Source organism: Fukomys damarensis, unplaced genomic scaffold (assembly GCF_012274545.1).
Source record: "Fukomys damarensis isolate Sample0158 unplaced genomic scaffold, DMR_v1.0_HiC HiC_scaffold_1, whole genome shotgun sequence".
Classification (NCBI taxonomy): domain Eukaryota; kingdom Metazoa; phylum Chordata; class Mammalia; order Rodentia; family Bathyergidae; genus Fukomys; species Fukomys damarensis.
In genome coordinates, this window is record NW_022900913.1 from 22,187,841 (window position 1) to 22,255,778 (window position 67,938).

Genomic DNA, 67,938 nt, shown 5'->3' on the forward strand with positions numbered 1-67,938 from the left:
TATATTGTACCAGGATTAAACTTGGGCCCTTGCTTAAAATCGCCGGCCCCCAGAATATAATTTTTAAATGTTAAAATAATCACACTTATGCAAGTACGTCATGAAAATATGTCAAAGGCTTATTAGCTCATTAATTATGGCACCGATGATGAAACCGGTTCAAAGAACATTTAGAAAAACTAGGCATTGATAATTTGAAAAAATATGAATAAAGAACATTAACATAATGTTACTGTTATAAACAAAACTAGTAACTCCCTATAAGTTAATAAGACCAGAGATTCTGAGCTAAGTCTTTTCTCTAGAACAGAACTCTTCATGATATCAGCTACTTCATGCAGTCTGAGCTCATATCAAAGTCTTAATATCAAAAGAGATATATTGTCTTAATTATTCCAATATGGAAATTAAATCATAATGTACACTCTCTGACTTATTTTAAAATTATAGACAGTTTGATAGCAGTTCATTGGCAAAAACAGAAGAATCTTAGTGAGTTACATTAAATTTGTAACAAATATAAAGTTATTTGAATTTAAGCTTAAAGCTGAAATTGCAAAGTAATATAATGATAATAATGATAGACATGGAGATCATATTATAAAATGTTACATGCTTAATGAATCTGTGTTTATGCAAACCAGAAAGCCAGTGTGTACCTGATCTTGATTTATAATGATCGCAGTTTCTGTTTTTGTATTCCTTACCTACAGAAACATAGTAGTACTATAAAAACTACATGTACATTTTTAACTGGTTTCATCCTTCACCATGCATTGTTTTTCATTTTCTCAATTACCTCAGTGAAAAACTCATGTGTTATTTAGCTTTCTATTTGTCAGCTAGGTTTTTCAACTTAACCCAAAATTCATATTATTGAGAAAATGCATTACAGTGACTAGAAATATGTTAAACATCAACCGAAGCAGAGGCTAGTGAATGCTCTTTGGTAAGAATCTTTTAGGTCTATAGTGATTGGTATGGGGAGATACCAGATGCATAATAACCTATATTTGAATGTACGGCTACAAGAAGCAATTATTTAATAAGTCAATTTGAGACATCAAGTAGTTTAACTTGAAGCCAGTTTTTCAGCTTAACTTTAATTATAAATTTGGCTTTTACCGAATCGATTTGGAAATCTAAGCAGAATCAGCTACAGAATTTATTATTTGCTACTTGGTAAATGATTACATTAATAAAGGAATGAGAATTTTCACAACAAATAGGGTGAATTTTTTATTGAGTAACTGGACAACTTTTTTTTCTCCGTCAATGCTAGGGCATGACTAAAAACAAGAAAATAAAAGGAAACAAACAGGAAGAACTCTTCAGGACAGTGAAACAAATTTTGTTTGGAAAGAAGACAAACACTTCCAAGTCAAGGAATATTAGTTACAGTTCCATAATACATTTCAGTTCCTTTTCTATACCTCTTCAAAGTGGAGTGCATTGTGTTGTTTCTTTCTAAGCTAACATCCAAGGCTAAAGGGAAGTGTTTCTTTTCATTTATTTTCTTTTAAATTTTACCTCTATTAGACAATAGGGAATGAATGTTGTAGCAACACTAGTTCCAGGGTAAGGGAGATATGACAATGTCTCTAAATAACAGTTTACCGGAATAAAGACATAGACCAGTTTTAAGACTAAAAGAGCATGCACCAAAATGCTGCAACAGAAGGAATGTGAACATTTTTGCATGGAGAACTTTAGGAATTAGAAAAATGAAGCATAATGTTGAAATATTTTTCAGCAGCTGTGAAAAAGATTGAGCTAAAGCACTCACTGTATTGTTATCACCGAACCTGCATAAAGGCCTCATGCAGTTTAAGTACACGTAAAATAATTTGATCTCGGTTTAGGGTGCTAGAGCAGAATGTCACACATAGAGCGGTGTACAAACAAACACTTGTTTCTCAGAGTTCTGGAGAATAAGAAGTCCAACATGGAGGAATGTGCGCATAAAATATCTGGTGAGGCTCTTCATTCTTTGTAATGGCTGTCTTCTTCCTCTGTCTCTGTCCTCTCGTGGTGGAGGAGAAAAGGTGGTAAGCAGAAAGAAAATGAGAGGTAGTCCTCTCTAATGTCTGATCTTAGGAGAACACTAATTCCATTCAGGAGGACACCACCGTGACTCCCTAAGGCTTCCCCTCCTAATACCCTCACGCTGGAGGTCAGGGAAGTAGGAAGATTGTTTCAAATGGGAGGGGAAACAGGAGGAAGGGAGAGGGAGAGGAGGAAGGGAGATGAAAAAACACTCAAGAAAATGAAAATCGAGTTTCTGCAAATGGGAAGGACACCAAAAATTAGAATCAGGGATGGAAAAAGAATTGTGAGTGTATTTGCAGACACCAAGTCCCAAGGATACATGTAATTATTTTGTACTGCAAGTATTTGCTAACAAAAATATACAGGCGAGTAAGTAAATGAAAACGATTTCAGTACCTGTGTTTTGGAAAGACATATTCAACTCACATCAATAGATTAACAAAGATTAAACTTTTATGATATTATTTAAGGCCATATAATAATAAATATAATAGTTTTATATTTCCCTGCGTTTTATATGTGTATTTATAATTTGCTTCCATATCTATTGGCATAAGACTACAAAAATATTCTTCTAAATATGTACTTACTTTTTCTGTAATATTTATATTTATTGGAAATTGAAAAAAACTCCTTTTATTTGTAGTGAGATGCCAAATTCACCTTTTTCCCACAACTGGAATTATTATAAATAAACTGTATATAATTAGAAAAGACCATAGACAGAATACTCTTAGTTCTTGGTTGTGAAAATCTATATAGAGTACACGTAGTACCACAATCAATTGTAAAAATGGGCTCTAGACAAGTAATATGTGGAAAAATTGTGGCATGAAGGAGAAATGTGTACAAGTCTAATTCTATCCATCACAATAGTTTTCATATGCTAATCTCATTTTAGGATGGGTCGAAAGACTCAAAACACTTACAACTTGTTACCCCTGTGGGAGGTTATAGCTTTATTATATCAAAATTATGCATTGCTAATGTCAACAGAAGATCACCACATAGGCAAAGTCTGGAGGAAACCAGATGCAAGCATCTAAGAGCCTTCAACCCATGGAGACACACAGAACAGACTTTATTCTTCAATAAAATTGTTACACTAGGGGTACTTGGTGGCGCACACCTGTAATCCCAGCACTCAGGAGGATGAGACAGGAGGATCACTGTGAGTTCGAGACCAACCTGAGCTACATAGTGAATTCCAGGCCAGTCTCAACTAAAAAAAAAAAAAAAAAAAAAAAAAAAAAAAAAAAAAAAAAAAAAATTGTTACACTTCCAAAATGTTCTCTATTAGGGAAACTCACTAGATCTTCAGGATAAAGTTTGCACAGGGGCTGGAGCTTTAAGGTACATTTTCTCCTGTCTTGCTGATGTTCCATAAGAAGTACAATGCTAAGACACAAATCATGTTACAGGCTTGCTGCAAAATTTTGCAATCTCAAAATGACCAGTTAATCTATATAAGCTTCAATGTGCACTTGTTGTCAACCTAGGAACCAGACAGTGAGGCTTTATAATATGTTAGCTTTTTATTTTTTATAGAACATGCAGCTCATTAAATTAAATTAAATTAGAAATTGAATTAAATTAGAAATGTTAAAGGTTATAGAAAATAAAACTTTTCACGCTATAATCCTTAAGTAACATGACATATGCAATATTTTGTCTTACTGCTTCCTGGGCTTTTATCTGTTTCAGCTATGTCAACTTGTTGAAAATGTTCTTCTAATCTTCTGAGTTATATAGTATGAATGCTGCCTCAATTAATGAGCGGCTTTTATGGGGAACAAATTCGTTTTATTGCCAAGGCAATGAGTGTATAAATTGGACTTTTTTTTCATTCTTTCTCACCCATGAGTGGTACATTACTTGGCTTCATGTAATATTTTATATTTTTCATGTTTTTGGCCCAAATTATTTATTTATATGTATATATATCTTCCATTTTTCTTTGGTCTAACATTTTGAAGAGAAATTAATGAAAAGTTTATGGTAAACCATGTACAACATCTGGATAGAATTTAGTTAATTTGTATCTTTACACTGAAACTATACAAGTGTGTTTCCAATGCTGTTAATAACTTTCCATTTAAATGTTTTTCTTTTAAATTCAATTATCTTTTGATATGAAAGAATCAAGTTAGTTTTTGTTGCAACAGTTTCAATTATGATAATGAATAGGAAGCTGGAAATATATGCAAGATATGGCACATTTATTAAAGTAATTATAATTTGAATGCTTAAGTACAAATTTCATACCTCCTGGCTGAGGAGTGAAATTGAAATAGCAAACATGCTATAATGCAATTTACAATATAATTAGCTGTCAGTAGCATTATTTATTTCATATAGCTGCATTATTAAAACATTTACAATTTACATAATCAGACAAATAACTTAAGGAAGTTGAATAGGAGAATTTTTTCCTACATACAAAATCCTATTCTCAAGTAAAGGTAATAGCCATTTTTAAATAACAGGGAAGGTTTCAGCAAAATCAACCAGCATAAGATGTTGAATCTGAATAAGGGAGCGAGATGTATAATCACTACTATACTATTTTAAAAGATTGGTAAAATTTTTAAAGATTGGTTAAAATGGTAAAATAGATTATTTCTGTTGTTTTATCATTCAAATGTTATGGCTTTTCAAATTTGAAATATGATATTTAATATGATTAGAAATATTTTACAAATTCATCTTACTTTTGTTTTGTTTATGTCTATGATTACTATATGGATGGTAAAGATACCACCTGAATAAGTTAGTTATGCCTAGAAACACCAGAATATAGAATGTATAAGCTGAATAAAAGTCTCTTTACAGAAGAGTAGACTTCACGTATGAAGACTATCCTAGGGTCTAAAAACTAGACTCAGAGTTTTTGCAACTTTGGATGAAACAATGCCTCACTCTCTACAGTGTTTGCCACTGAAAATAAATAAACACACACACACATGAATTTGGATCTTATATAACTCTGGAGTTACTTTATCCCTTTACAATTTGTATAAAATAGGGCCATAGATTTAGCTCAGTGGTACTGCCACATGCCTTGCCAGTGCAAAGTTCTGAGTTCAATCCCTGGTAGAAAAAAAAAATATATATATAGATAGATAGATAGATAGATAGATAGATACACACACATACAAAATATGGTGAGACACTTTACTGCCAAGGGAACTTTGTTATTAGTGTAACCTCAAGTAGGCATTGCTTTTTGATGGATTTAGAACTAAGATTATAGGATGAAAGAGAATCTCATTCCCCAGGGGAAGTGGTATGAATTTTGTAAAATCTGCTAATATTTCGAGTATAAAATATTTAATGTTTGTGGGGATCTGAAATCATTGTAGAGAGGGGCCAGGAATAGACTATTACTTCAGCTACTTTGACATCATAGGTCTACACGTGCTGCTGTACTGTATCTCTCCTCCCATCTTGGAGTAGCTATTCTTGGTGTGTTTTCCTTTGGCTTTAGAGCTTTGTGAGTCAACACACAATATTTTTCACTTATGTTTTATAACTATTGTTAATCGAACATGTTTCATCTACTAACTTATGACAAAGATTATACACCTATAAAATAGGTTCTGTAGACCAAATCCAGCTCATTTTTGTATTGTCCAGGATTTAAGAAGTACATTTAGATTTAAAATTTTTAAAGGAAAAATTTAAAGGACGAAGAGGAAGAGAATTGAAAAGGAACATGAGCAGCAAAAGAAACCTTTCATAGATCAAAAATCATAAAATACTTATTTTTGTATTCAATACACCCCCCCAAAAATTTACCATCCCTCCGGAGTAGAAGTTTTAAAAGAACTATCAGTGATAATAGAATTATTCTATTTCAGCAACATTCCAAATAATATCCACTTCCACATGGGCAATTTGTCAGTAAGGGACGCCATATTGGCTAGAACAGAAAAATGCAAGCTATCGGGAGGTAGGGTCCATTGGACACTTTGAAGAAATGCTTATTAAAATTTAAGTATATATGAGTCACTCAAGATCTTGTAGAACAGGATGACAAACCTTTTAGAGACCAAGTGTCCAAATTGCAACTCAAAGCCCATTTACTTATTGCAAAGTGCTCACACTGCAATTAAATCCGGATGCTGAGGTTTTAGTTTTGAAAAGCTACTGTTACCAGCTTGGCTGCTGGGTCAACTTGGCTCTAATGTCGACAGAGAGTGCTCTGCATGCGTGCTGTGGAATGCAGCCATAAGTTCACCACTGATAGGGTAAGGATTTTAGATTTAGTAGATTTGAGATAAGACCCAAGTTTCTACTATTTCTAAATGTCCCATGTGACATTGTTAATGCTAATGTTCATGTCCCAGTTTGAGACGCTTGTAAGGAAGAAGAAGTTCTGGTGTGCTATTTCACAATAGGGTTACTGCAGATAACTATAATATATAAAAAGTCATACAGTAGCCAACAAATGTGTCCATTTTATGTTTTTATTTTTCTTTTAAAATGAATTTAATGAAAAAATGTTGAATAAATAGGTTATCAGTCTAATTTTTAAGAATTCTAATGAAAGGAATCTAGAAGTAATGATGGTTGGTGATTTATGACCACACACACACACAAGCACACACACTCACACAGTGTTAGGATTATCTATCCCTAACCAATAAGCCGTCTGCCTCCTATAGTTAACAAACCTGAGAGTGAATGAGGAATGGTTCTGTTTGTGTGTGTGTGTGTACATGTGTGTACAAGTATGTGTTTTTGAAGACAGTATAACACCTAGTGACATCTATAATCAATAATCATCATTGATTTTATCAAGATGAGCTATTAACTAACAAATGGTGCATTAGATAACCCCAATGTTTAAGGACTATGGACAGTGAAAATAATGCATACTTACCTGAATCTTGAGGAATAAAAGCACTGTCTCTCGTGTCTACATAGATTCCAGCCCAGGAACTGCTATCAACAAATTTTGCCTGTTTATGTCCCTTAACATTTCAGTGGCTACAGCAGCATCTTTAAAAGGAGAATAGCAGTATCTATTTACATAAAGCTTCTGGTGACTACATAAATAAATACAGGTGAAGTTTGAAGATTTGTGCCAGGCAATATTTACTACAGAGTAACAAATACCAACATGTTGCCTAAGTATGTGAAATTATTTGAAAGCAGTAAAAGCTGTTTAGACATGAGAATGAATCTTTATTATTGCAAGCAATATATATTTTTCTGTGATTAAAATATATTAATCTAATCTAAAATAATACTGGAAAGGCAGCAATATCATTAATAATATTGGACATAATTCAAAATGTAAAACTTATAGAAAAATAGGTGGCATAATAACAATGTAGAGTAGTTTTCAATGACTATAAATGTTTAAAATATCTTTTCTGTTGTGTGTATGATGCTTAATTTTATAGATGCCGATGTTTAATAGGGGCTTCATAGTAAAATTTTGGAAAGTCACATTATAGTGGGTATGTGATACCACGTTTGTTTTTTAGGAATATTTCTATTGATGGCAAATTTTACTATTATGAGTCTTATATTAAACAATTTATACTAACCAGGAAAATAAAATGTCAATAAAATAAAATATTAAATTGTTAGCATATAAAGAGTGTCTAGAATAAACATCAATATTTTCACCAACTACTTGCCTACATTATCTAAAAAAAAATAGCAGCAGAAATAAATTTCAGTGTGAACTACAATGAAAACACAAACAAAACTCTGCACAGAGGTAGCCTTTGCTTCAATCACCACCCCTAAGGCAGTCTTCACACACGACAGCAGCGTGTTCCATACACAAGTGACAGCACGTGTGCTTAGGTGTCCTTTCCTGTCTGGCAGGCTGTACTTGTCACTTCTCTCGTCCTCCTCTTTTGTCAGGAGCTTCCTCTTATACTCACTGCCCTTAGCTGGAAAATAAAATATCCATAAAATAAATTATCAAATATATGATGAATGTTTAGAATAAGCAACACCATTTTCAATGTTTTCTGGTCTCACATGCTGCATACAAGTACATCTTAGCTAATAATATTCTTAGAAGCCAGGAGCCATGAGTACATCAGAAATATATTATTAGAAATTTGCCAACTTTTAAAGTCCCTAAATTATATTTACTGGCACGTAGTCAATAAAAGATAGCAATGAAATTTCCCCCACCCTCTGTCTCCCTCTATCTCACCATTTAAAATGCAAGGACGTTGCTTCCTTCCTTTCTTTTCTTCCTTTCACTTTTTCCTTCTTTCCTCCCTTCTAAGTCACCTCCCTTCTCCCCTCTCCCTTCAGTTGTTCTTCTCTTGCTGTCTCTCTTATTTTAAAGATGAATCTAGAAAAACTAAATAAAAGCAGAGAGCATATAATGCATATAAATTACGATATTAAGCAAGAGGTGAAATTGTCCATTTATAAAAAATTTACATGCTATTTTCTTAGATTAAAAAGTCATGAAAAATCTATGGTGGTTGAGATTTAATATTAGCATCTGTGACCTGGGTTTTCATTTTGTAAAATCATGGGGTGAAAATAGTTCAATAAACTTTTGTGAGAATAAAATGGTATAACGTAAATAAGACACCTAGGAGAGTGAAGATACAATTTTGTTGTGGGAGCACTACTAGTTGTTCAGCTGATGTTCTTTAACCCATTCCAGTGAAGGAAAAGTCAAAGGTTTATTTATTTTTTTCTTTTTTTGGTAGTACTTGGGATCAAACTCAGGACCTTGCACTTTCAAGGTAGTTTGGTGCCACCAAGCTAAATCCCTGGTTTATTTTAAATGGCTCTAACATTAAGTACAAACTTGCTTTAGTAGAAATTTTAGGGAGAAAAATTTAGGCTTAGTAAGTAAAAGAACATTTAGTAGTTAAATGTAGATAAAAGTTAAATGAAATTGACTAAGAAATAGTGATTTCCCTGTTTATACTGAAACAGAGGCAAGCTAGCAATTCATGCTTTCTAAAATGCAAGCTCATGGTTTACATGCAGATGTTGATTGGATCTATCTTAAAACTTAAAATAGATCCCATTAAAATACATATATTCAAAGAAAATAAAATACCCAAAGCCAGGCTCTTAGTTTCTTAGAGAACACTTGACAAACTCAACAAAAATATTGTGAAATATAGGTATATCAAAATCCTTAAATAAATCAAATATATTGTTTTCAAATAATGGTAAATAAAGTTTATATTTCTCTGTATTTATAACAACTCAGATGAAATTGTACCCACCCTCCTTACCATAGAAAATAAGAGTAAAAGAAAAAGGTAGAAAAATAGCACGTTCTACAGCAACAAAGTGGTGATTGGGATTATTTGTTTTAAATATTTCTTGTGCAGTTAAACATGCCTAGGAGCCCCAGTGATGAAATTAAAACTCAAGCTTTACTGGAGCACTCATTTGTTTATAATTCATCAAGTTTCTTGGTACATTTTAGGTATACAATATGATGACATTCACCATTGGGAATTTGTACCTTTACATGATATATCTTGGTTCTTAGGTTTTTCTCATTCCCCTGCCCTCCCTTCAACCCCTCTGCCAATCCAAAGAGGAAGGTGGAGTGCTCATTTTTGAAATAAACTCAAGTACATTATATGTTTCTTCTTTGGTCGCTAAAGGGAGAAATTTTGAAAAGCATTTCTGCTGAATTCAGTTACTAAAACATGGTTTACTTTGATATCAGTAAGCATCAGGAAGCTAGTGGTTGAAATTTTTCCTTGCAGAAGTTTGTGACCTGAAGCCACTGGAAATCTGTAATTTATCTCTACTCCAGGCATAGTAGAAGGATTTTTCAAATTCAAACAATATAATAACAATGACAACAAAAATAATGCACCGATACTTACAATAATGTATTGCTACTTAATGAAAACATTCTGAAGTACCTAAGACCATTAGTTGTAATATATTTCACACACAAAAGCAAAATCTGTTGCTCCAGTGATTCTTTATCCTTTAAATTTTATCTTATAATTATGCAGGTGCAATACAAAGAAGAAAACAGACTCCCTCCCAAATAATTCTAAAATTGCATATCATTGTGTAGTACAAAATGCATGGAAACAAGAAGAAAAGAAATGACATTTGGTCCTCAGACCTTTCAAAAGCCAATGCACTGAAAATCGGGCACATTGAACTTTAACTTATGAAGCTACTTCCCAAACAAACAATATTTAGTAAATTTTCTTTGTGTAAGATATTTTGAATGGTGTCATGGTAGATTGGTAGATATGCTGCAATGCTTTCTGTTAATGTTTATTAAAAAAATTGAAATGTTAAGTTCTGTTAGATACATTGCTTCTACTGAGGTTAAATCCAGTATAAAACAGACATTATTATTCTTATATTGTTAATTAGAAAGCTGAGGCTTATGGAGAGTATTTTACCAGATCTTCATTTAGTAACTACTAGAAGTTTTCTTATTTTTCTAAAAGTAAACTTAGCTATGTGTTGTAGTCAGTGGTTTAAGAGAATAGATTTAATACAGGATATATAACTTATAGGATGATTTCATAATATGCTCCCCAATAGTAAAATGTAGAAGAATACAAAAGAGCTCTCCACAAGCTAGAGACCCAAAGAATCCAGTCAAGGTCCTGAATCCCAGGAAAAGTTCCTGCATGAGTCCAGTCAGAGGTCAAGAGCCAAGGTAGTGTCCTCCACAAGTCCATATCAAGGATCTGCACGGGGAAGGCCCAAAGGCCAGTGGTGGAAGCTAGAAGGCCTGCACTGATGGGGTGAAAAATCTGTACCAGAAGGCTGAAGGATCTGCACTGGAGTCAGGAAATGATCAAGGTGAAGACCAGAGCTCTCCCCAGAAGACAACAATAGCCATCTCCAGTGACAACGAGGACCCGAGCTGCTCCTGGGAAAAAAGAAAACAGCTCAAGATGGAGAGGGGAGGAGTGGGTGAAAGGAGGGCAGGGACAAGGGGAAAAAATGAGAACCAAGACCTGTCATATAGAGGTACAAGATCCCGATGAATGTAACTGTAGTGTATCCCTAAAATGTACCAATAAATTAAATTAAAGCTGAAAAACAAAACAAAACAACAACAACAAAAATACAGCTCCTTTCAAGAAGACCAGCCACAACAAATTCCTCCGGGACATCAGCAGCATGCCATCTTCTCTATTTTACCTCCCATTTTCCTTGTATGGCATTGCAAACAATCCTCCACCCCCAGACCAAAGCTGACTCAGTTCGGCTGGGCATTCTCATTTAAAATGACCATTTGTTAATCCACCACACTGTGCCTTCTTTTAAACTTAGAATTTTTAATCACCAAATAATTCAAAAAGTTCTATGAAAAAAAGCCTGTGATGATTGTTGTATGACCATTTTGAACAGTGTTAGACTACAGGAAAGCAATAACTGAACTTGGTTGAGTCAGGAAATATTTATGGAAAATGAAACACAGTATTATTTCTTTGAATCATGATAATTACTTAAATAAGTGGAGGGGATACCATTAAGCCTGGTTTGTCAGCTTTATGGAATTTAAACAATGACTAGTAGATCAGTAAAGAATTCCCCCGGGTGTGTTTGAAAGGGTCATGGAGGAGTGATCTTGTGAAGTAGACATAGTTCCTTGCCTGGTCCTCTCTGACACTTCCCTTGTTCTAAGTCCTGGCCTACCTGAAAAAAAAACAGCTATGCACTATGGCTCTACCACACCTTCTACCACAGTGTCTCTGCTTTGAAGCCATCAAGAACTGAAACCTTGAGCAAATTAAACCTCGGTTCCTTTAAGTTGTTAGAACTTGGTGTTGTGTCTCCACAATGACTGAGCTAATACAGCATGGGTGAATTTGTTAGAATTTGTAAAACTTACTGGAATGCAAATATATATTAAAATAATTGTTTGCTAGTTTAATGACAAAATTATTGTAAACATGGAAGTGAGTGGAAAATTTTAGGATTTTTTTGTCAAATGGCAGAACAATTTAAATGGTTTTCAGCAAAAAGCACCTCCTCTTCTCAAATGGAGAAATTAAGTATCATTAGACTTGCTTCTCTTAGGTTTTTATTTTATCTGGAAATGATTTTGTGTGTGGTACAAAGTAAAATTACACATTTATTTTTCTCATATCATAATATTTACTATAATTAGTTATTATTTTGATATTGATAATAATTAATACACATTAAGCTTATTTGTGTCAGTTTCTCATTTAAATATATTATGCATTTTAACTCCTAAGTCCACAAAAATATCTGAGAAAATTTTGATATTATTATCCTCAATTTCTAGAAGTAGAAACTGAGACACACATGCAAACTCATTGCACAAAAATAACAAAGCCCATAAATGCCACATCTGAGGTTGGGATGTAGGCATCTGACTCCAGATTTGTGTCTTTAAATATTATAACACTGCTTTTTAAGTTGTATAAGCCCACAATTCATTATTTTATTTTAAAAGCTTTCCCTGAAAGTGCCTATATAATATAAACTCAGTAATCAATGAAGCACATATTAAATTATAATAATGAAAGTCTATTTCTGAGCTCCCTTTTCTGTTCCACTGATTTTTTAAATTTCTGAACCAGCATAACTCTGTTTTAATTTCTGTAGCATTATGACAAATCTTATAATTAAGAAAAGTTCCTTAACTTCATTGTCTTTACATTTCCTCCTTTGTTAGTCTTGGTGGTTTGTATTTCCAGATAAGCTTTAGAAAACTTTCTAAACTGTCAATGGAGAAAAATCTTTAAATGGGATTTTTTTTTTCTTTTTTTTTGGTATCAGGGATCAAACTTGGGTCCTTGTACTTGCGAGGCAGGTGCTGGAACACTGAGCTAAATCCCAGGCCCTAATGGGATTTTTTTTCTCTCATTAAGTTTATTAATACATGTTAGGGATACAGTAAAGTTGCATTCATCATTGGGCTCTTGTACCTTTACATGACAGGTCTTGATTTTCATTTTTTCCCCTTGTCCCTGCCCTCCCTTCACCCCCCCTTCCCTATTTACAAATACTTGTTTGACACTTCATATTAGTTTTATTATAGGGGACAGACTTGAGGGTGTTTAAATAAGAAATGGCTGCGGCCAGAAAGAACAGCGGGGCTTCATCCTTTTGGCTTCTTTGTGGAGAGGGGAAGACCAAGGAAACATCAGCGCAGTGGCCTTGGGACGCCCTTCAGCACCTAGGGTGCCTGGCACACAGTAGGTTCTCAGTATCTGTCAGCTGACTGTGGGCCGTGGTGGCGGCGATGGATGACAGAGGCTCCCTTTGGGAATCATGTAAGGAACAGCATCTTGGATCCTATCCGCAGCAGTTCTTGGTTCCAGAGTAGGGATTTTCCTCCTCTCACTACACTCGCCCTGTTTTCTACGAGAGGAACTGGGCCTCCTCTCAGCACCTAAACTCTTTCCAGCGCAGCAGTTTTTCTGAGGACACCTTTTCTGGTAGGCAAACACCGATTTCCGGAGGGAAATGTAGCTGAGGACCCCTCCCTTTGGGGGCTGGACTTGAGTCTGGAGGGCCTTCCAGATTACCCTTCTGTCGTTTGGTGGGTAATTTTAATCAATTCATTCTTCAATCAGCAATAGTGGAGTTGATGAATTTACAGACGGGTACAGTCAACCTTTTCAGCACCAGTAACTAGTTTCATAGAAGACATTTTTATCCATTTAGTGGTATAAGGGGAAAGGGATGGCTTTGGGGTTAGTCTCATGAGGAACATGCAACCTCCAGCCTTTTTATGTGGAATTAGTAGGGCTCCTGTGCCTATGAGAATCGAATGCTGCAACTGATCTTACAGCAGAAAGAGGTCAGGCAACAATTCCAGCAGTCCTGAGTATCTAGATTTGCTGCTCACTTCCTGCTTTGCAGCCAGTTAAGAACAAACTATGAACTAGTATGAGTCTGTGGCTTTAGCACCGGGAACTTCTGATGACAAGACCCTCCATTCGTGCATTTGCACCTTCTTCTTTGATAATGACTTTTCCCTTGACAAATATTTATGAGATTATTTGAGGAAAGCTGCACCTGCAATGACGTGCCCTGTATTTGTTTGTGTGAAGCATTCAGAACTGCCTTGTTAGACTGAAACTTTTATGTGATCTTGGTTTTGAGGTGTGTTAGAATTTTCTTCTGATTATTGTTTTTGAAGGAATTCTTCTTTCACTTGTGCTAAAATGAGAAAATAAACTGGGTGTGGTGGTGCATCCCTGTAATCCCAGAACTTGGGACACTATGGTAGGGGAATCTCTTATGGTTCAAGGCCAGCCTGGGCTACACAGTGAGTTCAAAGACAGCTGCAAGTACATGGCTAGACCCTGAATCAAAAATACATACGTACGTACACACATACATACGTATATATATAAATTAAAAAAACATTACTGTAATCTTTTGAGATGGGGCAGCATTAAAGGTTTTAGACTTTGTTCTCATTTTCAAGGAGGTTGCAGCCGTGTGAGATTGTATGGTATGAAAAGGTTTATGAAACCAATTGGGACAGGCTTTGAAAGTGTTTTCTCATACCTTGATATACATCATGTCTAGGAAACTAAAGCTTGTCAAGTTTGTTACTTCTGTTGTTAAAACTCGCAAAAGAAAGCTTCCTCTTTGTTTTTCACAGTTCCTTTGAGTAGAAGAGCTAATTTATCAATGCATTTAAATGTTTTTACAAGTTTACATAATTTTATTTAGGGCATTGTATTGTTTTCTGAATATCTACTAACCTATTTCATTATAAATATAACTCGATTTTTATTTATTGAATGATTTTCAGTTAAAATTAACTGTCCTTTTGAATATCTGTGATATTATAATGTAATTTGAAATATAAATTTGGTCTCTGTGTCCTCTTATACAAAACTCCTCAAATCCTTGTTGGACAGGGCACAAGAAAAATATTGTTTCTTTGATCCCAGTTCTAACACAGAGCTCTTGAGAACTTCACAATTGAGTGCGGACAGCATCTGCTACACAGCTCCTAAACACTTGGCATTTGCTCTTTAGTGGAGGATCGTTTTTTTCCCCTGAGGACCCTCTTCCTGGGCACACGCCTTGCCTCAGGATGAAGTGGGGACGGGAACTGTCAACTCCATTTCAAGGGGAGCAACGGTACAAAGGCTGAATTGGTTACCAGGGGCTGAAGATATGATCGCTTTTGCTTATATGATAAAGCCGTTATACAAACTGAAGCCAGCAAATTTCAGGTAATTTCTGGATTGTAGCACATCAGAGAACGCATGGAAACTCCATTCCTCTCCTCTTATACCTTGTCCTGTGCTTTTTTCTCTCAAGCTGTTTCTGTGTATTTTTTTCAATATGCTTTATGAAAAAGGCTAAATATTTTCTTATATTCCGAATGAGACAGGTAGTCATGTGAGGAGAAGATGTCTTATTAACCCTGATTTGTGTTTGGCCAATTAGAAATATAGGAGACAGTGTGTCACTCTCATTTTTTTTTTCTAAAGAAGGGGAAATATTTATCAGAGTGGCCTTTCACCCTAACACTCTCTAGGTGGGTAGTGTCTGAATGGACTTAAATTATTCAACACTGAATTGGTTGACAAAACGAGTATCAGAGGAGTTATTCTGTGTAATGGTATGAGAATGAAAGACTTTTATTTTCAATGTTATAATTTTTCCTAATATTTATGAACCTATGTATATAAGATCTTATCAGGTTATCTAAAATATATATCTATATCTCTGACATCACAATTTATGCTCCCTAGAAACATGCTTAAGTCCTCACAAATTGTAGATGATACTGTTTAATGTTAAAGATTGTGAACAGTTAGAAACATATGTAGGGGGAGGAACTAACTTGCAGTATGAAAAAAGTAGTATGTGGAGTATGAAACATAGCTAAGAAGGGAATTTCAACCAGAAAATTACTAATTACTAATTAAATGACTCTAATGAATTGAGAGGAAAAAGTGAATTTTTATTTTAAAAAGTAAACAAAAGTAAAGACTTTTCTGCTTTTAACACTTCAAAAGTATAAAAATAAGTTTAACCACTTACAGATCAGAAATTAATTTTCAAGTTAACTGAAAATTACCCACTTCCTTAAAACTTAAAAAGAGATTGGTATGATTACCGAGTTGAAAAAGAAGACAATATTCAAAGATTTAGAAATGTAGGCAAAGCTGCATATACTTCAAATCTGATGCTAAAGAACTTAATTAAAATATATTTTTTTGCCAGCTGTTTACAGATTTTGTAAATTAAAGCAAATGAGTTTTAAAAGGCATGTGGCAGATGGAGAATAACTCATATTTCCTACAGTGTTAATGAAGTTTAATTATAGTAAGTTAGATATGAAAGGAAATACTGCCATAAGACTTATAATGAGTCAGGCATGGTGGCGCATGCCTTTAATCCCAGCACTCGGGAGGCTGAGGCGGGAGGATCACTGTGAGTTCCAGACCAGCCTGGGCTACATAGTGAGTTCCAGGTCAGTCTGAACTACATAGTGAGACCCTGTCTCAAAAAAACAAAAACAAAACAAAACAACAACAACAAAAAACTTATAACGATTTTGTCGGGCCAGCTGCTGTCACAAGCGACTAGTCATCTGGTCATATTTGGGCATATTTCTTATATTTATTACTGTATCGTGTAATAAAATACTGATGTGTATTAAACGTAATAGATGCCACTTATAGATTCCAATTCTAATATGATACTATGTAGCTACTATAATTGTAAAAAAATATATGAATGGTCTCATGGAAAATATTTTAAAATTAACAACAGTAGATACCATTTGAAAAAGTTTAAAAACTTGGGAGCATAAAAAAAATTCCTTTTATTTTTTGATTCAATGTGTTTTAAGTCATTTTTAATGTTCAATCATTTTAGAAATGAAGGGTGTTATTACATGATAAGTAGAAGCTAACCATTAATAATACTGATAAATCCAGACTCAAATCATTTATCATTTATACTTTGAAGTTACCTTCACAAATGCAGTGTCTTCTAATTGAAAATATAAAATATAAATATTACAAATATAAAATGCCCTCCAGTGAAAGATGATGACCTCTTGAATTCTATATAGTACATCAACCAAATGGATAAAATATATTTATCAGGGGAGTACTGTACTAAAATGAGAACTAGTATTATTGAAGCCCTCTACATTTATTAATATTAAAATATAGTACTAGAATGCCTATATGTGATATTTAAATAGAGAACTCTTCTTTACCTTAAATACTGAAAAAAACAGATGTAATCCAAGTTTGATCCCATATTCCACTATGGTTAGGTATTCAAAATGGGATCTTCAGAATTCCATTTATTTAAATTCCCTCTTGTGCAAAATTTAAAATAACCTCTGTTAACTTGGAAAACATCCAGAAATTTCAGTTTTAATTAACAATATATTAGATGCAAGTGCAAAAGTATTTGCACATTTATTTTTCATAGTCTAATAGGAGTTGTAATAAAATCTGGCTGATCCTGCAAGTGAACTAACTATAGGCCAGTAGGTCCTGCACAAAGGGATCCCTACAACGCAGTCATCTGTGCCCGACGCACTGTTAGTTTACATTAAGAAGGGACATTAGTACTTTGAAATGGATTTAAATAACACTCTCTTGTTAATTTCTATTGCAGAAATTAGAACAAATTTTATACCACGTAATATGAAATGAAATACACATTTGCTGTGCTCCCATACAGAATATTTAAATTTTCCTGTGAATCCGTACCATCGGATGAGAAGACATTTGATTTTAAATCAAATTTAAAATCAAAATTATCATTATTTATTTATTGCTGATACATTAATAATGTCTCAATCTGATAACTCAGCTAAGGATGAATTACAAGTACTCATAATTTATGTAACTGGCAGAGGAGAATACTTATATTACTAAATATATTAATTAACATGAGTAAAGTACAGAATCAAGGACAAAGAGTAGATTTTTATTTTATTTGGGTGAGAACAAATAAAGACATTCCTCAGTCAACAAAAATAATAATTATTGGGCCGGGGATTTAGCTCAGCAGTTTGGTGGGCTGCCTTGCAAACTCAAGGACCCTAGTTCAATCCCCGGTACCCCAAAAAATAAAATAATAATAATTATTATTATTATTTATTTATTTCAAGTTCTAAAATTTAAAAAAGTTGGAAAGATTGATCTGATCTTTTTTTTTTTCTGGTGAAACAGTGCATGATATGTAAGTATTATCTTAGTTTCTAGCTACAAAGTTGTAGAAATATCTGAATTTGAACAGCAACTGAAACCATGCCATACCAGACTGGTTTAAGCTTCAGAGAGCACTGATCTTTTGGTAACTCTAGCAATTAGATTTTATTTATTTATTCATTGGGGGGAGTACCGGGATTGAACTCGGGTCCTTGCGCTTGCAAGGCAGGCCACTGAACCGCTGAGCTAAATCCCAGGCCCAACAATTAGATTTTAATTTGACCCCAATTATCTCTACTCCTTGGTATTGATGCTCTTGTGTAATCTCTGTACTTTGAGAGTAAGCTGCCTAGTGACTTTCTGTTTATCAGTAGAATCCAAACTCTGTTTTGGGATACCAGATTTCCCAGTCATCTACATATGATGTTACTTTGCAAACAGAATTTCTTTCTGGCTTTAATGAAGTTGGTAGCCATGTCAATGAGGCTATGTGGCAAAGAAATGAGGGAGTCTCTGGTTAGCATCATGAAGGAACCCAGATCCTCCTTCAAACACCTCAGAGAAAAGTGAATCGTACTGAAGATAATATGAACATCTAAACTTCAGTTATTAGCCTGACTGATCAGTATCATGATGACAGATACCAGAAGCTAAAGGAGAGAAGTCACCGAAGGAACACTCAGATTCCTGACCCACATAAAATGTGAGAAAATGAGTGCGTGTTGTTTTATACATTTGTGAGATCTTGTTACATAGCAATATATAAATAACATAAGACTTTATTTGGCCTGTGATGTTTCAATGTTTTTAGAAGTGTCAGCAGTATTCAATATAAATTCAGTATCAGCTAGGGGAAAAAGTGACTGATCTTATCAGCTACTTGGAAATCAACCTCTTAGCTACATTAAAGGACCAATTATTGAGATATTTATGCAATATAAAAGAAGTTAGGCAAGGAATCACTTTACTAACCTCACTACCAAAATGTGTTCAGTCTCCTTTTTTGTATCTCTCCATGGATCAATTGAAAAAGAATTTAAAAATTGCATACCAGTGGCAAAGGCTGGGCCTTTATTCCTTCTAACCATTTTTATTACATTTTTAAAATCAAAACTAATGTTTTTTCGTGAGGCACATGTAGAATTTATTCTCTTTTGAAATTTCTGGCTGGTATAGTCATTCCTGGGTACTTCTTTCTGGATTAACCACTGTCCACCCAGAATCAGACCCTCTTCACACATTACTTAGGAGCACACCTGAGTCCTCTCAGCAAACACCTGGAGATGTAGTCAAAAGCCCTGCCACAAGTAATAGATATGAGCTTCTCCCTAGAGAAGTTCCAGGGAGTTAGAGGTTACCATTATGGCATTAAGAACAAAGGCCTGACATCGCTCCCCAGTACAGAAACAAACACACAAAGGCAAAACTAATAGCAAAACTATTTTATCATGATGCAAAATGAATGAAAATCCATCCCAAAGTGGACTACACCATAACATCAGAATAACAATAAAAAGGAGAGGTATATAACATTAACATACTAAAAGATAAAAATCATATAGTAATCTAACAGATAGAAAATAAAAAAAAAAAACGACTAAATTTAATACCTTTCCAAGATACATACTTTGACTAGATTAGGTATAGACTGTGTCACAGCGGGGTTCTAAGATATCCCCTAATCAGCTGGTGGTATGAAGGCTTGGTGGCTGATAGGATTTGGGGAGGTGATTGGATGATAATGACTCTCAACTTCTAATTTAGTGATATTATGGAGAGGTAATAGAAATGGGAGGTGGGGATTAATACAATAGAGTGGGTCACGCAACTTTAGGGACTGTATTTGTCTCCAGGACACTTCTGACTGGGCTGTCTCCTTCTATTTCTGTTTCTTGGGACAGTGAGAAAAGCAGTTTTGTCCACCACACTACTCTATCATGATGCTCTGCCTCAGCGTGGGCCCATAGCAACTGGACCAGCTAGCTGTGGACTGATGAATCCACTTTGAAACGATGAGTCCAAAATATTTCCCTGCTCTAAGCTGTCTTTTTCAATATTTTGCTACAGCAACACCAACCTGACCAATACACAAAAATGTGTATAAATACAATAAAGGTCATATATGACAAGCATGAAATTCACATACTCAATGGAAAAAGTTCAGAGCTTTTCTTCTGAGAGCAGATATAAGACAAATATTCATTCTTACACTGCTTTTTAGCAAAGCAGTTGGGAAAATTCTAGCCAGAACAATTAAGCAAGAGAAATAAATAAAAGACATTCTAATAGAAAATAGTAAAAAATGTTACTGACAACATGATTTACAGTTCAATACAATCTCAATCAGAATTCCAATATATTTTTTCAATGAAATGTAAAAAAAAATCCTTACATTCAGATGGAATCCTAATGCTCTGACGAAACCTGAAATCATAGTCTTCCCTGATTTCAAACTGTATTGCAAAGCTAACATACAAATATTAGAGCTCTAACACAATTTAAAGACATATAGAACAACGCAGAATAAAGCTGATAAATAAACTCAGATATTTGGTAAAGTCAAGAACATAGAATATAGTAAGAGCAATCTGTTTAATAAATGATGTTTGGAAACTAAAGTATCTATATCCAGAATACTTGAATTCGATCTTTATTCTATAATATATACAACACTTAGCTCAATATGGAACAAACACTTGGATATATGAGATTTGAAATGTAAAACTACTAAAAGAAAGCTTATGGGAAAATCTCCATGTCAATGATCTACTAATGATTCTTTAGATATGACTCTGAAAATAATAGGCCACAAAAATTAAAAAGTAAAGAAAGTTTTCAATAGGATTTTGTTAAACTACAAGGTTTCTACAGAGAAGAGAAATGAATAATAAAGTGAAAAGACAACTGACAAAATGGGAGCAGATACTTGCAAATAACATATCTGCTATGGGGCTAATATCCACAAAATATACGAAACTCACACAATGCCAAAACAAGAAAATTCCAATTAATAAAAATGGTTAAATTATCTGAAGAAAACACTTCAAAATACACATATATGATGAATAGCTACAGATTTACAACATGGTAACACCGTAATAATTATCATGCGAAGGAGAATCTCACCCCTCGACACTGCCTTATACCCAATGAAATTGTTTCTATCAAAAAGATAAAAGATAAGTGATGAAGGGGACAAAGAGTAAAGAAAACTGGACGAAAGGAATCATTGATGATATGGAAGGTAACCTAGCATGGAGATTATGGAAACAGTGTGGGATTGCTTCTAAAAACACTTGAGAGAACTGTTTTATGATCTAATAACCCTTATCCTGCATTTATATGCAAATAAAGAAAATCGATATGTTGAGGGATCTTGCACTCCCATTTCTTTGCTTCATCATTCATAGAAATGACTGCTACCAATTAGTTAATGAATAGATAAAGAAAAAATAATTTATGTATAAAGTAGAGTACTAGTCAGTCTTTCCAAATAGGAAAATCCTATCATTTTCAGCTACATTTATCATATTTTTCCTAGAGGAAATAACCCAGGCACATAAAGACAAATATAACATGAGCTCACTTACATGTGGAATTTAATAAAGTTGAATTCTTTGAAGTAGAAAGTAGACTGGTGGTTAGCAGAACCAGTGGGCGGGGGAGTAAGAAGGAGTTGTTAAATAAAGGTTACAAGCTTAGCTAGAGTGTTGAGATGTGGCTCGATGTTATAAGATTTGCCTGGTAAGCATGAGGACATTGTTAGTATCCCCAGAACTACACACAGACACAGACACAGACACAGACACACACACACACACACACACACACACACGCACACGCACGCACAAAAACTTTCAATAGTGTTTTTTTCTAGCTTCACAGATCAGAAACAAAATACTCTATAACCGCAGTACAACTTAATGAGGTGAGTATTAATTTTGACTCGTGGTGTCTGAGATTTCATTGCATGGACAACTGCCCCAAAGGTGGCAATAGCCTAGCAGAAAAGACAAGCAGAGGAAGGGTGCTAGTGCTCTGCTAACAGGAAGAAAAGAAAACAGGAAAAGCCAGGGGGCGAGATGCGCCCTCCAAAGGCAATTTACAGTTCTGCCCAGCTCTACCTGGGCTTCACCTCCTATCAGTTTTGGCTTTGAACTCATCAATGGTCTGATCCACTGAAGGATGGCACCCCTGTGATCCAGTCATGTTCCAAATACATAAGTCCTTGGGGGGACATTTTAGATTAAACCTATGCAAATAGCTTTTGACATCTACTGCCCAGCAGAGTGACTAGAGTCAATAATAACATACTACTTGTTTAAAAATAATTAAGTAAATTTCAAACGTCAGATTTGTTTTTATTAAATCATGCCATATTGTTAACTCATATCAAAACATCACACTGTACCTCATGAAGACATAAATTTTGTGTGTGTCAGTAAAATCATAAGAAATGTATTATCGCTAGGGACCATGGAGGATGAAGTTGGAAACAGCCTTGGAACTTGCTCTGGTGAACACCACAGACATTTCCTAGGGATCACAGAGGACTCAGTGCTGTGGACTTTGTGTTCAGCACTACCTTCACCTGCTACAGCCTCACTGTGGAGTGGCTGCTTTAACTCAGGTGACCTAGGGACCAGAGGCCTAGGTGAGATGGAGACAGAATGACTCTGTGAGTGTTTTTGGGCTCTGGGTGGAGCATGAACAAGACGGAGGCAGAGCACACACATTTTGAAATGTAGCTGTCACTGTACTGGGTTGGAGGTCAATCTACCCCTCCTTTTTTCACCCAGGGTTGCTGCTGCTGAGAAAGAGCAGACCTGTAAAGCATGTGCCCTATTTCTGTTCCCCATGCCAATTGCCTGTGTTTTGCCAAGAGTAGCAGATCTCCACTTGTCCAGGGGAAAAATTTGTTGAAGGGGTGTTGGAAACCGGCCTAACTGCAATCACGGAAAATAAAATGAAAAATAATTGAGCTCTCCGGAAGAGATGGATTCCAGAGTGGACTCCTGGGAATTTCACACTTGAACGTAGTGCTCTCTTCCTTGGGTGTGGATGAAGGACACTGCCCAGACGTGTGCTTCAGGTTAAGCCTTCAGGTTTAGTTTGCGGTTAACTGGCAGAGCTGGCCCTCTACATAGAGTCATGAGTTTCTGAAGGAAAAGGAGATAGAAATGGCAAAATACAACCCTGTCAAACCTATTGTGCTCTTCCTGTTCAAAAAAGAATTGCTGGTGTGGCACAACTGGTATCCCAGCGATCCAAGCAGTCAAAAGGGTTGCTTGAGTCCAGTACTTAGTGACCATCCTGGAACATAGTGAAATGACATCTTAAGGATATAAAAATTTTATTGTATATATGATCCTCAGTGCCAGCGGGTGTAAAATATGTATAGAGGATATTTTAGTTTCCATTTTTCTTAGAGACATCTCTGAGTATGAGTGCTGTTTTGTGTAAAACTTATGTTGCCAGCACACTTTTGTGGGTGTCAACTCTAAGTATCTTCTCCATGACCCAAGTTTGCAGCCAAGCAAGAGTAGAAAGATGACCTCCAGGAGGCATCCTGTTCTGGGTCATAGGCTCCAGCTTGGGAATCTGCCTGGACAGGAATCTACAGACTCAGTCTCTGGACTGCTTACTATCCATTTAGACTAGGAACAACAGGGTCATTGATACTTAGCCTTAAGAGTCTTGTATTCTGCTTATGACTGTCTCTCTTCCAATAGCAGGGTAAGATTTATGGCTTGGGAGAACCAGTCTTTTCCTTACACTTAACTTCAGTCTAGGTCCTTGTTGCCTAAATCTTATAGTTGTTCACGAAGAGAGTACACAAATAATAAACTAAGCAGAATATTGTAATTCCATCCAAAATATGTCTTGTAAGAAAAAATTTCCATATTTTCTCTCCAAGTAAGAACATAATTGCCAAAATGTAGGAAATATTAATAAATTGTGTTAGTGACCTAATTACATGATAACTTAATATTCTTCAATTTAAAGTTGAGTGTGTCTTTGGAGGTTAAGGAGTATATAACCTCAAGATAAAAGTTTATTACTGATAGTTTTATATTTCACAAAATTTTACAATTTGTTGGTTGACTTTTAGGAAGTTTAAAGCCACAAATGATAGCTTTCACATTCAGTAAAGTTTCATAAATGTGTTTAGCAGGAAAGAAAGTATGGCTGTGGTAATTTTCTTATGCATAGCCAAGAACAAGGGAATGAGACCACTTAGAACAGAGGGAGGTTTTCCCTTACTTGCTTATTTTTAAGTCTAAGAAGAGTCTTATACCTAATACTGAAATAACTCCACATAGTTCAGAGAATACACTTTAAAGACCAAAAAATGAGGAGGTATCTGTCCTTTATCTCCAGTATAGACTGCTGATTTTATTAAATACTGCTGATGTAATACTGCGAGGCAAATAACATAAATGACTCAAGGAATTACCGGAATAGAAAATTGACTTCGCTTCCACAAGTATTTTTATTTCTACTAGCTAGAATACTCTTTGGATTTTGAGTAATGGAACACAAATGAAGTCAGGTAAAGCAGAAAGGATGGAAAGTCCTATCCCAAGCTGGGGACAGGAGAACCCATTAAAAGAGGCCGGCAAACACCCCTGAGAAGGTGAGCGACGATGTCTGTCATCCCTCTCAGTGCCCACTTCAGAAGCGCAACAGAGATCACACAGAAAAAAAGAGCCTATCCAGAGCTCAAAATTTTATAATTAAACACCCAAGGACATGAGGAAGTATCATTTAAAAGGCATTTGGGAAAATTTTAATAAGTTAATTCTCTATATTATTATTAATTAGTAGTACATATTTGCAATACACACAATTTACAATCATCCTGGAGAGAGGGCACAAATAGGCACTGATTTCTCTTTTTATACCTTTCCCCTTCCTTCCATCCTGCCTTTCTCCCCCTCTGAATCTTCTTTCCTCATTTCTTCTTGGTAACATTATTAATCTCACACTTATGAAGCACAATGTTTATAGTCGTGGAGGTTATTAGGTTCCTGTACATGGCATATCTTTAACCTCTTTATTGTGATTGTATCAGTTTGGGATACACACCTGTTCTCTGACCCGGTGAGTGTGTCCATGGGTGGAGTGCAATCTCTCTGTCAGTAAACTCTTTCTGATCCTGTTATCACAGAAGTTTTTTTTTTTCCAAAATCATCCTTCCTCTTCTAATGAATTTCCAGAAGTTACATGTGGCAATTTTATTGGGATACTCATACAATTGGTAAATAAATATTATTCAAGGAATAATTAAATTATATCACATTTGCTTTTATTTATTCACTCATATTTTAGCATAGTTTAGTCATGCTGCCTCCAACTATCAATGGGTAATAGCAAAGAAAAGTTATTTCAAATTAACTTTATATGATGGTAGATTTCTGTGTGGAAACCTCTTTTATTCTTATGCTTTCTGCAAAATGATTTTACTGAAGCCTTTCTAAATTGCAGCTTATTCTCATCACATACCTTCCATCTGTATTACCAGCTTGTTTTCTTCCCCTTAGGATTACACATTGTATTATTAATAATAGGCACCAAGATTCCCATGGCATCTCATAGGATCAAATAAAGAAAAAAAGATAAAGTGAAATAACCCCCAGAGAAACAAAATATGTTTTGCTGTTTAACATTTCATCTTACAGAGTGTAGACAGGGAGGATAAATGAAAGTATGTAAGGGGATGTATTTGTTTTATGGTGTTTTTATCAATATTAACATTCAAACTTTAATTGTATTTGTTTCTTTATATATGCATAATTGAAATGCTTATACATATGTTGAATTTCATGGTATAAGGCTTGATTAGGAGTTTAATTTGCAAATGTATCTAGCAAGCATTCAAATAATCCCGGGGATACTGAAAAATTCTGTTTAACTATGTATTTTTTGTTTCCTGTATAGTAACTTTCCATAATGTAAAGTAAGTAAATAGATAAATAAAATGGAAAATGTCAGTGATTTGACATAGTACAGTTTTAATTCTCTCTCATTTAGCTGGGCAAATATGATTACTTCTGTCATGTGTGGGATGTTTCCTGTTTAAGAGCAGTCAAGGACCATGTTACTTTCAGATTGTGCCTCCACAAACCCTTCCAGACTCAGAAAGAGTAAGGAGACAACTTCCCAGTTAACTTAATGGAAATGGTCTTTATCATTTCTGTTCACATTTCCTTGGAGAAAAATTATTTTGCCATGAATGCAAAGCATCGAAGCATATGTCACTGCCAGCAGAAAAGCCACTTCCTGACAGCAGCTGTGTAAAGCAGAAGGGAAACACAGACTTTTGTTGTGTCATATCTACCATAAAAGTATTCGGGAATGTTGAAAAACAAATCTCACCTTGGACAAAGTTAATCTATGTCAGTTTTATAAGACATTCAGTGCTCACTAAATCTGAAATCTGACTTTAAATTCTCTATTTTAAGTTCAAACGCAATGAAAGTTGGATAATGTATTGCTCAGTTAAGATTTGCTTAGTTGTGTTTTGTTCTGATCTATAGACTATTACCAGTGCATAGATGTACATGACTGACACATTTATATTCCTTTTGTGCTTATCTATGACACACGGATATAGAATTTACTGAGAAAATGTACCATAAGGCAGAGCTACATTAATAAATTAAGTCAGTTAGTATACAGGCACTGCTTATAGGTTGTAGTGTATTAACCAAAGTTACAGAATTTGCAAATTATGTCGTGGATCACACAGTATAAAAGCAAGTTAGTTTGAATTTCATGCAGTTCTCATTAAAACTTCAAACACAGTAACATGTATTATATAGATCTTTGTTCAATTCTATATGAGCACATTTCCACTTATGCTTTATCATTTTAATATTCTGATCTGTTTTATGTACACTCATATCTGTGTGCTCTTTTATCTTGCCTCACCAGTGGTATCAGCTGTTGAGTGAATTCATTAAATATTATAACAGGACTTATTTTAGTAGGACTTATTTTACTTTGATTGAATTGCAACCCACTACAACAATGGCTTCCAAACTACAATATGGGAAGAGGTAAATCGAGTTCTAGGGACTGACAGAAAAACTTATTAAAAACACTAATTGGCAAGCTGAATCTTTCTGGCAAAACCACTTCACTAATCCACTAGCTAAGTGCATTATAAAATTGTGCCTGTATCGCAAGTAAATGAATGTTTACAGGAAGTCTTTTTTGCAATTCTGGATCATTTTCAGTTAACTGGATGTGGAACTGTTCATCCTATGAAACACTGTATTATTGGAATTTTACTTACAGTTCTCAAATGTACCTTATAGTCCAGTAGTACTGTATCTTGACTTAACTCTTCCTATTTTCATCTTCACCCTTCTCTCTTTTGTCACTGAAATATATCTATGATTTGGGTAATTTTATTATGTCAATTTTGTCTTGCTGCTTTTTATGTCTGTACTTACAAAAATGGTGTCTGCTGGACGGAGAGTTCTGTAAAGTCAATCTTTGTTTTCTTCTTTGTCACCTTTTACATTTGTTTTAGGGGGTGTCAACTATTTTCTAGGCCTTTGTAAACCTGTCTACTGGCTGACAGTATTTGGTTATCCATTTAGATGAACATACACCTTTCCTTTCAGTTTTGCGACTAGTATGTATTTGTGCATGTGTGTGTGTTTGTACGCAGTTATATTCTAAAATACAAGGGATACATTTTTTAGATTCAATTTTATTTGAAAATCTGATAGTAAAGATTTAAAAGCTTAAAACCTATTTTTAGTAAATCTGAAAGAGGCCAGGGATTTAGCTTAGGGGTGTTACCACCTACTTGCCTCTCAAGTGCACTCTCCTGAGTTCAATCCCTGGTACAAAAAAAAAAAAAAAATCTGAAAGGAATCTGGTCCTAGTTTCTTTTCACCTGTGAGATTTGAAATTACCATTTTAATTTTATGGGACATGATTTTTGATGTTTCCTAATTTTTCTTGAAATACAAATTCAAATTTGTATTCTTAAATACATATTAATTTATCTATATTTTAAAAAATTGACATTGATGTTTTATACTGTTTTCTAATTAAAATTTTACTCTCTCCTCTGTATTAGTGTCCATTTTTCTATATATGCTAAACAATCCTCTTATTTAAGAATTGTGTTGCTTTATAATTTCTATCCTCTTGCTATTCTCTTGAGCAATTACAATTTAAAAAAAAATTTTACATTTTCCTGGGCTATTCCCTCTCAGGCTTTGTTTTCATCTTGTTTAATCTTCTTTACCTTTCTCTTAAATCTCTCTGTTATTACCCTGGGCATTACACTTCATTATTTAACTAATAAGTTTATTACTTTCTTCATTATAGCTTCTTTGAATTTATTTTCACTAATTATATTTTGTTTATAATTTAATTTTGAAGGCCTTTACCATCAAACAGAAATTTTTTTTGCTCCATGTCATAAGTTCTGATTTTTTTCCTTTTCAATTCTAGCTATGTTATAATTGTAATATCACACACTTGACGATTTATACTCAAATTATGTCAACTTGATTGGTTTAAAGGACAACCAGGGAATTAATAAACAACAATTCTGTGTTTGTCCAGGAGGTGATTCAAAGTGTAATCATGGTTCAAAGCTGTGTAATCTCGTGGTCTGTGTCTGGCCCCTGCCCCTGTATCTCCAACTCTGTTCTCCAGCTCCAGGCTGCTGTGAATGCAGCAGCTTTGTTTCTCTGTGCCACTCCACCATGATGTTCCTTCCCTGGAGCTACGTAATCATGGAATGAATCCTCTGAAACCATGAGGCAACCGAACTATTTACTCCTTGAAGTTGTAGGTGTCAGGGATTGTGTTCCAAAGACAGGAAGTTGACCAATCCTGAGGATAACAGGCTTCTTGTGCTCAGGATTCCTCAGGGAATGTCTTCTATGAAACTAACATTCAGAAATTTTTCTCTAGCCCTCATCCATCACTCCACTGTACTCTGAATTTGTTAACTGGTCTTTGCACGGCATTCATTTATACACATTTTCTGATAATGAGAATTTAGTCTATACAATATCTGAAATCACTAAGAATTCTCTTTTCTTGTTTTACTCTACCCTACACAGCTCCATATCAGCAGTCCTGCTCATATGAGAACACTCTACCATTCTCCATTTTTTAAAGTTGATTAATGAATGATTTAGACTGTTAGCTACTAAAGAGATTTATAAGCTATTAGATTTTTGTTCACAAATGTAAATCTGAATCTGTACTATATAATGGATTTCTCAATATTAAAGTATAAGTCACAATGTAGTTATCTTTTCTTATATCAATTTTCTTTTATCCCAAGAGCTATATACTAATATATTTGTGCATGTATGTACATACCAGAGTAGATTATTTTTGAACAGAAATTTATTTTCTTAGTTCTAGAGGCTGTAAAGTCCAAAATCAAAGTGCTGGCATGATTAGCATCTGATGTCTCACTCCCTGCTTTCTATATTATGTCCAGTTGCTCTGTCCTCACATAGCAAAGAACAGAAAGTCTAAAGGGCCTAGCTAGTGTCCTTGAGGCATATTAGTTATACATAACAGTAGGCCTTGTTTGGGAATATTTGTATATGGCTATAACATATTTTGATCACTTCTACTCTCTCTTTATCCAGCTTGCCTTCTCCCAATTACCCTGATACCTTTCTTCTTCTCTATGTGTCCTTCAACAATTTCATGCTATTTCAATTATTCAATGTTATTATTTATGTACTTATTTACATACTTATTCTACACATGAGTAAAACATGAACTATTTGACATTATGAGTCTATTTTATGTCACTTAAGGTGGCCTACATAATGAAAGGAAACATTTGCCAGCTATTCTTCTGTCAAAGAACTAATGTTCAACATATTATGAGGAATTTATAATAATCGGCAGCAAAAACTCACAAATAATGGATTAATAAATGGGTAAATGAAGATATGTACAATTTCTCAGAAAATGGAGTAAAATTAGCCATTAAGTCTAGCTGTCCATTAATGGAAGAATGGATAAAGAAAATGGATTATGTAAGCACAGAATTTTTAAAAGAAGAATAAAATCATATAATTTGCAGGAACTCTTCAAAGACTATTAGTTCTACTTCTGGGCACTGTACCTTCATGATTTAATGACTTCCTAAAGAATAATCACCTCTTACCACTGTTACATTGGATTCTACATTCCTATATCTGAATTTTGAATGGTAATGCACATTTAAACCATTCTGGAGGATGGGGGAAATGTATACAAAAGAAAAGTAAATTAACATATTAGTTCACTGATCTGGAACTGTAAACAAAAAAATAATAATAAATGACTGAGAGAGGTAGCATCTTAAGGAGTCCGAGCCCATGGCTTCAGCTTTTAATTTTTATAACTACAGGAGAAGAACATTTAACAGGTCACCTGAAAATGTTAGTAGCTAAAAGTATAATGATGGCCTTTGCAAGTGACCATGAAAATTTATGAAGCTTATTTTTACTAATTTGGCCTGGTAGAAGAAAGAATTTGTGCAGAGGAAAATAAGTTCTCTGAAAAACATTTATAAATTGAAGACTAGATATATGTATGACAGCTTCAGCCCAGTTTTTAAGGCTGTTCTAAAGACTGAAATTTGGACTGCAAATATTAAATTCCAGATGGATCAAGAGACATCCTATATATGTTTCCCGTCATCCAGTGCTAGACTAGATGTCCTAAACTCAGATCCAAGGAACTGTGTTCTGCAGTTAGGTCATGGAGGAAACTGTAGAAGGGGCTGATTCCTCCCAGTCCTAACCCCAGGCACAACTGAAAAGTGGATATGATTAAATAAAGTTTCGATATCACTACACCATATTAATTATAGAATCACTGTGTAACATTCTATACTTCAATTTTTTACTACTTGATTAATGACCAAGAGCCAGCATGTGGTATAATACAATGTAAAGTCTGCATCATGAACTTTACTCCTTTATTGACTGATTTTGTAGAAATCTGTTTCTATCAGAGATATATTTTCTCTGGCTTAAAATTAGGGAAAAATAATTTTTATCTTTTTAAAATTCCTTTACTATTTATGTAAGAAAAATTCTTTCAGCTTATTTCTTAACAAAATATTTAGTTTTAGTTGTGGCTATGAAAGATAGTTTCACTAAAACTCTAGATTGAGTAGTTATTCCTTTATGATCTTTAGTATGTCATGCCATTGTTTGCTAACATTTATTATTTATTTGTTACAATGATATTCATTCATTCTAAGGAATTCTAACTGTACTTCTTTGTATCCTGGGTTTCATAGACATCTGAGTTGGTTTTTTTCATAAATTAAAAAGTTCTAAAATTCTCCCCTAAGATATTTTTAGTGCTGATTAATTATCTCATGTCTTGTTTTTGCCTGTGTTTATATGCCTAGTAGAGTATGTGGTATTGTCCCACAGTTTTAGGTTGTCTGTTCCCTTACTTTTACGTTTATGCTTGTTTTTAATTAAATTTTAGTTGTATTTTCATCTTTGCTCATTTTTTTCTCTATTAATAAGCCAAAAACAATGTATTTGTTGTATAGCACTTTTTAATTCAAGTATTTTGACTTGACTGTAAATTTCTTTAATTTCTTATGTCACACACTATTCCTCTTTCTCCAAGAGATTCCTTCATGCATTTATCTTAGGTATTTTAAGTCTATATATAATGACTGTGAAGTCTGTGTCCCTCTCAGTATCTTCCTTTCATGACTTTTCTTTCTTGATGATGTGCTCTGGGGTCCCGTTACTTTTGTGTCTTATAATTTTTTTAATTGAATGCCAGACATTTGGGTCAGATAATATTTGCAATTAAACTGGATTATATTTGTACACAGAAAAAATTGCAAGCCTCCTCTTGTGTCGAGCTAAATAGTTTTCAGGAAATGCAGTCTGTGTTGAAATAACTCTGATTATGATAATGTGATGACTGTGGTAATGATGATCTTTCTCGTTTCCCATTCAGCTCACCATATATGTCAAATTATTTGAATTCAGAACCAGAAGCTTGCACTTTGTAAAAATGTACTTTTCAAGCAATCTTTTCCTGCCTTCAGCTTTGTTCTATTTTTTTTTGGGGGGTGCAAATGGTATTTTTGCTTTTGTTGTTGTTGAGGATGTTCATTATCCTTTTAAGTTCGGTTTTAACTTTTCTTTTACATAATATCCATCACTGTGTTTATAGCAGAATGGTAGTGAATGCATAAAGTGCAGCACTTTGGCTAAAGGAACTATCTGTTATTTTTAAACAATTATATTTCCAATTATCTTTCTAATAAACTCAACAATGATAAACTCAACAATGTTTCCAATACAATATATTACTGTTGATAATAAATTACGTTGGAAATATATATACACACACACGCACATACACACACAGACAAGTACAGAGCCTCCACATAGTGTTGTAATGTTAGAGAAAGGCAAGGGCTCATGGAAAAGCAGAGTAAATCAGTGCTGATGACAAATTGCATTTGCTCATCTCTCTCACTTCCACTTCACTAAAGAAATGGAAGAGAATGAGGGCCAAAATTTCCTAGTTAACCTTTTTAACTTCCATTAGACTTTGACTCAATGCTACTACCCAGGGTCTCCCGGATAATTTAGATAATGTCTGTTTAATAATTACAGTGGAATTGGTTTTTTAATTTCCCAAATCTTCCATTACATGAAGGCGGCAAAATAGGAACCCTCCTGGGCACATTATAAAACAGTTAAATACTGGTGAAAGATATTTAAGTTAAAAAAGGGCCTAAACTAATAAAAAAAGATGATACATGAATCCAGAGTGACTAGAGTTTTCTCATTTTCAAATGTTAGTGACAAAGCCTTTTGCTGTTCTTGTATCAAATTTTGCTTCTGATTTTCTAGAACATGTATTTCTTCAGTAACTCGCAATTAGAGCAAATCCCTTTACTATCTGAGTATAACTGTCCTAATCTTGATTATATAAACATTTAATGATTTTTAATGGTTTTTAGACCCCCAATAAAAGATAACAGTCCACAAGGAGATACTTGGTTTCACATCGCTCAGTCTTTTTTGGCTCTTAGAGTCCTGCAAGCTGGTTTAACTGCAACTTGTAAATGAATGTCCAGGAGAAGCTAGAAAGCTGTTGTTAGAATATCTAGGTTTGCTTTTGGCGTCTATTCCCCTGTTGCTTTGTCATCCAGTGTTCCAAAGTCTGTATGACATTGATCTAGACTTTCCTAAATTAGTGCACTTTCCCTATATTAAGGTATTTTGCCTTTTGTGAATCAAAAGTTTTATATGTCAACATATTATCTAGAAACACAGCAGTAGAGAGGGCAAAGAAAACACTTAAAAACACCACAGATGAAATTCTCACAATAGTAAATGGACGAACAGGTTAGGTAAACATATTTAAAATACAGTAACATGAAATCAATGTAGTAACATCCAAGCAAAGGTGGCCAGATGTTCTACTTTGACATTAATTTGTTATTAAATTAAATACCCTTGTAAATGAATTGTCTCAAAATATTTGCCTTTTCTGGTTTATATTAAACTATTAAGTATGGTCCATGGAAAAGAATGTATTTGAAATAAAAGATGAATCACTCTATCCTACTTTATATTTTCATTTTTCACATGCTATTTACCTTGTGATCACCATGAAAATAAATAAATTCTAGAAGTAAAATGGCTCTTAAGAATAAATGAATGTTGTGTTTTATTTCTGATAGTAAAAAAATAAAATTATGTGTCTTTTCAAAACAAATCAGTTTCCATAATCATCAAACATATATTTTAACATTTTATTTATTTGATTTTTCTCTATAGAGCATTAATTACTTACATAGTTGAAAGGGGATTGTTGGGGCACGAGAGGACGGAAGGCCGAAGCGCTGACCCCGAGTCCCGGAATGCTGGTTCTCACAGGGGCACAGGTGTCCCGAAGGCGACGTGCTGGAGCCAAGTCCCTTGACCTACAAGCAACCCCCTAATCTCTTCTTTATTCCCGTTTCCGGTTTACACTCCCTTTTAGTCGTAAACAGATGTTGTTATATCTAGATGTTATGTCTTTAGTTTGAGCAATGTGTATCTGCTCGTGACTGCTGTTAATCACTGCCTGTTACTGCTGTTAATCATCAAACCACTGAGATCATGCCTGTGTGTGTGGCCTTGAAACTAGTGTGTAACACCCTGTGTCATAAATAAACTTTGCCATTAGCCATCAGCTTTTGGTCATTCATTGTGTCCGCGGTCGTCTCCCCGAGTCCCCTCCTCTGGAAGGACACCTCAACAGGGGATATTTTCGATTTGGAAGAAAAATAGAGCAAAGAGTTTATAATCTTATGAACATCTTTTCATTGAAGGTTTTGATCCACTTAGAATAGATAGGTGTAACATATCCATATCAGTATTTGTTATATTTTTGGGAAAAACTGTTTCACAATGAGAGTTTCCTATTATAAACTTATATGTCTTTGAAAAAAATCCTAAATTATAATATATGAATACACATTTTGAAATTAGATTATGTTTTGGTCTTGGTTTAGATTATCATTTTGAAACTTCTTTTTCTTAACTTCTTTGTGATATAAATTATTCATTAGTTTATTGATTTTTCTTTCCTTCTTTCTTTTCCTTCTTTGTCTCACCCACTACTTGTTCTTGGTGATAGATAGCATAACTCCATCCTGAAGAAGTTCAGAACTTCATTTGACAGCTTCAGTGGAAATACCACACCAGATTCAGGGAATTACATCTGGAACCCCCCGTCGTAAACTGAAAGTGGCTTAAGGTGAGAATGTACAGTATTTGGATAAGACACCTCATCTGCTTGGCTTCATACTTCAGCTAGCCAGCATTAAGAATGCCCAGAACAGTTATGTTAATAGCTAACAGTCTTGAAAAATAATCTAACACAAAGCCTGTTTTTTACTAAGGTTTGAATATCTCCATAATTTATTGAATACCTGTATCCAAAAAAAAAAAAAAAAAAAAAAAAAAACACTGCGGGACTGTACACTATAGAGCATCTGCTGTTCCTTCTGGTGATTCTGTGGCTGACTAGGAGATGCAGCTCATAGCTCCTGTCTAGGTCTTAAGAGAGCATTGTGCTGCACTCTGATAACCTGGGAAAAGATCAAAATTCAAAGTTCTAAGTGCAGTTTCTACTGAATGTATATTGCTTTTGCTTCACTGTAGAGTTTAAAAAGAAGTCAAACCATTGTGAAAGGGAGACCATTTGTATTACCTCAAGACAATAAAATATGTAAATAGAGTGTTCCTGCTCTTTGATCAGTGAGTAATTCAGAGGTACAAAGGCAACTTTTTAAGATTTCTGTGTTTTTTCCATTAGACTCATTAGACAAGTCCAATCATTCTAATAATAGTCCACGGGGAGGGAGAGGGAAAGGGATGGCATCAGTAAAAGTTTCCCTTCAGGCTTCCCAGTAGCATTTTGCTTTTGTTTCCTTTTATGTTCACAGTGTTTCATTGGCCACTTATAGCAGTAATGAAGACCACGAAAGCGAGTGTTTGGTTTTCCAGTATCTAGAGTGAAACTAGAAAAGGAAAAGCCATTCCAGAATGGACATCAGATTAGCCTAAGATTTTCTTCTTTCTGAAAATTTGCTTCAGTGTGGATTTTGTTTGTTGTGGGTGATATGACATTCACTCCTTAGGCATATTCATCCACTTAAATATTTTTTCTGTAACTCTATCCATACCTAATCTTTAAGTTCTATGCATATCAACATATCCTACTATCAGCACTTCTTCCTCAAAACACAATCTGTACTAGTTATAGCATAATTCTTGTTGTGTGCCATTCTGAATGCCTACCAAAAGAGAATCACCCTCAACTCCCAAGATACACATACAAAACAACAAAACCCACTCATGAAAACCACAGCCAACCCGTGTAAATTTTTAAATGAAATAATTGTTAGCAGTCCAAGTCTTTTGCTACTGATTTCCCCTCACTGCTCTTTGCATCATGACCTAATTATTAAGCCTCTCAAGTTATTTTATAACACTACCCTCTGCTTCTAGTTACAGATTTATTTACATTAACGTGAGCCTTGATTTTCTGGCACTTGAACTATTTTGAAATTCAGTGCTCCAACTCTGTAGTATCTTTATTCTCCAACACTGAAAATATTATACATGTTTATTTTCAAAGTACAACTGTGAGGATACTACTCTCTTGTTCACACTTTAATTCATTGTTATTACTGAGTACGAATCCTCATTATTGCATTCACCACACTCTTTAAACACAGTTATTTGCCATTTTTCTAGCCAGGGTGAATTATATACAGATATATGCAAGTTTGTGAAAATTGTTGTAAAAAAAATTAAGCATGTGTAGTAGGCAAGTTTTCCATGTTTGAGAACAGTGCCATAACATAAATAAGGGAAAGTTTCTCTTGGTTCATGGTTTCACAAGTTTAAGTCCATGACGGATTGTTTCATTGCTATGGATCTGAAGGGGGACAGGACATCACAGCAGAGCGAATGTGAGCCCTCAGTACATGAGTCCTTGAGAGATATTTCACATGTAAGCAATAGCAGGTTGTACTTTCACAATTCCTCTGCCTATATCATTTGGTTCCTTCTGTAAGATCCATTCCTGTTTTTGTTATAATTTTTGTTCATTTTAGCCATAAAGTTAACAAACTTCCTGTTTACTTAGTGAACAATCTAGCTTGCCTCAGCTTTTTTAGATAAGTATGTAATTTATTTCACTTCTGTTTCTCATACTAGAATACAGATACCTTCAAGGCAGTATACCTTATTTCCCTTTGAATCTTTAAAAATTAGCCACCTATGTTGCACGCAGTATGTATTGTGTAGAATGTTAGCTGAGCATCAAGTTGCTAACAATTAGTGCACATTCGGTTACTGTTCTGTATGTCAGGAAAGACCAAGGTATTCTGATAGAGCTGATACAGCACCTTTAATAGAATGATAAGCTTTTATTCTTTCTTTCATAAGCAATGGAATTCTACACTTTTCTATCTTGGATATCATATTGTGATCAGCACATAGCTTCCCAGGCTATACCTTTGAACAATTATAAAATCGTAAAAACATACTGCTTTAGAATTTTCCATGAGGAGTGGCTTTTGAAATTGTGATGACCTGCAATATAACATTGTCACCAAACTTTTAAAGTGTACTAGTTAAGCCATTTAAATATGTCAGTGGCCTTAATAATGACAATTTATACCCTAATCAAATATCCTAATAAGGAGCAGAAATCCAGCCAGTACTGCATTGATCTAAGCATCGAATATTATAAAAATCCGGACTTCTTGTTATGGCTTATATTTAGATCTCCCAGCCTGGCTGCAAGACTCATAAAATAATGGGTGCAATTTGGAATGTGATTGGATTGTAGAAGTATCCTAGCTGGGTTGCTCTTGTGAGGTGGGCTCTGATCTGAGGTGTGGGTCATTGAAGGGTATTCCCTAAGGGATTCATCTTTCTTCTCCAGCCCCTCCCGGTCTGCCTGCCTTGAAGAGCCAAACTGTCCCATTACCAAGCCCCTGGGCCATGCCATCCTGCACTGAGTCAACTGACTGGAGACTGCAACACGAGCCAAAATGAATCCCCTCTTTCTTTTAATTGCTGGTGTTAGTATTTTGTCTCAATGATTAGGAGAGTGACTAAGACATTCCCTAAGCCTATGCTTCAAAATATCTGAATTTTGAGAACAATGCTTTCTTTCATTTTGTTATTTGTCGTGCCAGTCTGAGTAGACTAATACAATATAAATTTTTAGTCAGTATTTTCTTTAACTTCAGCTAATGAATGTTGTGCTTTTCCATGAGAAAGAAGATGACACAAAGTTCAGTTAATAGCTTTTGAATAAAGAAATTTGCACTATATATGCAAGATCTTATGCAAAAAATTACTAGATCTCAATAATTTAATCTCTGCTTACATTCAAAATCTATATCAGGAGACAATAAAGTACATTTATTTTCCAGGATAAAATACAGTTTAAAATTTTGTTATTCCAAAAGCAATACAAAAAAAAAATCAGTAATTCTCTATAGGAGTCTAACAGCTTTTTTGTTTGTGGACAAGAGATTGATAATGTGTTTTTATATGTTTATTGAATTTAAATTTTATCAAAATTTATTATGTATGTCATCATGTCTTCAATTAGTCTCTGTATAAAATTAATGCAAAAGCAAATAATTTTGCTGTCTCCATTGACGTCATTTATATTATATTGATTATATTAATCAATAAAAATAAAGGCATAATAAGTGAAACAAGTTTTAAAAAATCCTCATTAAATCTGCACACTAGAATTTTAAAAGACTTAAAACAATTGCTGAGAAAAAGAAGATTAAGAAATTGCAACATTTTTATCTACAGCAAAATTGCCTTAATTCTATGTTTATGGTTATTATTATTTGAAAGTAACAGCCCTTGAAGAAACATAACAAATAGAATAGGTGCTGGAATTTCAGTGCATTTCCTGGAATTGAATGTGGACTCTATTTATAATTTTTTAAATTCTGAACTTAAAATTTTTTTTCAGAATAAAAAGAATTGTGGGACTCATCATTTCAACTGTTACACATTTTTTTCTTAATATACAAAAACTTTCTAATCTGATAAAAATATTATAGTTTCATGAAATCAAGATTTTTGGTGTTAAATTCAAAGAATAGTGTGGTCTAGGGGCTACTAATATGAACTTCTAACTTTTGAAATATAATAAACAAAGCCACAGTCAAGACTTTTAAAAAGAGCAAAGTGAAAAGATACTATCATTAGTTACTTTTCATGATTGTCTACTGCCTAAAGATTTGTTAGCTCTGTCGTGGACTATGTCAGTGGGAAATATTCTTGAAAGAATAAGAGAAGTATGTGAAAAGTTTCAGGATGAAGCGTGAGTGTTATCTTCACCTGGCAGCTGTTAATTCCCTGCTTGCTGCAACTAGAAAGCAGGTGCCAGCATATCTGTGAATGTTCCTTCCTGGTGGTCAAAACACGGGCAAGTTGGGAAGGAATCCTCTAACAAGTGAGATACCATGCATATGTGATAAAGCTTAGTGGTTCAAAAGTCTTTCCCAGCACATGAGTATTTTTAGATGATATTTGGCTCCCTTTAAATTGAGAGATGAAATGCACCAATTGAAGCTGAGTGTGTACTTTCATCTTGGCAGTGAGCTAATGCCCCTTCAGATGTGGTGTCTGTGATGAACTCTCAACAAATTCAAAATGAAGGCTGCTGCCAAGCTCCAACAAAAGAAAATATAGTGTGTCAAAACTTAGTGCTTTTCAGAGTACTTTCTTAAAAGTATCATTAAAGTAAAGAAAATAAAGAAAAAAAAAAACCGCAGGAAATTTTTCAACTTACAGGTGCACATAAGATAACTGAAATACTGTATAAATCAGTGAAGTGAATCTGAAGAAAATCAAAGCTAAAATAATGAAAATATTCATATATCTGGCAGATACAAAGTAGATGACAAAAATGCACAGACAATAAGTGAAATTTATACTTAAAGCATAGTGATATGTGTTGAGGATCAATGTAAACCTCCAACTGGGTGCTCATGCTCATTATAACCGGATAATTACCATATTACTTATGATAGTCACCATTTTATTTGAACAAATACACAGTAAAATTACTTTCCTAGGTATTCTGATTGGGTTCTACTTGTCCCAATACTAGCTTAAACATACTTTCCATTTCCTGAAAGCAACTTTTAAAGTCTTATAAAATTATGATTTTTTAAAAAAGGGTTACTGATAATTTCAGCATATGTAAGGCAGTCATATTTAAACATGAGAAGTAAAACATAGTTTCATTTCTAAGTCTTCAAAATACTGTTTCATTTCTAGCTTGACCAATAATCTGGAATACAGCAAAATCATGTCACATTCCTTAGCAGTTAATGTTTGTTTCATATAGCATTTAAATTAGTGCCATTTATTGCCAGCATTATCTCTTAAGCCTTTGTATTTAGATGAAGTTGTACTGGGGTACAAATCAATAGCACTATTTATTTCTAGAAAAGGAAATACACTCACTCTTGTAGCTAAGATTAGAATAGGAAAGAAGCGAAGGAAATAGGAAAGAAGCAACAGAATAAAGAAATTATGAATTCAGTGCACCTCAGTTTACAAATTCAATTTGGTTTACAATTTTGGGAGTGATGGCTGTGTTTGTGTTTGTTTGAGAAAGATGAATGTGGTCGTGTTTGTTACCAGATTCAGAATTTCTATGGGAGCAAAATTTTGCCAAATGATTTTCTTTTGTAAAATGAATTGTTTACAAATGGAAGCTCACAGAGCCAAAGTATTATCACAAAAGAAGAAAATAGAAAGATTTAATTATTTTGTATCCAATTAAACCCGATAATTTGAAAGTGAAATAAGCCAGTGTTCTTCTATTTTAATTACTTTTATTGGTACATTTAAGGTATAAAATAGAAAAGGTATAAAACATAATGACATTCATCATTGGAAATTTGCACCTTTACATAATCCGTTTTGGTTCTTACTTTTTTCCCATTCCCCTGGCCTCCCTTCAATCCCTCCTATAAAGACTTTGTTTCATTTTTACTTTTTCTCATATTAACTTCATTCCCTTCTTTCTTTTCCCTTATCACTCCGACTTCTCCTTTCCCTTTGCACCTTTTCTATTTCACATCATATATTATAAATTTTATCCTTACTTATACTTTCAGTTTCTCACACTAGAGACTATTTGGTATCTTATCACTCCGACTTCTCCTTTCCCTTTGCACCTTTTCTATTTCACATCATATATTATAAATTTTATCCTTACTTATACTTTCAGTTTCTCACACTAGAGAAACTATTTGGTATTTACACATGTGTGTCTTATTTATTTCACTGAGGTATATCACCTCGATATGCATTCAGTTAACTATAAATGTCTCTAGTTTCTCATTCTTTATGGCTGTTTTTATACAAAAAACAAAACAAAATGTGTTTTCTTTATCCAGTCTCCTGTTGACAAGCAGTTGGGCTGTTTCCAAGTTTTATCTATCACACATATGTGATACTATGAACATATATCACTGTGGTAGATTGTTTTAATTCTTTGGGGAAGATAACCAACATGGAATAGCTGAATCTGATGGGACCTCCAATCTTAATTCTTTTAGGTATCTCCGTATTGATTTCCACAGTGGCTGCACCAATCTGCACTCCCACCAACAATGGAGGAGGATTTCTTTCTCCTCACAGACCCACCAGCATTTGTTATTGGTTGATTTCATGATAGCAGCCATTGTTTCTGAGGTGTGGTGGGATCTCAGAGGTGTTTTCATCTGGATCTCTCCAATGACCAGTGATGTTGAACATCTTTTCATATGTTTATTTTCTATTTCTAATTCTTTGTCTGAAAATGTCTGTTCATTTCAGATGCCCATTTTTTGATTGGGTCTTTAAATTTGGAAGGTCTGAATTTTTAAAGTTCTTTATATAGTTGAGATAGAAGACCTTTGTCTGAGGACAAGTTTTTCCCACAGTGTGGGTTGTCTCTTCACACAGTTGGTCATTTTTCTTGCTGTGCAGAAGCTTTTTAATAAAAAGAGATCCCACTTGTTGTTTGTGCTACTTCATAGGCAACTGAGGTTTTGTTCATAAAATCTTTTCCTATACCAGTGTGTTCAAGAGGTCTACCTAGCCTCTCTTTCAGCTGGGTTAGTGTTTCTGTTTTAATGTTTAGATCCTCAATTTATTTCAATTTTAGTTTAGTACATGGTGAGAGATATAGGCCTAGTTTTATTCTTTGGCAGTCGAAACCCAGTCTTTCTAGCACCATTTATTAAAGAGGCTCTTTCCTCCAGTGAGGGTTTTTGTCTCCTTTGACAAAGATGAAGTGGATGAGTGTGTCTGGAGTTGTTTCTGCATCTTCTAATATCTTCCAATGGTAAATGAGATCTGTTTGTTTGCCAGTACAATGCTGTTTTTATCACAGTAGCTTTGTAACATAGTTTCAAATTGGGGATTGTGATACTCCAAACCTTGTCTTTATTGCCTAGATTGCTTTTCCTGTTCTAGGTCTCTACTTGTTCCAAATGATTTCTTAGATTGTTTTCTCAAGGTCTTTGAAGTATGGTACTGGGATTTTAATCAGGATTGTACTGAATTTATATAGCCTTTTTAGAAGTATGGCCATTTTCACTATATTGATTTTACCTACCCAGATGTCTTACCATTTTCTTATATCCTCTTCAATTACTTTTTTAAGAGTGCTATAATTTTCAGAGTAGAGGTCTTTAATTTCTTTTGTTAAGGTGATTTTTTTGATATTTCAATATTTGGATGAAATTGTAAAAGGAATTGATTGCCCCATTTCTCTCTCAGTGTGTCTGTTTCCCTTGTACAGGAAAGCTATTGATTTTTTTGTGCTGACCTTATATCCAACTACTTTAATGAATTTGGTTATTAAGTCTAGAAGACTTTTGGTGGAGGTATTGGGCTCGTCTACGGAGTATCATGTCATCTTCAAATAATGAAAATTTTACTTAAGCATTTATTTTTTTAATCTTGTCTAATTGCTGTGTCTGGTTCCAAAACTATATTGAACATGAATGGTGACAGTGGACATTCTTGTCATGTTCCTGATTTTAGTGTGAAGGGGTTTTTGACCATTTAGTATGATATTGGTTGTTGGTTTTTTCATAGATAGTTTTTATCAGATTGAGATAAAGACCATTTGTTCCAATTTTTGGAGGGTTTTTGTAATAAATGCATAGATTTTGTCAAATGCTTTTTATGCATCTATTGAGATGATCATATTATTTTTGTTGTTGGCTCTATTAATATTGTGTATTACATATATTGATTTGCATATGTTGAATCACCCCTGCATCCCTGTCATGAATTCCACTTGATCAGGGTGTATGATCTTCTTGATGATCTTCTACATTCTATTTGCCAGTATCTTATTAAGGATTTTTACATCTGTGTTCATTAGTGTCATTGGTCTATAGTCCTCTTTCTTGGTTTGGTCTTTCTTTGCTTTGGTGATCAAGGTTATGTTTGCTTCCAGTAATGAACTTGGAGTATTGCTTCCCTTTTACTTTCATTGACGAGTTTAAACAGTAGTGGCAGTACTTCCTCTCTAAATGTCATGTAGAATGCAGCAGTGAAGCAATCAGGACCTGGGCTTTTCCTAGTTGGTAAGTTTTTAATTACATTTTCAATTTCATTGATTGATATTGCATCATTTAGAAATTTTAGGCCATCTTCATTCAACTTTGGTAATTCATATGTATCTAGGCATCTGTACATTTATTCTGTATTTTCCATGTTATTGCCATATAGGTTCTCAAAGTAGGCATTAATGAGCCTCTTGATTTCTACTGGGTCCATTGTAATTTCACCCTTCCATTCCTAGTTGCATGTATTTGGGCCTTTTCTTTCCTTGTTTTGATAAGGTTGACTAAGGGTCTGTCAATTTTGTTTATTCTTTCAATGCACCAACTCTTGGCTTCATTGATTTTTTTTTTTTGTATTGTTCTCTTAGTCTCCATTACGTTGAATTCTGCCCTCCCCTCAACTTTATAATTTCCTCCCTTGTATCAGCTTTGGGTTTGTTCTGCTCTTTTTTTCTAGAAGCTTGAGGTTCAGCATTAAGTTGTGTAATTGAGCTCGCTCTGTTTTCCTAATATGCATATTCACTGCTATGTATTTCCCTAGTAAGATTGCTTTTGTCATGGCTCATAAATTCTGATATGTTGTATTTTCCCTATCATTTAATTTTAGGAACTGTCTGATTTCTTCTTTAATTCCCTCTGTGACCCATTAGTTATTCAGAAGTGTGTTGTTTGGGCTGTGGATTTAGCTCAGTGGTGCCACTGTCTGCCTCACAAGAATACGACCCAAGTTCAATCCCCAGAACCAGGAAAAAATAAAACAAAAAAATTCAAAAACAAACAGAAGTATGTTGTTCAATTTGCATGTGTTCATGAAATTCTTTTGCTATTGATTTCCAATTTCACTGCAATGTCATCTGATAATATACTGGGAATAAGTTCAATTCCTTTTACACTTACTTAGACATGTTCTATGAGTGAGTATGTGTTCTATTTTGGAGAACAATCCATGTGCAGCTGAAAAGAATGTATATTCTGATTTTGTGAGGTAGAATACTATGCAATCATCTGTTAAATTCATTTGTTCAAGAATTCTAGTTCTAGTATTTCATTGTTTATTTTTTTGTTTGGTGGATCTATTTATTTGGGACTGTAGGGTATTGATGTCCCCCTACTATTGTATCAGTGTGTATGAGATTTTTCATGTCCATATGTATTAGTTTTATATACTTGGATACACTAGTGTTTGCTACATGTATAATAATGATGGTCATCTCTTCCTCTTGGATGGTTCTCTTTACAAAGATGTAGTGTCCATCTTTGTTTCTTTTAATCAGTGTTGGTTTGAAATCCACTTGATCTGTGAGGAGGACAGGTACTCCTGCTTTTGGGGGTTCCTATCACATGGTTTTCTACTCTTTAACTTTCAATCTATGAATTTCCTTTTGAATTAAATTTGTTTCTGGTATGCAGCTTATTGTTGGATCTTGCTTCTGCTACAATAGACTTGCATTAGCTCTTTCTGCTGCATGGGGTTTCAGTGGAGTTTTTAATCTCCTGGAAATTTGTTTGCATCTGTTTTAAGGATTACATTTTTTTCCTATGTTGGGATTCCATCATGTTTCTCATCTCCTCTATTTTTTATCTGTATCTGCTCTCAATTTATTAATCATGTCTCGTACTATGGTACAGTCCTGCTGTTATCTGACAAATTATTTCAGATTTTATTTGAATCATTGCCAGTTTAGAGTGTCCAAGTGGTTGAGTATCAGTTTGTTCCAGCTTGTTTCTCTTTGGGATTGCCTTAGGTGATCTACAAGTCTCATTTTGAGACTTATTTATGCATCTTCTCATTTCAACAGATGCATCCTGCTTTGCCTTTGTTGAGGTGACTTTTTGCTCAGCTAATTGTCTTAAATTATCAGCAAGCCCCTGAGCAGCCTTCACTCTGCTGCTCATCAGTACACCAATTCCTGGGTTCTGAACTGTGGACTTCTCTCTCCCTGAGCTGATCTGTTGTCTGGGTGGGCTTCTGGCTGGGGCCTGTGCATTCTTAGGATGGTATATAGATGTGTCTCTCACTGGGGCTCCTACGTAGCTGTTGCATTGGAGAGCCTTTGGCTGGGGGCTGTGTAACCCAGTTCCTGTAGTCTGAGTAAGTTTGTGGCTTTGGTCTTCATGAACTTATCAGGCTCTGGCTGTTTCTTGTTCATCTGTGTAGTTCTTTTCCAAGCTGTGGCCAATGGTATGGGGACCCTATGGCTGAAGCTTGTGTGCCTGAGGAGCTTTACTCTGGGTGACCCTCTGGAGTGGGCATGTGAGCCAGTGCCTCTGGGATTGGGCTAGGGCCCTGGCTGGGGACTGCCTGCAGCTGTACACTTTAGTCCATGCAGCAGCTCCCAGGGATCTGCATGCACTTACAGATGTTATGGCAGGCCTCTCAAGCTAGCATTTCTACAAAAGCAAAAATGGAGCTGGATCTATAGAGCACACTTCTGTTAATTCTTACTTTGATTCACATTTAAAATTTTTACTCTGGTTAATTAAAAGTCACCTGATTTTTGGATAGCAACATCAAAATCTTTTTTTTTTAATTTATTTTTTTCTCATTGAGTTTGTCATGCATAAATACTGAATAGTTTCTCTGGTGTGAACAACTATAATAGTACATAAGATCCTAATGACATAAATGACAATGTGAAATGGGAAGAGAAGGGTTAAAGGTGTAGGAGAAGTGGGAAGGATAGGGGAAAGGAAATAAGGAAAAAGAAAAAAAATAGAAAATCAAAATCTTGAATACAACTAAGAAAGTCAACATTGTAGTATCAGATAAATCCATGTTCATTTGTTCAAGAATTTTGACATATTTTTACAATTTAAGGCTTAATCCAGTTGTTTTTCTATTCCTTTTGAATCTTTCAAGAAAAAGTAATTCTCCTTAATTTGTTAAGACTGGGAAGGTTGTTCTAAATAATTTCAGAGACAGAAGTACAAAAGCTGCTTGCCTCTAATTAATTCAACAAGTATTTGTGAATATCTACTCTGTACCAGGGTCTATGTCAAGTAATTGAAATAATGGAGTGGATTTTTTTCAGGGAAATAAGAGAAGGTAACAAGAACTGTTTCTCTATACTGCAACTTGCATTGTATCAGCGGAAACCATACACTGCACCACTAATACTGAGTATGGAAGAGGTGATAAGTACCACAGTGAGTACGTACAATTATGTGTTGCTTTGTCATCTATATCAGTATAAGTTTATTTTTCTTATAACATAAGCAATGGCTTAATCATCTTTGGCACAATTTCCAGTTTTCTGCCTCCGTCTAATTCTTCAGTGAGGTCAGTCCCAGTTCCTGCCTTATAGAGTTGGCTCCCGGTGACCATCTCCCTTAAGAACAGCTGCATATGACCTATGTGACTCACACCAACTGAAAAATCACACCTGCAATGGGCTGTGCAGAAGTGCAATGGGACCTCTGAGTCACAGCACGCCTCCGCGGAACACAAGTTCGTAATTAACTCATCAATCAGAACAGCGTTTATCCCGAGAAACCTCCCTCAGTAGTGCCCTGAACCACAATAAAGTCTTTAGCCAGAGCTCTCCCCACTCCTCCCCGTTGCTCTTGTTTCCCATTGATGGGTTGAACGTACACGTCCTAGTTCAGAGCTTTCCTGCTCACTTTGGTCCTGTGAAGCGTGGTGATTTTCTCTATGGACCTCTGTGAAATGCATTTTACTCATTTCACGTTTTATTGCGCTGCCTCTGCCTCCACTGTGACTCATCTGACTTACATGCCTGGACCTGACTCCACTCCCAGACAGGGGCCTCTGAGACGGTGGCCATCTCAGTAAGACAAAACCAGAAATGGGTCAGACAAAAAGAGCTAGAGCATCAGCCCACATAAACAAGGTTTTGTGACCACATAGACAAGCGTTTCCCAGCAGACAGATGATCGCTGCAAATGCACTAGCGAGGAAGTTTGACAGGTTTGTTTTAGAAACTTGGAGAAGTACCCCTCGTCCTCCAACCCTGTGTGGTTTGAAGCAAGTAACACAGAAAAGCAGAAGGTGAGGCTAGAAAGTAAATAAATGCTTAACCACATAAAGGGATTTGTATTAATTTAAAGACATTTTGCTTTTATCCTCAGTGAAACGAGGATGACATTTGCCAACCTATAGCATGGCTTTGAATGGAGACATGAATCGCTGTAAAGAATTACTCTTGCAACCGCTGCTCTGTTACAAGTAGACCGGATGGAGATAAAGGTAGAACACACAGACAGTGAGAAAGTCGATTGCAATAGAGCAAACTGAATTGTCAAGTTGCTCTGACAAAGGCTGATCTAGATACTTCTGTTTCAGAAATGATTAATATGTAAATCAATAGGCCATGATTAAAGTGGATTAACCTCTACAGTGGCAGTGGACATCCTCCAATCAAGTTAAGACACTCAGAGAAAACAAGTAGAAGTTCTGCCCCCAGACCTTCCATCACGGTCAAGACTGTGACAACCCTTCCCTAACCTTCGGCCTGCTGCTGGGTGACTTGCAGAAGTCAGACTTAGTAATCTCTACACTTAGGTGAACAAATCCTTCCTCCTTCCATCCCTCCCTCCCTCCCTTCCTCTAGCTGCTCTCTCTTTCTTCCCAGACTCAAATCAGTTCTCTTCCTATTGGTCCTATTATTCTGAGAAACGCACCCTGGTAAGCAGGAGAATTTGTTGGAGTTATGTCCCTGAAAGAGTAGGACAAGCTTTAATGTTATGTATAAAGACATTAGCCACAGATGCATTGCTGCTGTGATTCTTTTAAAGCAGAGCTGCTTCATCTTCATTGCACAGCACACTCACACCCACAGTCCCTCAAAATAAGTTTTTAAGATTTTAATGGAAGCAATCCTATGTAAAATATGTTTCAATATGTATTTTAAACATAAAACATTATACAGTAATGTATTTATTAATAGTTTAAATTAAAGTGATACGTTTGTAATTGTGTTAAAAGTTTCAGTTAAGGTAGACTATTTCATGATACAATAACAATTATAATGTAAAAATGTATGTGTAGTGAGTTATAAATAATATTATTTGCATTTAACTTTTATTCATATTACAAAGAAAAACAAAATTTAGTAAAAGTAACATATTTCTACCCAAATTCAGAGACCTCCTATTTCCTCTTCCTAGAGGATTTAAGAACAGGCAGAAGATATGGTGCAGATGCCATACCTGGTTACATTTGGTGATGGGAGTCTGAGAGTTAACCTCTATTGGCCTCTATCTGTAGAAAACATAAGTTCAGGCCCGGGATTTAGCTCAGCGGTTCGGTGGCCCGCCTTGCAAGTGCAAGGACCCGAGTTCAATCCCCAGTACCAAAAAAAAGAAAAAAAAAAAACACAAGTTCATGAGGTGCAGGTTATAGATGGAAGTTCAGAGGTTTGGGGAGAGGAGAGGTGATCTAATAAATTGCTGAATGTGTGAATGTGTGAAAAAGGGGCCATATGATTGCTAAGCTACATTAAAACTCCACTTGAAGTCTCTGTAACAAATGTACAGTGAGTTCAGCCAATGTATTTGAGCCTTTTTCTCTAATCACATTAAGTTCCATGTGTGCACAATTAGACAGATCATTCACCTGTGTAAGAAATTATGTGGGATTCTTTTTACATAAGCAAATACAAATTTAAAAACTGGTAAATTGTGATTTACTAGGAAAATTTAATTGCAACACATAAACAGGAGACATATACCAAATAAGCAAATAATGAAATGTTCTTTTAGACATTGCAAAATAGATATATTCATTTATTAGCAATAATAATGTGTTTATCAATTAATTCAAAACAATCATACTTAATATCTACTGTTTATATGGTTTTATGTTTAAAGTTTATTAAAAATGAGAACTCTCATACAAAAATCATCAAAAAACCACCAAAATGCCACAAATTTTAAAGAACAGAAAGTGTGACAAAAGCTATAATAAAAATTAGCTTGAATCTGGATGTGGTGGCTCATCCCTATAATCCTAGCACACAGGAAGCTGAGGCAGAATGATTGTTTTAAATTTGAGACCTGCCTGGGCAACATCATGAGTTGAAGGCCAGCTTCAACTACATAGTGACCCCTTGCCTCAAAAAAAAAAAAAAAAAAAAAAAAAAAAAAAAAAAGGACTCATAGAATGTAAGTTCAAATATTATATACTACATAAGAGTTTGAAGATAAAATAGTGATGAAAAGAGATTCAATTCTCAAGATAGTGGTGCTACACTTCATTTGAAGACTTGGTGTCTTTCTGAATATGTGTGTATATAATCACAGTGTAATTACTGTAAAGGAAAAATGCCAATTTATTTTCTTACAGTGAATTTGAATGGATAATTTTGCCTTTATGATCAGATAAAGTGATTCAAGTCTGGGTCTAAAGGGAAAAAAGAAAAACAAAACAAAAAATAAGGCATATAGAGGATAGAAAGTAATTAAGATTTCAGTTTACAAAGAATGCTTTAAAGAACCTTGCAGGTCATCAAGAGATAAATGAACAGATGTCAACAGAAAATAAGAAATGTTTCTAGGGTAAAAGACTGGAAGTAAGTTATTGCATGTTTCCATTGTATATTCTTCATCAATGTGGTTAATACACGAGATTACCTGTTTCAAAATTATATTTCACAGTCAGATATTACCTGAAATAAGTGGAAAGCAACTGAAATTCAACTGTGGGACTGTGTTGGACTGCTGATGGAGACACTAAGAATGCAGTTTTCTAGAGTCCCAGGGATTCTGAAAGGAGTTGTCTATTAAAGGAAGTAGCAGAGATGAAATATAAAAGGCAAATAATATTATATACTAAAAAAGGAAAGAAATGCTAACATGGAATTTAGTAAAGTATTGTAAAGTGACTTGCATAAAGTTTCTATTGGCTTTAATATCACAGGAATCAAGGTTGACTGTGGGAGTTTGGGTGGAGTGCTGTTAGCAGTTGTCAGGTAGGAATAAGTAAGAAAAAATAGGCCAGGTGGTTCATTCATGCTACTAGTTAATATTTGTTGCTTGAAAAGAAAGAGTTTTGTTATTATTTGTTTCTTTATTGTAAAAATCTTTTTGGTTTATCTCTTCTTCTCTGGGTCACTACATTGCAAATAATCATACACAATGTAATAACTGTTATTTTTCTTTTATTATTTAATTACAAAATTCTGTTTTATCTTTAAAAGGGAACACTGACTCTACATGAATCCAGCTCTTAAATGGACTGTCTGTGAAGATGGAACAGCATAAAGAAGTAGCTCTAGGTATAGCCAAAACAAGTAAATTATAAGTGCTCTAAACCACTCAATTCACCAATAATAGTAAAAACAACACACTTTTTTCAATTCAATATATATATATTAGTTTTGTGTTCCTTAACACAAAATTACTGTTAGCATTATTTTACTGAAAAATAAAATTATATAATATACATTGCTTCATTCAATTAAATTCATTTTCTATGTAACATGAGTAACATGTAACTATTGTAATGCTCCATTCAATGTGCTCAACTAATTTACAGAATAATGTGTGAAAATACAGGAACAGCTTTTATATATTAGTTTTGTGTTCCTTAACACAAAATTACTGTTAGCATTATTTTACTGAAAAATAAAATTATATAATATACATTGCTTCATTCAATTAAATTCATTTTCTATGTAACATGAGTAACATGTAACTATTGTAATGCTCCATTCAATGTGCTCAACTAATTTACAGAATAATGTGTGAAAATACAGGAACAGCTTTCGTGACCTCTAATCACTTTACATTTCAAAGGCAGCATCAAATATTATTAGATAAAAAGAAAAATTCTAAATACAAATTGTAAATCAATTTATATTAAAGAGAAACAAAATGTGTTTTACTAGTGAATAGATCTGAATACTTTGTGCAACAATGATAATTTAATGAAAAGCTAGCTTATATTGTTTGTTTCCAAATACATAATTGTGACTGCTAAATAACCTCTCAATAATTCTATTATAATGTGTATTAATCTGAATAATTTTTACATAAAAATCTGTTTTGCATGTCATGGGAGTATATCTGACCATTTTTCTAAATCTTTTATGAACATCAATAAAAATCAATCATACAAATATGTGTGGTTTTCTGGACCAAAGGATTTTGTTAATATTTCTAAGATGGTAATAGTTACTGAATCATGCATGTGCAATGTCTTTTCTATACACTTATGTCATACGTACAAGTGAAAAGGGAGTGAAAGAATAAAATCAAAGTCATGTTATTGAGACTCCCAAAGTATAATCCACAAGCTTTTATATTTACATAAAGCATATAACAGGCATAAAGTATGAATAGCTCATACACTTAAATGTATTTTTAGTGTATTTTTCCAAATTATAAATAAATGTAGAATCAAATAAATTATATCCACCTTGAGGCAAACAAATAACAGAGTAAAATTTAACATATAAACATTAAGAATTGTCAAGGATTTTTAAATAATCCTAAAAGCAAACATAAATTCTCAATTATGAGTTTTTTCTGCATGTCTATCATTTCTTTCATACCATGAGCAATAATTTTAAAAGTTAAGTTAATATGCTTACAGTACTAAAATAAAGTCATTTTCACCAAATCCACAATATTCTTTGCAGCTAAGTGATTAGAATACCCCCGAGCAGCTGCAAAAGTCCTTTTAACATACAGTTTAAAGTTCATTACTTTAGTAAAAGTCAAGGTATGGAACTTGATTCAATTTTTATAGGAAGACCTTTGCAGAGGCTAGATTGAGTCTCTGCCGGGTCATTTCTTAACTTTTGATCCATAATTTTAAATATTTTATGGGATTTCTATTTGAAAAGATAATATGTCAATGCACAACATTCCATGAAAATGGGAAAACTAAAATATCTTTCTGTAAATAAAAGCCAGTGAATCCAAATACATTTTGGATTTATACAATGCTATTGTGAACAGGTGCAATTCTGAAAAAGGCAGAAATTAGGTGTATGTTGAAAGCAAAGAAGGTCTAAATTACACATAACTTGAAATACAATGGCTCATTTAAGCATCCTTAAATATTACAGCCCAAGTGCCACCTACATTCTTTCAGTGTTCCCAAGCTTTTTTTCTTTTGACTCGGTACGTCATGACATAAGGAACAATTGTCTCTTCTTCTCAGCATCACTGAGCAGCCCTGTCAATACTGACTCATGAAGAAGTGAACACAGCCACCTCAGTTTGTAACTCAGCTTCCAGTCATGAGAAGGCTGATATTATGGGAGTCTGCAAGATCCCTGAAACCATTTATTTTATAATTTCCTTAACAGCCAATCTCCATTCCTGTTTACCTCCATGTGCCTTAATATATGTCTGACATATGCCACACATGGGCCCACAAGTGTAATTTTACAATGCAAAGTATTGCATCTGTTTGAGTAGATATTTAATTTAAATAAATAGTATTACATTTGGGCTCCCATTTTATTAGATTTGAAAAACTCAAACTGACCTTTAGCTTTTATCTGTGTCACTTCTAACTGTTCCTTAATAAAGAGTAGATAGTGACCACATCATATTTATGCATTTGCAGAATAATGAAGTCTTAGCAGTTACCTCTCCATTTCTACTGTAATCTCTAGCTTATTCATCTATGTATATGGCATATGAATAAATTTCTCACAGATCAATCACTTGAGTATGACAGAAGGATGATAGGGTAGGAAAATGCTTAATTTTATTGTTAAAACAAATTTCTTTTCATGATACTTGTACCAGTTTGTATTGCTCTTGGTACATAATGAATTAGAATATTCTGTGTTCTCAGGAATACTAGATATCACCTATCTTTTTACATTTTACAAAACTATTAGGATCATATAGTTCCCTTATTAAAATTTTAAATGACACACAAAACTGTACATATTATGGATATATTGTGAAATTTCAATAAATATATATAATGTGTAAGGATTGTTTTGGGGTGATTGGTCTATCCATTACCTTATACATCTATTATTTCATAACGTTTAGAATAACTAAAATCCTCTCTACTAGGAGGCTACTTTGAAATACATTGAATTATTGTCATCCATATTTATTTTACTCTGCTACAAAAACTGAGAAGTTATTCTCCCTACCCAACAGTGACTTTATACCTACTAACTATACTTTCTCCCTTTATTCTTTATTACAATTTTCCTAAGCTCTAGTGACCACTATTCTATATTTCACTGTTTCAAAATTAAGAAATGAGTAGGTCAAGAAAGAAACTACATTTCCTTGTTTATTGCAGCACTAGTACAAGGCCAGTGGAAAAAAAACTAGGTACCTATCTATCAACAAATGAATAAAAGTGACATAAATACAATGAAATATTATTCATTGTTGAAATTATTATTCACTGTTAGAAAGATGTCATTCTCAGCAAAATGAGTGGCACTGGAGGTCAAGTGGAAGAAGTCAGGCACAAAAGACAAAATATTTCATAGTTTTATTGAATACTTTTCTAATACTAACAAGTGTGATCAACACTTCATGTTTTTGTTAGATATTTTTAGATTTATTTTACTTATTTTATTCTTTACTAATTGTCTTTACACTTTTTCACTATTGTATAAGTTCATGCATATAAACATATATTTATATATGTTTCTTTTTTCAAACTTTAATATCTGGTATTTTGTTTGGAGACTGAGAAGAAAATCATAATAATTTTACCTTGTTGAAACATTAAACAAGGACGTTTTTAGATACATAATCCCTTCTGAATTTACATATGGTGAAATATAAATATGTTTCTTTGTTTGAATATCTTGGGATTATGAAAGTCACAAAATAAATTTAGTAGTTGAATACAAAATATTTCAAGACTTTGATTGTATATTGAAGGCAACATTAGAATATTAGCATATTGAGGCCATACTTTTAAGACACACGTGTAAATATCAAATAGTTTCTCTGGTATAAGAAACTAAAAGTATAAATAAAATCCACATTGTATAATTGACAATGTGAAATAGGAAGAAAAGGGCTAAAGGTGTAGGGGAAGTGGTAAGGATGGGGGAAAGGAAATAAGGGCAAAGAAAAAATATGAGAAAAGGAAAAAATGGAAACAAAGTCTTTGTAAATAGGAAGGGTGGAGGGGATTAGGGGATGGCAGGGGTATGGGGAAAACCTGAGAACCAAGATAAATCATGTAAAGGTGCAAGATCCGAATGATAAATGTAACTGTACTGTGTATTTAAAAAGTACCAATAAACTCAATGTGGGAAGAAATAGTTCCACTTTAAGAAAAAAAAAAAAAAAAAAAAGGATATTAACTGTTGGGCTGGGGATTTAGCTTAGTGGCACAGTACCCTGGCAAGTACAAGGTCCAGAGTTTGATCCTAGGTATTAGAAAAAAAAAAAAAAAAGCTGTTATGCTATAGTACAATTTTAAACAAGGAATTAGAAATGTAAATGTTCAGCTAATTCTACTAACTTAATGCAAACAAGGCCATAAAAGTGATGGATTAGAAATTTATTGCAGAGAAATTTTATTTTAAGCTAATAAAATTAAAAAGAAATAAAACAAATAAGAAAGAAAATAACAAACAAAATACCTCTGATTTAGGTATCATTTTTTAAATCACATCCTTTTCTTAATTCTTTCATGGTTAAATCACTTTTAATATTATCTTGCTTCATAGCAAACCATATCTTTTACTCCAGTAGACAAATTAATTGACTATCTTCTTGGTTATCCTTTTATTAGAGAATTATTTACAGTTATTACCAAAGTCCCCAAAATTTTATAATGCCTTTCTAAAATGTCAGAATTCATATGATATTAGAATCCACAAGAAATACAGAAATCTCCTGGATATTAATCTATTAATATACTTATTTAATATATAATGTATGACTATGTATCTCTAGGAATTCTCATTTTTGCAAGAACAAGTGATTTGCAATAGAAACTGGGATTAAATGTAAAAATGTAAAAAAATATCTCTGTGTCATGTCTTTTGTTTAGATGTGCCCCCAAAGCCTTATGCAGTCATGGGGGGCACTTTTCACAGGGTTGGCTGCATTCCAGTGTGGGATGCTGGGATAAATTCACTGTGCAAGGCTAAACTCAAGGGTACTAAGATTATTTGTGCTTCCCCGGGGATTAATAGCAGTGATTGATATTCTAAATAAGTTTCAATCACCTGGATGGGGGAGGCAAAGTCTTACCCCTGCCTTTCCAGGAAATATCCCTGACCCCCACCCTTACTGAATATCCTTGTGCCTTTGCTAAGTGATTTGCTCCCCGATTTGGCCCACAATTAATCAATATTACCTGAGTGACTGTACCTGTACTCTTTTCTTTCTTTCTTTTTTTTTTTGTACCAAGGATTGAACTTGGGACCTTATGCTTGCGAGGCAGGCCCTGTATTGTAACCTCATTGGTTAGTCTTGGTTTTGCCCCGTGGTCATGGCCATCTTGTAATTTTCCATTCAGCCTTGTATCTTTGTCCCATTTTCTACCGGCCTCACCACGTGGCTTTAATGGAGAAGTGGGGTAAGCAGGCAACCCACTTACACTCTCTCTTAGACAAAAGCTTTCTTTATCTCAATACTTTTTTTTTTTACTCTTAAGACAAAGGGTGTGTGTGTGTGAGTGATACCTGCCCTGTGTAACGTGGATAAGATATAAGGGATAGAAAGAGCTGTGGTTGACTTTTGTTGCTTTGCTATCTTCTGCCCACCAAGACTTATTTCTCCTCCGCGATGCCAAATGATAATGGACTGAAACCTCTACAAACTGGGAGCTAAATAAACCTACTTCCTTTGACTAAGGATGCTAGGTATTTTTGTCTCCACAATGAAAAAAGTAACTAAGACACCGGTCTTTGAGTATGTGAAGGGATGAGTGGTGACACACATTTCTGACTCCAGCACTTTGTAAAGCTGAAGCAGGAGGGCTTGAAGTGGGAGCACAGTGTGGGACATTTGGCAACAGATGTCTAAAAGTTAAAATATATAATTAAAGTACTGGTGTTGTAACTAAGCAGAATTTTCCTAGGTTTAGGCTCCAGTAAAAAAAGAAGTGAAAATGAAAGAAAGCCATCAAAAACAAACAAACAAACAAACAAACAAAACAAAACAAAACAAAAAATTGAAGCATCTAATTTGGCTTGACTGAGTTCTGAAAAATTGATCCCAAAGATTTCCTGAATAAAGCTAAAACCAAGTTTACTCTTAGAAGAACAGTAGTATTTGGGACAGTGAAAAGATTGGAAAGTTCGCTTGATACAAAGATAAAGCTCATGTAGGAGGCAGAAAAAATGAATTATTATCATATTTTTAAATGAAAAGAATTATGAAATATTTCTAGGGAAAAATTAAATGTTAAGAATGTAAATTACCCAATGTACTATTTTGAAATTTGGCACACTTGTTTTATGAGCTAAGATATGGTTGATTTTTGGATAATTTTCCTTGTACTTCCAAATTACAAAGGATTCCCAACCTACTTTGGTTTTATTTATGATTTTTTGACTTTACAATAAATCCCAAAGCACATCTATTCAATAAACATCAAACTTTTAATTTTGATATTTTTCCCTAGGTAAACATGTGTTAAAATATCTACTTGTGATGTCCTGGTATAAGCGAATGTAAACACTCTTTATGTAAGGCAGGCTACACTAAGCAATGATGTTTGGTAATTCAACTGCATTAAGTGAACATTTCAATTTATGATATTTTCTGTTTACGATGGATTTATCAAGACATAAGCCCATTGTAAGTCAAGATGCTCTACAGCACATTAAATATAGTGATATTTGTGTATTAATTAGGTCAAAATCACTATTTCATTTCAGATCTATTTTTCATTATTTTAAATTGCTTTGCTCTTGCATTTTAATGCACCTTCATGTAGTTTATGTATATTAAAAATGAGACAATAAATAGGTCTTGGCTTCATAATATCAATGAAAAACTTAGGAACTGGAAATATTTGAAGATACAAAATATTGTTTGTTCAACTGTCTTTCTGAGATTTGGGTTCCATAAACCTTGGTTGACTTCGAAGTTTCAACATGCTTTCACTGACATACATTTTTAAATTACTCCATATTTCTCAAGTCATTTCTAATTTCCTTTCCATCTTTGTGTCTACAATAATAATTTATATGGAGAAACTTTCATGCATCTGTGCTTCATTGAGCTTTATGAACTCAAATGTCAGACATGTTCTTTCAATAAAATCCCTAAATTATTTCTCATTATATATTACATCAGCAGACTACACATACAACTGAAATAGTGTATACACCAGAACACAAATATGTTCATAGGTTTACTTTTACTTGCTGTAATTTCATCTTTCACTCAAAGTACAATGGCATGTTCAGAATACATATGAAGCTACTAATAACAGTTATTGGGAGATTAATGTTTGCTTTTTTTCAATATAAGAAAATAATGACTGCAAGAAAGTCTCTAGTTCACCGTTGTCTAGTGAAAGTACATGTGCCATATATGCACAATTTTATTGTCCTACTATGTTAAATATATTGAGAGAAAGCTGTTATTTGGGACTAAAATTGCACACTAGGCTGTAGTTAGGTTAAAAAACTAAATGGAGTTTTTCCACACTAAATTTTCATTAAACTTTAGCTTTTATAGAAATGTATATTTCCAAGATCACAACAAAATTTGCCAGACATCCTCATTTTAATAGGCTTGAAAATGTTGCCTGTCTTAATCCTAATACAACCAAAATAAATGAAAGTAAGATGATGTTAAACAATTATTTCTCTATTATCTTCCTACCCTCACAATCAAGGAATGCAATTTTGATATGACCAATCTATTTTTATTGTTTGCTTCTGTTTTTTTTAATTTTATCCTGTCTCTGTATCCAAAACTAGCTTCTTTTGTTCAGACTATGAGAACATTAACTCTATATTATGTTATAATAATAGATTTTAGAATAAGACATAGAGCCAACTAGGATCTTTAAATGAAATTTCTGTAATTGTGTCTTTTAGCAAGTAGTCACATAAAAAATAGCTTTAAAAAGCTAAATTCGTTTCAAATATATATTTTCTTTAACCTATATATAGTGGTATCTCGGTTTACAAACTTTTTTGTGCATTGACATAATTTTTATTTTGTTTGCAAAATCTCCTTTGGCTAATGAATACAACCACAGTCATCTTTCCTGGGAAAACACAAACCTAACCATCTTTTCCAGAATATCAGAACAAATAAAGCTTGGAAACTAAAGCAGTACTGGATATAAAATCTTGTTATATAAATATAATATATATTCCAATAGAATCAATGAGATGTTCTATATTCCCCACTGCCTCAAAATTCAATAGTTACTGTACATGGTAATTCAAACTAGCCATGTTTTAATTTAATCACACAAGGCTAACAGCTACCATATTTGAGCATAAAATTCTAGTTTGTTTAAATATTATCATATCTAGATACATGGTAGTTCAAATTTTATGTAAAATTTCACTTCCTTTATTAAATTAAATTGCTTAAAATAAGCAGAAAATCACATTGCAGTTGTATTTTAATTATTAATATCAAGCCCTTCATTCATTTTACTAAAGATATGTTTCATAAAAACAAAGTTATAGAAAATATTGTAAAAATTGCAACACCATGGTTCATACTTATTCCTTTAATTTAATGACACAGGCTAGTCTGGAGAATATTGTTACATTTATCATGAAAACAAAGATTTCTTTCATCAAGTGTTAATTGAAAAGTACCTATGGGACACATTCATTATCATTTTTGGTGAAAGTGCATATGTATGATGTATTCATTTATTTTTTATTTTTGAGTAGATGCTGAACAGTTTATGATCCAGTATGAGCATTTATTTTGAGAGGCATTACAGCACATTTGTGCATGGTTTCCAAAACGATCAGAGAAAGCAATGAAAACTCTAATTTAATCCCCAAAATATCACTTATGTCATCGGTACAATTGAATCATAGAACCTATGCTTCATTTTGTGCAGTGCCAGTAATAATTTCCACTAAATTATGTAATCTTTTTATTTTTTCTAAGAAATTCAGCTCTTCTGAACCTATAAATTCCATGAGGGGTGGAGTTTTCAGAACGGTGAGAGATAAGTGCTGGAAAAATAGTAAAACATGAATTCCCTTGATTTAGTATATGGTGAATGAGTCAAGGGTCATAACACTAAGCTTATTATATTTGAAACACAAATTAATCATTGCAAAATAAGGAATATGCTAGGGAACATACAAGTGATTTAACACCTTCCAAGGTTGGAATACAAAGCTAAAACTGTTTTTTCTAGTGGGTGTCTAGTTTCATTAAATCATAGTAAGTGAGTTTTATGACCAATCATCCAGATGGGAAAATGTTCACTTGCCAGATAACATTTCATAGATTTATATGAACAGCAATCTGCAGCCATATGCATATCAGAAAGGAGAAAATGAGTATTAAAATATGCATGGACTGCCATTAGGTACACAGCTGTATGAATTTGATGTTTTCTTGCCAGTGGGTTTACCTAGTGCTACCTAACATTTTGACACTAGTGTGATTAACAGTGATTAACCTTTAGTAAGAAATTAAACTGAGAGACATGCATATATATTTTAATTAAAGGAATATGTAAGATTAATTATATACATATAGATTTAATAAAAACAAAATATCAGTCTTACATTATTCAACTCTTCTATCAGAAATAAAAGGATGCTACAGAATCATATTTTCAGTTTCACATATTTCTGATCATTTCCATTTACTTCATATGAAAAGTGTCATTAATATAAAATATACTCAATCAGAGACAATTTAATGTTTCCACAAATGGTTTTTTCTTGATCTTTTCAGCAATAATACCACCTAGTGTTTCCCCTTCCTCCAAACCTCTTCTTTTCCCCTCCTCTTCTTCTGCTTCTCCCTCGCCCATATTCTTTCATCTCTCCCTCCTTTTTTGGGATTTAATGGAAGTCTGATTGATTTAGGCACATAGTTAAGTGCTACAATGGAAGTGTAAGTAAGAATGCTGGGGTCTACTTTACATTACTCAGATCTCACCGTCTCCAAGTTGGTGTTATCTTGCCTCCCAGAAGGCTCTGTCTTCCTGGTTATGGGCAGAATGCTGATAACCAAGCACTCCTAAGGCAAGACAGCCTCTGCTCAGGACAATTGTGCTTATCTAGGCATTTTAGTGTAGAGAAAACCTGGTTCCTCATTAATTTAATTGTTATCTACCCATTTTTTACAGTCGCGGTTCCCTGAAACACCTGCTGCCTCTCCCCGTACATGCTCACTGGCAAATAAAAGTGGGACACCGTGGAGCTTTCATGGAGTCTGTTCACTAGAGTCAGGTCTCCTCCAAGACCCCTTTGCTATTTTGAAAGTTAGCTTTGTCTCTTTCTTTGATTCTCCATCCTTCCCACCAAACAGTAGTGGGGGATCTGATCTATTGCTCTTTTATTTTACACTAAAATAAAAATCAGTAAAGATTTCATATATAACTTCAAACTACCTAACTCATTTCTTTCTTTTTTTGCACCTGTGATAGAACTCGTGTCCTTGTGATTGTGAAGCAGTCGGCAGAATCACTGAGCTAAACCCCCAGCCCTCTAACTTATTTCTAAAAGTCAGTGTTCACAGAACTTGAAATTTTGCCTGAGGCACAATAAACTTTGAAAAACTGCTGGAATAAAATTGAACTCACTGAATCCATTTGGATTCCATTACAGAGCTTTAGAAAAGCAATTACTAATAAAGCATAAAATAAGGTATAGTATGGGCTAACATTCATATATTCAATTAATACTAAGTTGTACACATGACTTTATATCACAGGATATAAAAATTATAATCTCTTTTTACATAAAATTTGCAATGGATGGACTACTGCTGCTTTTAATACATTTTTACTTTCTAAATTATCAATATCATTTTGAGCAACTTTATCGTATTTCTGAGTCTATTCTATAATCACACAGATAATCAATCATCTGTTGGTCTTAAAAAAACATTAATGTATTTTTCCTCTTTGGTGACCCTTTCAACAAGTTCCTGCACAAAATGAAATCTCACTGGAGTCACCTCATTACCTCAGAAACAGAATCATTCAAAGTTAGAAATTTATTAGCTGTACCAATAAATATTACAGTCTCAAAGGAGAATGTCTTTGATAAACTTGCAATTAAAATGATGAACTCGAAATATGAATTTGTGTAATGAATTGCTAATAATGAAATCATTCAAATTAAGGTTGGCAGACAATGTAGAATTCAACCATTTCAGTTAATACAAAGGTTATAGCTAAAATAATTTTCAAACATAGTTTACTGTCAATGTAAATCTTGTAGTGTAGTTTAATATCCATAATCTATTGTTTTAAGACTTTTGCTGTTATTTCACATATTATGGTGTTATTGATTGATTGATTAAAGTTAGAAGAGGAAAAGTTATTTACCAAAAGACAGAATTAGAAATATTGTGGAGTTAAGATTTATAGTTCCATTTGTGATAGTCACCTAGGTCTGATTTCTATTTATGAGTTATCACATTATTTCATATTTTAAAAAAAAATAACTAGAGTCCAAATAGTCACCTTTCATATCTTTCATACTTTTTGTGTTCTGTTTCTTGTTCCATGACTGCTTTAGTTCATCATACCTGAAAAATATTTGCATTGTGGTTATCTAAACATAATGATACAACATATGATGAGAAATCAGACAATCTTAGTTTCGTGCCATAACTTTAACAGCAGCTTGGAAAACAAAATTTAGTTTGGCCTCTCTTTACTTCCCACAAATTTGAAATGATGATGTATTTTGTGATTGTATATAAATCTGATATCAGCACTAATGTAATATTTAGTTCAAAAGCCCTTTCATCTTTAGCCCTATTTTGAGACATGCTTTTAGTCTCTCTTATTCTAATTCTTGCAAAGATGCTTCATTCTTCAGCGGGCAGGACCAGGACCTTGGTAATTCTCTGGGGGCATTTACCCTTAAATAGAAGATTGCGATAAATGAAGAACGTTATTTCTTTCTGCAAATGTAACCTCAAAATAGAGAAAGGTGAGCATCTTCTAAATATTATTCTATCTATATTTTACAAGCTGTTAAGCATAATAAGGCAAATTAAGATAAGTTATTGCTAATCTAGTCTAACTGTGATACAGCTTCAACTCAAAATATGCAAATTTCAATTAGGAATAGTATATTCATATATCTTCCTGTTTAAAACTGTGCAAGACCATGAATTGTTTAATGTTTTCTTGTCATAGTCTTTTTAAAAGTGGATAAATGATATATTAATAAATAAACACATAATTTGCTGTCTCTGAATTCAAGTGTTTCTCTTAAATTCACTATCCTTTTTGCAATTTCATTTTAAAAGGCATTTATTTTTTTCACTGAAAGAAAAAACAGACATTACTTTTATATAACATATATTTTTAATTAGACTAATCTAAATAAATACTTTTAAATAATCACATTATTATTTAAAGGTCTCATGCTGAAAGAGAACTATATTAGGTATTAGCACATCTAAAACTTTTTTGATGAATATACTTTTTGTTATTTTAATTTTTACACTTTATGCTTATTTTATACATATTGTTTTCATTTTTATATGTGGCTTACTATAATGCTTGATTCATACATAGATTGGAAATGATCAGCACAGTAATTAACATGCTCATCGTTTTAAAGTTTTAACATTCTGCACTTCCCGACACAATCTTACTTCGGCTCCCACCATCTCCACCCTACTCTACCCAGAATCTTGTAACTACTCTTTTACTCTCAACTTCCATGAAATCAACCTTATTAGATTTCACTTATGAGAAAGGTTAGAGTGTGTATCTTTCTATGCCTGACTCTTTTTTCACTTACTCAAAATAAAAAACAAACTGGTTTTTCTATTCCAACATGGCCCATCCCGCTCAAAGAATAGCTCTATGCACTATTTTTCGTTCAAATAATAGAACACAAAAAATATATATGATATCTTATGCCTCATATGTGCTAAGGAAGGGCTCTAGGGCCCTACCACTGAACTTTAACCCCAGCCCAAGCTGTAAGCTTCTTATTCGTGAGAAGTCACACGTTTAGGAAACTTTTTTTTGTACTAGGATTGAACTCAGGACCTTGCACTTTCAAGGCAGGCAGAGGCAACACTGAACTAAATCCCCAGCCCAAATTCATTCATTATTATTATAGCACATTTACTCCTAAGGACACCCATGTTACTCATAACTTGCGCCTTTCTGGTGGTGTCCTGAATTGTATGAGTAACTTTAATAGCTATAATTCAACATTGTCATGTAGTTTATTTGCCCGTTTTTTATCACTTGCTTACATTGGTTCCCATACCTTACTTTGACCTTATTAGCAGGAAAACAAACTTTACTTATCAATTGTTTGAATAGTGAAATAAGTACTTACTGTCCACTGGTAGGAGTTCTGTATCAATTGCTGTATTTCTTACAATGTGCATTTTTTAAGGTATGGGACCACATGTTTCAATTTCATTCTTTCATTGGAGTATTGAATCACATGGTCTAAAACTGCTATGCATTTTTCTTCTTTTCTCTAATAACTGAATAAAGGTTTCATTACTGTAATCTGTTGCACACGACAATGGCCAAGTCAATTCTGTTGACAGTAATTATTCAAGGAATAAATATGCAATTCTTAAATCAGGCCAATGAGAAACCCCTTTCGGATCTTTTACTCCTACATTTCTTTTGTTTCTGTAAATAAAAGATAGATACCCCATTTTTTCTCTGACTGGAAATCTTTAAGTAGATGTACGTATATGTCTGCAGCCCTAGTTCAGGCTATGTAGAGAAAATTTTTCTGAGAGCTTTCAGTGAAAACACAAAAAAAGCAGAGAGGAGGAATGGAGACATCAGTGTAGCAATGGGACACAGCTCTCTTCTGATCACTTTCTAAACCATATGTATTCGAGACTTGTTACAGATCCTTTAACAAGCCCTCATTCCGCTTCTTTTTCTTACACATCTGGTTTGAACACACTTCATATAAGTTAGTGCTGTCTATTCAAATGCTTAACTAAATAAAAATTCACATATACTGGAGATATATAGCTTGATAATGTTTGGGTACACCTTTCTCTATGCAAGTGCTGAACAAAGAGAGGAAGAAACGCAGATAAAAAATAATGATATGGCTGACATATTTAATACTGGAATACCTAGCTTGCATGCTTGACAACCAGGCTTGACCCACACCTCAGAACTAAATTGATTTATATCTTACTTGCAGATATTCTAGATTTTTACATCTTTCTGGCCAGAGCCTGTCTTAGCATATAGTAAGGAAGAAGGTGGTAAGCTCCAGAGCTAGATGAAAAGGCAGGAGGAAAGGAGGGACTCTCCACACTCTCTCAAATATACTAAGTAGGGCAGTTAATTCCTTCTTCCCAGAAGAAAAAAAATATCTGGGAGTAAAAGCAACCTAAAAATGTTGCATTCATGGTGGCTGTTCCAAATAGAAGGACAGATCAGGATTAGTAATAAGTCCTCCTAACAAATCTAAATAAAAGCACATGCAAATTTGCCTTAAAAACTGGATTTTATGTAACAGGAGGGAGTATTTTAGAAAAGAACCTAAAGCTACAATTTGTTCAAAAGAAAGTTTGCTGTTACATAAATATGGCATTTCTTCACTTAAAAAATTCTATATTTATAGCCATCTTGTTCACTGAAATTTAGCTAGTCTTACAAGCATGCTTTTGAATCCCAAATCTGAAATAATTTCCAACATGAACTTTAGGAAGGTAAGGAACAAATTTCAACAGGATTATCAATATTAGCCTTTATACTCTTGAGAATTTATGAGAAGCAAATATAGAACTTTAATCTTATCTTCAATTTCAAGTCATCTTTAATCACACAATTTCTCTTTCCTCGTAAAAGAAGTCTCCTTGCTGCCTTAATAGTCCATGGGTTTTCTCATTTATTACACATAACTAAAACTACAGAATCTATGGAAAAGTAGTTAAGAAGGATGCCACTTCTGTGAGTTTGAGTTTCATTTTTTTTCCTCATTGAGTTTATTGGTACATTTTAGGTATACAGTACAGTTACATTCATCTTTGGGATCTTGTACCTTCACATGACAGGTCTTGGCTCTCATTTTTTCCCTTATCCCTGCCCTCCCTTCACCCCCTCCTCCCTTCCCTATTTACAAAAACTTTATTTCCATTTTTTTCATTTTCTCAGATTTTTTTCTTTTCCCTTATTTCCTTTTCCCTACCCTTCCCACTTCCCTATACCTTTAGCCTTTTTCTTCCTTTTTCACATTGTCAAATACACCTTTAGATCTTACTTGCCATTACAGTTTTTCATACCATAGAAACTATTCCGTATCTACACATGTGACTTATTTATTTCACTTAAGAGTATGACCTCAATATGCATCCATTTTCCTACAAATGACTCTAATTTCTCATTCTTTATGGCTGAGTAGTATTCCATTTTATTTGATTTTTTAAGAGATTGCTAAAATAAGACAGCTCTTCTTGGGATTCAAACAATGGTCCTAATTTCATTTTCAAGTGAAAATTGTAGGAAAGTCTTACTATTTGTACTCAAAATTCAGCCCTCTTTTTTCCTAGTAAATAATCTAAGATTAATAATTTTTGAATTAATAATTCAATATGGATGAAATAATAGTACATTTGCTTAAGAATAAGCAAAAATGAAGTATGTAAAATATAATATTTTCATGACTTTCTCCTACACATAAACATCTTGTGAAACATTCATAAGACAGGAGGCCATATAGACTGAAAAATGTACCTAAATTAAAATTTTAGGATCAACATTAAAAGATTATATACTGTACCTTTCAATGATTATTCAGAAGCAAAACAATGGGAAAAACATTTATTTATGGTTGCATTCCAAGTTGTAAGTATTACAGTTAATTATGCAAAAATCACTAGTGGATCATTTTTGAGATGTGGAATCAAACAAAAATATCATTTATCTATGGAAAAGGGCTACAGGTTTAATTGGGTCATTCTTATTAGGAAGATAATCAATGGAGACAAAGTGATTGATTTTTTCTAGGATATTACTAAAAGGAAATATCGCTTTATATAATGTTTCTGAGGGTTATGATACTAAAAATTATCTTCTCAAGGAAGAAATTCTACCTGAATTATGTTATAAAGACAAGTTGTCAACAGACTTCAAACTAATTTTCTTTTTTTTGTTTTGTTTTCTTTTTGTTTTTTTTGAGACAGAATCACTCCAACTGAGTAACCGGGTAGGCTTACAATACAGTCATATATATCACATAGGTCATGCAGTGACATTTAGTGAAATTAAAAAAAAAATCTACTACAGTAATGGACTTTCTAAAAGGTCCGTACTTATTTTAAAAAGAAATTTTGTGAAGTGAACAAATTATACATTATATGTATATATATATTTATTTATCTTTATATATTTATATATATTCACTAGAAAATACGTCCTTCTAATAACTCATTCAAAAGCAATTTCCCTCTACATTTCTGAATATCATTTTCATTAAAACAGATAGGATAATTCTCCTTTATTTTAAAAATTATGATTATAAGAATCAAAAACAATTGTTTATGTGCAATGAATAATGACAACAGCAATTGCAAAAAGCACATATACCATGGACATGTGTCTATGCAGGTAAGCATACTAACTCTTATATTCAGGTTACTACTTTATTGATTATTAGTAAAGCTTTTTTTATTACTAAAGGTTCTGTACTTTTTAAGAAAAAATCATTTTCAATATTAATTAGTGCCCTCACTGTAAATCAAATCAAATACTGCCCTGATTTGTTCTTCATTTCATTATAGATTTATTATTAAAGCAAGATAAAGACATGATATTTATCATCAAACTTTAAAATATTAGTTTCATTTTGCATCACAAGATGTTTTATTCATTGGCAAAATTTCCAGTTCCATAAGGGGCATAAATTATGTACATTTGGATTGCACTTTAGTGGATTCTTAATTAAGAAACTGTAACCATCATCTAATGGGACACATTTTATTTAGCAAGTGAAAGAAATCCCCATAAATTCCAATATTTAACAATAAAATGAATTTAAAATTATTAAATTTTTCATTGTGTAGAAAATACAATTCTAAAAGTGTAAGAAAAAAGAATGAATGAATGATCTTAGCTATGTAGGCATAACAAATATTTTGAATAATTAAATGTATAAGATGAAAATCAGAACACAGTGATTACACAGCAGGTCTTGTAACCAAGTAGGGAGTTCATAACATTTTAAACTAGTTTAACACTATGTGTTTATCAGTAGTAGCATTTGAAAAGCCAGAGCTTCTTAAAAACCATCTGCATCCATATTCATAGGATAATTATTTGATTAAATGTTTGTGATAAGAAAAACCTCTAAAATTTGTGAAATATATTAAAAATTTCCCCACAGAAATTTTCTAAAATGAATATAAAATTTGTTTCTTAGAGAGAAAACAAAGAAATAAGATATAAAGTCCTGAATTGGTGCAGAAGAAATAAAGCACTTAATAAAACATATATAATATATATGTTTGTGTGTGTGTGTGTGTATATATATACATATATAT

The 67,938-nt window shown here is 33.8% G+C and overlaps 1 long non-coding RNA gene across 1 annotated transcript; it reads right to left on the reverse strand.

Annotated features, from left to right (window-relative positions):
• Window positions 1–7,747: 7,747 nt before the first annotated feature.
• Window positions 7,748–34,138, reverse strand: LOC104849125. Its single transcript, XR_776652.2, has 3 exons — window positions 34,020–34,138; window positions 8,234–8,386; window positions 7,748–7,961 (listed from the first exon to the last, which is right to left on the reverse strand). It is a non-coding gene; the product is annotated as an uncharacterized LOC104849125 (long non-coding RNA).
• Window positions 34,139–67,938: the final 33,800 nt, after the last annotated feature.